At 44.4% G+C, this 71,813-nt stretch overlaps 1 protein-coding gene across 1 annotated transcript; it reads left to right on the top strand.

Moving 5' to 3' along the window:
• Positions 1 to 3,251: 3,251 nt before the first annotated feature.
• On the top strand, positions 3,252 to 22,889 carry GATA6 (GATA binding protein 6). The gene is made up of 7 exons (XM_033069228.1): positions 3,252 to 3,326; positions 4,629 to 5,548; positions 8,925 to 9,091; positions 12,399 to 12,524; positions 13,855 to 13,942; positions 14,079 to 14,185; positions 22,510 to 22,889. The coding sequence occupies exons 2-7, from the start codon at positions 4,648 to 4,650 to the stop codon at positions 22,675 to 22,677; spliced, it is 1,557 nt and encodes a 518-aa protein (XP_032925119.1). The 5' UTR covers positions 3,252 to 3,326; positions 4,629 to 4,647; the 3' UTR covers positions 22,678 to 22,889.
• Positions 22,890 to 71,813: the final 48,924 nt, after the last annotated feature.

The raw sequence follows: 71,813 nt of genomic DNA on the forward strand, positions 1-71,813 counted from the left end.
GCCTGCTGTCCGCAATCAGCGAGGAGCTAAAGCCCGGCCTCTGAGCACCCAGCAGCCCTTCGTTAGGAGTTTCGGGGAAAGAAAAAATAATCCCTCCTTATCGTTGAGAGTTTGGGGGTCCGTGCTCAGCGTGGGACGCATTTGATCTATCCCAAAGGGCACGTTCGCCTTTCCCGCCCGTGCTGCGGTGTGTAGAGGACCTAGCTGCTTTGGGGGTCAGTTTGGCTGACCACTACCCTTAGCTCCCCGGGCTATCCCACCGGCCCGAGTAGGAGGTGATGGGTGGTGTCAAAGGCTCCTATCCCTCTGAAATCTATCCTGCTTTGCCGGCTTTGGCCACTGTTCTGCCGCGGGCTTGAACCGGCAGCGGGAGGCGCGGAGCCGGCCGGCAGCTCCGCGCTGGGCTGAGCGCTCCCCAGAGCCGCCAGTGCCCCGATCGATATGCCCGCTCCAATGTCACAGCCGCTGGGCAGTGGAAACATTCCATATCGTGGGGTGGCCTTGATAAAAGTGTATTTTAAGTAGCGTGGATAAGCGAAGGGGAGAAGAGAGGGGGAGAGGTGCCGGCGCGTCGCCCGTAATAACCGCTGCGCTTATCAGCACGGCCTAAACTCCCCAGCAGTTTCTAAAGTACATTAAGTTACATAAACACGTCTCGGAAAAGAATACACTCCAGCCTGCGATAGTCACCAAAGTGACCCCTCGTACCGCCTCGCACCCGAGCCCGCCGGCCCCACGGCCGCAGCACCACGGAAGCAGCGGAGCCCGACCCGGCGGGCGATGCCCGCTGCTCCCGGGACTGTCCGGGCCGGGGCCAGCGAGGGTGGGGCCGGACCGAGCCTTTCCTTCCTCCCTAGAGCACCCCTGGTAAGGGATCACGTCCGTGGAGACCCGAGAGTGGGGGAAGGAGCAACAGCTCTGCGCTCGCACACGGCTTACCCCCAACCCTTTTTTGGGAGGTTGAAGTGCCCGCGAGGGAATTTGCCTTAATTGGATACGAAACTTTTTTCCCCCCCAATCTGCCTGCTTCCCTCTTTGGCCACAACGACTAGGAGCGATGGTCACCTCGCCTCACCGGCAGTGTCTTCCCGCAGCTGAGCACCCTCCTGCCCTCAAAAATGTCCCTGCACAGGCACCCCCGAGTACCTAACCCAGGCATGGTGCAGGAGATACCTGAGAGTCTCCTGGAGCCCGGGATAAAAGTTACGTCAGCGGATTTGGGAAAGGAGTGACGTAATGAAGAGTTAGGAGTCTATGATTTGAGCAGTTCGACAGCAAACTCGAAACGAAAAGGAGTGGAGAGGAAAGGGGTGACTGCGAATGGTTTCCCACGCTGGTCTCAACCTAAGCCGGGTTTTCTTATCGTGTTTATCGGAGGAAATAAAATGAAGCTTGTAGCCCGGCTATAACGTAAACAGGCTAATCGGCAGGGGAAAAAACCAAGGCGCCTGAGTGTAAAACACGGGTCAGTTTGGAGCCAGGGAGAGAGGCGCCTGCCAGGCCAACGCGGCCATCCTCACCCTTCGGGCAGGCACCCTCCGGGCCCGGGCGGGTCCCCACCGCCCACCATGGGCTCACATGAGCACCAGCATACCCTTCCCAGCGAGCAAAGCCCGTCGCTTGAAAAAAAAATTAAATCCATCTTTACCCGTGTTTGAAATAGCTTCATGTTTAACTGGAGAAGGGACATCCAAAAGACTGAAAGAAAACGCGGGGTTTAAAACCCGGCGCTTTTCAGCCCAGAAATTTGTAGTGGCAGCACTCAAGCTGGGCAGGAGCGGCGTGGGCACTGACTCTCGCGGCTTCCACTGCTCTTGTCTCACATTTGCAGATAAAAACCACGGCAAAAATGTTTTGCCCTTCAAGCTAGGATCGGGAGACGAGCCGGGCTGAAAACAAACCACTGCCCTGGCTTGCAAAAGCTTATTTTCTATTTAATATTGCACTCACTAAAATATAGCCAAAAGTATAAATAAAAGAGAGTCACTTCAGCCTAGCAGGGTGATCGATATTATTTAACGATATTACTTAGAGACAACTGACAAGAAAGAAGTATCACCTTTAATCACACAATTTAATAAAGAAACGGTTTCTCGGGAAAGTGATTGTTTTCCGATTCAACCCCTGCCGCGCTATACCACAAAAATTAACGCGCACAATAAACTTCCAAGTCACAATCAGTTCACCGGCAGAGTGGATCGCTACAGCTGGTGTTTTTACCGTACCCCCAGCACTGTAAATTTTTCACCTCCCGTTCACCTCGCCTGGAAAGACCGAAAGAAAAGCCGTGCCTACCCCAGGAGCGACAGCACCGCGCATCAGCAGGTTTGGGATCGGTTTCTGTCGGGAGGGATCATGCCTGCCGGTTGCCGAGAGCCCGGCTCTGCTCTAGTCCAGCCCTTTGCCGCAGATGACTTTCTGTACAAACTGATGATGACAGATATCCAGCTGATAACCTCTGGTGAACGAAGTTATTTTAATTTCCAGTCACTTTCCTGCTAAGTACCATATCAGTTTGTACACAGCTGAGATAAGAGGGTTGAGGAGCGGGGGGGTAATAAGAAAGAAACGGAGGAAAAATGCCTACCGCCAGCTGTTGGGATGGACACATCCCACAGCTTGCTTTGGCTTCACCTGACGGCTGGGGTAACTCAAGGAGGAGCCACATGTTTTCATCTCGGATAGCTCGGATTTTGACGATCAAAAACTAAGGAGATTTGAGGGAGGAATACACTCGCCTGGTTGTTTAGGGCAAAAGCCAGGCACACATCTCCCCCAGGGCCGCTCCCAGGGGACATTCGCTGACACGCCGGGAGGCGCGGAGGGGAAAAAAAAAAACAAACCCAAAACCTTACAGAAGTTGAATAATCACATAAAAAATTATTTTATCCAAGAAGGAGGGAAGAGTGTGTATTATTTCTGGGTTAAAATAAATTTAAACAAAAAACGAAGAAAAAAGACGGGACATCTGGCAGAGCCAGCCCTCTCTGCTCGTTCCTGCTCCCCAAGCAGGGGTCTGCCTCCTCTTCGCTGCGGGCGCCCCGAGGTGCCCCCCCTCCCCCGCCCCCGGGGCTGCGGCGGCCCGGCTGGCCCCGGGACTGGCACCCCTGCGGAGCCCCGTGTTTGTTTAGGGCTGGCCGAGCCCAATCAGGGCCGGCTGCCTGCAGTTTTCCGGCAGGGCTGCGAGAGGCGCCTCCTCTCTCCTTTTTATACATGAGCCGCCGGCCGCCGCCGCCGGAGTCGCCGCCGCCACTCGCCCCCGCCGCACTGGATTTACCGCCCGCCGCGGCCCCGCGCCCCGGCCCCATGCGGGACACCGGCATCAGGTTTGGCCCCTCTCCTTCCTTGCCTCGCCGCGGTTTCGCTTGTTCTTTCGCGGACTTCTGCCGCTGCCTCTCTGCCCGCGGGCGCTCCGAGGGGACAGCAGCGCGGTGACGGCCGCCCCTGGCTGGGGGAGCCCGAGGGAGACTGTGTGGGCAAACATCCGATGCCGGTGCCTGGAGCTCTTATCTGCCGGAGCCTTATCTCCCAGTTATCTCGCAGGAGGGAGAGACGTATTTGGTGCCTATCTGCGAGGGGGCTCTGTGTGTGTGTGTGTGTCCTGTATTCTTGTGCCTGTGGTTATCTGGAGAGCCCCGAGGTGGGCTGAAAACGGAGAGCCTCGCCTTGTCTTGCTGTCATTTCTCTGTGTCCCCTTTCGCTTTCTGCTCCTTGTCCCAGGGGCTGGGCGCCGGGCTCTCTGTGCCTGTCTGTCCGGCCCTCCTCATGCTGCCAGCTCCGAATGGACATCGCTCGGCTCGGGACGGGTGTCACCCCAGCAAGGTGTGCTGGGGGTCGGGACAGGCCCCCAGCCAGGGCTGTCCGCTGGATCCGGCCCCTACGGCAGGCACATCCCGCCCAGACTGGGTCCGTGTCCCGCCGCCGGGCACACTTCGGGCCCGGCCCGAGCGCATCTCCGGTCTCCCGGGTGCTTTTCCCTCCTCCTCCTCCTCTTTTCCGTGACCTTGGGCTGGAAATAGGCAAACAAGCGAGGAAGAGCTAACATCGCTCTCCAGCGAAGTAACCTTAAAGGGATCGCCTTACTAATTGTTTTCTCGGTGGAACCGAGTCAAATGACTCATTCATTGAAATAATCATAACAACGACCGCAGCCAAGGAAGGGCAGAGACAGGGAAAAATGCCCCCTCGCTCCCCTCTGTCCCCACGCCCTTACGCCCACCTTTGCCCCGGCGTGCTTCATGTTCAAATCCTCAGCCTGGGATGCGAAGGGAGAGGGGAGCAGCCCTCCCGCGGTGCGGAAAGCGGAGCCAGAGCCGCTACCCTGGCCCCGCGGGACTGGCGTCTCCCGGCTCGTCTTGACCTGGGCTGCCTGATCCCATTCCGCCGGGGCGAGGGACAACAGCGCCGAGGCGACATGACTGATTAAGCGCTTAGAGGGGCCAGATAAGCCCTGATGAATCTCATTACGGGAGGGAGACGGGCTGTCCTGTTTGCAAACTTTGTTATTATTATTTCTCTCTCCCCCACTTCCCCGCTCTTTTGTGTCCTCCTTCCCCGCCCTGCCCCGCCGATCCCCCCCCTCCACTCCTCCTCCCCTCCCCTCCTCGCCCTTCCCCATCCACACCCAGTGGCTAGAAGGGGACCTGGATGGCCGTGGCTGAAGGCGGCTGGTGCGCGGTGAAGCGGTGCGCTGCGGACGCCGGCGCTTCCTCCTGTCCCTTCGCGACCAGGGAGCCGCGCCCGTCTCCTCCTTCGCCCTCCTCCTCCTCCGGCTCCCAGGGTGAACGCGGCTCCTCCAAGACTCCTCGGCCGGAGACCGACGACAGCCACCGGCCGGCCCCGCCGCCGCCCCCCGCCGCCGAGGGCAGGTCTCTGCTCGCTCCCTACGTGCACTTCGGGACCCCGCACCCCTCCGGCCGTCCCAGCTGGGAGGACATCCTGCTCTTCGCGGACTTAGACCAAACCAACAAGCTGATCTGGTCCAGCCGCGGCCCCAAGCTGAGCGCCCTCGGCGCCGAGCAGCCCGAGGAGATGTACCAGACCCTCGCCATCTCGGCCGCCCAGGGCCCCACGCCTTACGACGGATCTCCGGGCGGCTTCATGCACTCCACGGCCAGCTCGCCCGTCTACGTGCCCACGACCCGCGTGGGCTCCATGCTGCCCACGCTGCCGTACCTGCAGGGCAGCGGGGCGGCCCAGCCCAGCCACCCGGGCGGCGGCCACGCCGTCTGGTCCCAGCCGGCCGCAGAAAGCCCCTCGTACAGCAGCGGCGGCGGCTCCCACCCTTCGGGCCGCTTTCCCTATTCCCCAAGCCCGCCGGTGGCCAACGGGGCCTCCCGGGAGCCCGGCGCCTACAGCAACAGCCTGGGCGCCAGGGACCAATACAGCCCCCTGGCCCGGCCGCTCAATGGCTCCTACCCGGGGCCTTACACGTCCTACGTGGGGCCGCAGCTCGCCCCTGCCTGGCCCACGGCGCCCTTCGAGAACTCCATGCTGCACTGCCTGCAGGGCCGGGCCGCCCCCATCCCCGTCCGGGCACCCAGCGCAGGTAGGAGCCGCGGGCAGGGCAGGGCGGGCAGGGCGGGCAGGGAGGGTCTCCACATGCGGGGCTGTCCGCTGGAGGGATGCCGGGGATGCCGGGGGTCGCGGGCAGCGGCGGTGGGGCCGCCCCGGCCAGGGGTGCGCTGGTGAGGGACAACCCCGGTGTCGGTGGCAGAACGGCGGTGCCGGCACCATGGTTGTTCTCGAGTGGAGGTAACTCCCGTCGTTTGTGTTGCATTAGGGGAAAAATATACCTTCAAAAAGCGGCGTTGTTTGGAGTATGGCGGTCGGGGTTACCAACCGAAAGATCCCAAAACGAATTGCCCGGTGTAAACTTAGTTTTTAGTTTATCCAAATCAGTGCATTCCTGCTTTCCCTAAATGCGGTCATCTGGACGGTGAGAAATTCACTGCAAATTAATCGATCTTGTATGGTAGAGGAAAATTTCAGGGGCTCACTTAACCCATTTTGGATTATTTAAGCTACAAAACACTTCGTTGCTCAATTAAAAAAGAAAAGCAGTGAAGCAAAACCTCGTATATGAATGAGGATACCTAATTTTTAAACTGCTGCTAAAATACAGCACCTCCCTGATGGGGTTTTGCTTTCATTTCCGAGGTGTCTCAGCCTTTTTGTTTTAATTAAGGAAATTCTCCATGTCATTAAGTCAATTGTAGAAGTGGAGTTTGAGCTGTTGAGCTGTTTGATTTAGTCAGAGGTAGAAAGATCAACGATTATTGCAATCTCTTCAGCTTTAGAATAAATCTACGTATAAATAAACAGAGGTGTATAGAGAAGGTGTGTGTGGCTATGTATATGTATTTATATATATTATGCATATATATATTATGTATATATACATATTTACATAAATATGTGTATGCACACAGATTTGATCATCATTCACTTTAGGCATAAACTACTCACCTGGTGCATGTATTTTACAGACACCGTGACTTTCTCTTTCTGTGCAGAGTTGCAAAAAATTACCCCCTGGATTTTTGTCTTTCTGTAGGCCTGTGCACACAATACTCCTCCTGTCTCTCGATGACACCCTGTAGATTTAAGTATTTTAAACCTCCCACTTAGTGTTTAATATCATGACAGGGGGAAGAAAATCAGTTGTAGAGGTGATAGGAGAAGCCACATCTCAGGGTAAAAAGAAAGCTGACTTTTAAATTCAACTTTTTTAAGTTACAGTGTGAAACTAGGTAATGGAGGGCAAAACCAGGTTTTTTTGGGTTGCTTTTTAATTTATTTTTTTTTTTAATCTTGTCGGGAGAGACGCGGACTTGGAAAATCTCACGGCAGGGAGAGCAGAGGGCTGAGCAAGAAGGAGCAGAGAAGTGAGCACTGGAGGAGGTTGGGGCAGGAGTTTCAAGGCAGCCGAGGAGCACAGCTTCCCCTGCTCCAGCGGGTTTCTCCCGCCCTCGTGTCTCCTTCCCAGCATTGCTGGGGACAGGGGTAGGGATGAGCCTTTCCATAAGGGAAAGAACGGGTGCCAGGGCAGCCTCACCGCGGTGTAACGCGGGGCGAAGCAGCCCGGAGCTCCTGGGCCAGGCGAGTTTTTTGCTCCTGAGAGGCAAATCGCGGCAGCAAAGTCGAAGCTACGCGTTGTCCCCTGTCAAAATTGTAGGGAGATCGTAGCCGAAATATATTTTTTACGGCTAAATATTGGACAGCTTGATAAAGCTTTCTTAACGGTACTCATAGAGATGCTAAAATAGATTCTAAAATTAAAACTTTATTTTGTTTTCTTTGGAAAGAAGTGTATTACTCACTCTCTAAGGGGAAAAAATATTTGAAAATGCCCGAGAAATATTGTCACGGCAGAATTTCTTGCTGCAAACACGAAGTCAACGCTATAAAATGAATAGCCAAGACAAATTGCTGTTTAAGTTCCAGTGTTCTTGACGTCCTAAGCATTTTTTCTGGTTAGTCTTCAATGGTGCTTTTAGTGCAAAGATTAATAAATCTTAGCGATGTGCTAAGAGCTAGGAGCTGACAACGTAAGTTGAACTGTGCTCCCTGGACTCTGCCGTGTGCTCGTTCCTCTTTAGCGCCTAATAATTCGCAAACCAAGGGAGGAGAGAAACGTATTTGGGTGGGTGCGGGCCAAAAGGCCTTTCTTTCTCAGCTCAATGCCCGCCGTGTCACCGCAGCCCAGTCTCCAAAGCTGCAGGACCTTTACGAGCTCTCTTTAGCTGTCCAAGGAAACGTAATAGAATAACCCAATGATGAATTTAAGCAGGTAGCAGAGGGAGGAAATAAAAAATCAGTGACGAAGCTCTGAGTCTGAAGCATACATTCCCAGACTCGGCTCGAAAGATGCCGCAAAACCCCAACATTTCCTTTTATTATTTCTGCACAACGTGGCATAGTCTATGTATAATATCTATAATAACCATTTATTCCCCCCTCCCCGAAATATGGAAAGGTGAATCAGAACAAGGATTTGCATTGAAAGTATTAGCTTTTATAGGTGGGTTCTGTCCTTTTTTTCCCTCTTTTTTCTTTTTTTTTTTTTTTTCCTTTCCGTGCATTTAGACCTTTTTTTCCCCTTAGTATTCAGTAACTATGAAAGCAGGAGGCACAATACCGCTTATTTTTCCATTTCCTCTGTTTCCTTCAAACCAGCTCTAATTTGACCAAATAGCCGAGGTGAAGCGGCCGCTGCCTGTCGCTGCCTTGGCCCACCAGGGCCCCGAAAGCTGCATCTAAACTTGAAGCTTTACTAGTTGCTAGTTATTTACAATAAGAGTTAGGGTAGAAAAGTTCTTGCCAAGCTTCGGCCCTGGGGAATATTGGCCAAAAACGACAGCTCCTGATATCCAGCCCCCAAGGTGGCTCTGGAAGTGGCTATTCTGACAGCCACCTCACTCCCCATTCTGCTCCCCTCTAAAGGCAAGTGCACCCCCCTTTCCGTCTTGTGGGCACCACAGAGGGGGTTTTGCCCCTCGAGCGGACCCCAGCCGAATTTCCCAAGGGTCAAATCCCGACGGGAGCGGACAGCGGGCCGGGGCTGAGCCCTCCGGCGGGCCGGCGTCCGGGGCGCGCTGCCTTTGCTCCGGCTCGGAAAGCAAGAGCTCCACCGGGCCCCGAGCGGGTCCAGTACATCTAAATAAATAAGGGGGAAAAAACCCAAAACCAACCCAAAACCCCCCAAACAACAAAGGGAAAGAAAAAACCAGAGATTTTTGTGGAAAAAAAAAAAATCCCCGCATGGCCGCCGTCACTGCCGGGAAATTGCTTTTCCAAGGGCCGGTTGTTCGCCCGCCCGGGGTCCGGGTTTCGGCTCCGCGGGGCCGGGGCCGCTCTGCGCGGGGATGCACCGGGATCCGCGGCCGAGCCCCACCGCCTCTCCCCTCTGCTCCTGCCCCCAGAGCTGCTGGAGGACCTGTCCGAGAGCCGGGAGTGCGTCAACTGCGGCTCCATCCAGACCCCGCTGTGGAGGAGGGACGGCACCGGCAACTACCTGTGCAACGCCTGCGGGCTCTACACCAAAATGAACGGGCTCAGCCGGCCCCTCATCAAGCCCCAAAAGAGAGTGGTGAGTAGGGATGGAGGGGAAGAGGGGGGGAAAAAGGAATTGCTCCCTAAGGGACCCCAATCAGCGCTAACCGTGTAGAAATTTGGGGCAAGGATGTGAGATGGCAATCCGTGTATTAACCTGGTGATCCTCTCGGCTGCAAAACTATTGGGGGTCCTGCCCAGGTTTTCAGGCCAAACTGGTGTCACAATGAGGAGTGACAGGGCTGGCAGCCTTTTGGGAACCACTTTGGACCCACTTCCAGGCTCTGAGCTGGGAAAATCTCTCTCTGCATACCAGGCATGGACCAGCCTGGCTTTTTGAGCTATGAGCCCCATCTGTGAGGGGGATTCAGTGGCTTGGAAGAAATTTGTGCTGGTGATGTTGGACATTTCCAACAGAGGAAAAAAAAAAAAAAAAAGAAATCAAGGTTAGAAAATGTTTGTTCAGAGGGCTAGGAATTTCTCCAGACCTGCTTTGTTTGCTGAGAGCTCGATCCTTGGGAATGTAAGCAAGTTTTGTATATAATTCAAAGAAAACCAATTGTTTAAACAATGATAATAGCCTTTGTTTTGTTTTACTCCTAAGAAATGAGCGGCAATTTTTCTAAAAATATACTCCTAAAACTAGGGGGGGAAATAAATAGTACAAACTAGAACCCCTGTTTATAACTCAGGCTGGCACTGAATAGGCAAGGAGAAAATTTAACAAGCGGGAACTGCACATTATGTTTAGCAAATCTGGGTGGAGGTCAGCAGACAGAAAGAATATGTTCTTCAGTAATGGCTGTTACCGAGAGAGCCACAATAAATCACACCACTATAATCCAAGCTGATGTTTGGACCCTTGTGTATGGAGGCAGTGTATCAAACCCATCAGCCTTTCAAGCCCCTTTCAATCATGCCAGCTGCTTTGCTCCATGCCTGTTTTCCTTGGGCTGAAACACCTACTGTTCTTTATTTCACAACTATTTGAGTTTAGTGTCCTTCTGGGAGCGAGGGGAAACCAGACCCAAACACACGATGATCAGAGCAGACAGTAAGGGCTTGGGAACAAACCCACCTCTGCTTAAAGACCTTTCTTTAAGCCAAAGGGTTAATTTAACTTAAAACCAGAGGTTTATTGCTGCTAGGTGCCTGTTTTTTCCAGCTGGTTGTCCAGTAAATTTCATGGCACAAGGTGTTATGGTGTTATCTCATTAGCAGGGATAGATGCAGCAGAGGGGCCAGATCTGCCGATGTCTCAAGCTCAGAGCCCAAGACAGATTTTCAAGTAGTTGACACCCAGTTCTAGCATTTCTGTGTCTTTTTTTTTTTTTTTTTTTTTTTTTTGGTTGGTTTTTTATTTTTTTATTTTTGAGGAAGGGTGAGAAGACTAAAGCAGAGTCAAACTAGAGCGCGATTTCAGTCTGACACCTCAGCAAAATAACTCTGAAATAGCTCTGCGTAACAATCCCTACTGAGTACCCTGGCCATAACTATAAATCAGCCGTGACTGTGTGTTCATACAGTTGGAAATATGTAGGTGAGAAGGGAAAATGTTTTGAAAACGCTAAACGTGTTTAGATTGCCCCGAAGTTTCTGATAAAATTCCTGCATCAGAAAAGTCATTTTAGATTCAAAACATGCCAAAACTCTATGTCTGTTCAGATATGGGAATGGGCAAAAGCTATTGAAATAAAATGTATAAAGGTTTAGACTGGGAAAGAGAAAGATTTAACAGAGTGAAACAGCTGACAGCATTTCACTTGCAGAGAAAGAAAATGTGTTACCACCAGCTTTCTTTTACTCAATGTGATCACGTAAAACACGTATTGAGTCGAGGGCGCAATTTGAGCGCTGTGTGCGTACATATTTAATAACTAGGTCAAAACTTCTGTTTTCATGATACTTGGATTTTTAAGATTAAAATTGTATTTTTGTACTTCAGCCTATATAACACTTGGCTGAGTGGTTTGCTTTTTTTTCCTGCGCAGTTAATAATGGATTACTGATTCAAGATTACAAAATTTGTATTTAATCTGGAGCTCTTTCTGAGCTCTGGTTTAAAACGACAGCTCACTGCTAAAGGCACTCAAACAGACAATATTCAAGAAACTCAGTTATTTCTCTGGTATATTCCTCATTCTCAAAACATTTGTATCGGTTTCCCCAGTGGCAGGCGGCCCTGTGGTATCAAAGGTGACCCAGTTACGTCTAACAACCCAGCAGTAAATGACTCAAGAGGAAGGGCATTGTACCCTTAAGTTAGTAATTTCAGTTATGGGCACTTTACAGTCAGAATAAGATTAATGCAATCCTCTAAAACTGACTTCTCCGTGTAAACTTGTTCAGCTGCCAGATGCAGAGCTAGGCACAGATTTTTTTTATATTTTTTTGACAATGCGATACTTTGAAAAAGACTAGATTTATGATGTAGCTGGAATTCTTTGCTTGTGAAGAACGTAAAAGAGATCACTTGTTACAGGGACTTTTATAACCCATTCACCTTCATTTCACATGTTTATGAGGACTGCCTTCACTTATGATATACAGCCTGTAGCCATAAAGCTTTGGGTTATACGGTTATTTCTGATACAGAGTTGCTTCATCTTGGCTCCAAACTCCACGGAAGAGTGTCATAAATGGCTTGTTTGCAGTGGGAACCTTGTTGTCACCCACCAGCTTTTCTGCTGGCCAAGGGAGGGAGGCTCTGCTCTGTAAAACACGCTCCCAAGGTGTATCGGTTTTTGTATGAAGATAAAATGGGTGATTATAAAAAGATCTTTTTATGAAAGTAATGCTGTTGTGTGTTACCCCTGGGATGACTGGGAAAGTTTTCCCCAGATGTGGTGCCACCGAGGGCAGGTGACTAAAGTGTCTGATTTTTCCGATGAGTCAGGAGTACCAGTGGCAGGATCAGAGCTGCCTCTTCACCCACCATACAGGGCAGAGGGCATTGAGCTGTCTGGAGAGGTGTCACAGAACTGATGTGCCTTCTCTTCAGCTCGATGGAGCTGTAGTGGAGATATTTCCTAACTGTCCTTCTGGAAAAAGACCCAGTACCTGGTGGTCTGAACAGACTTGTCCTGGTTGCCAGCTCTCAAATGAGAATTCTGCTTCTGCTGTGACTGCCCAGGGTGGAAAGACATTCCTCTTCACACCATCTTTCCACTCTGTGATATGAGGATAATTCTGTTCTAATTCTGGGCTGTTGCTGACAGATACTATTAAAAAAATCTCCTACCATCCCTGCCATGTGTTAAAGTACTTTTTATGAACCATAAAGACATAAATCATTCTCTCCTGCCCACCTGTCTATACTTGTGTTTGCCTGTGCTTGCCTCCAGCCTTCGTCGCGGCGGATGGGTTTGTCCTGTGCCAACTGCCACACCACGACCACCACCCTGTGGCGCAGGAACGCCGAGGGCGAGCCTGTCTGCAATGCCTGTGGCCTCTACATGAAGCTCCATGGGGTAAGTGGCTGCTTCACCAAGGGAGATACCCTGCCAGCTCTGATGCTGCTTTGGGAAAAGGCTAGTCCTCAAAAAAGCAACGAGCGAAATACGTAGAGCAACAGAAAAATGTGTGACGTTAGAAAATGGTTGCGCCACTTTGGCTTGTTATGCTTTGACTAGTTATGTGTTTGTCACTGTAGCTCTCCCAACAGATTTATATAAAGAAACCACCTCTGGATAAGCAGCAATGGTGTTTTTGCCACTGGGATTTAAACTAGCTCTTTAGTGGGGAAAATAAAGACCTTTAATGAGACAGTTTTTCATGGACAGACACAGCTATGCCAGCAAAACTTTTGAGTATAATTCAAGACATAGCTAAGCCAGAAAAACTTTAACTGCAATTTCAGCCTTTGTTGGGAAATAATAGAGTAAAAAAAAGCTCTGTCCTGAATAGGATGGAGTGTGTTTTGGGTGAGACTCCTGTGGAGTGTGTTACAGTCAAGCGTAAGTGTTTGAGGAGCAAGGGCATTAGGAATGATTGAGATGTGGTCTAGCCTTCAATAAAATGTAAATTATGTCACAGGTTTAAATATTATAATGATAGAAAACACATGGATTGTCTTTCCTCAAACTGGTGTTAAAATATGTTTTATCCCAGTGTTTTTGTAGCATGATTATCATTGTGATGAACACAAAAATGATTTTTGAGAACATTTAAATATAAATTTATCCATATAAATATAAATTTAGATACCATAAAGCTGTATTATGGGTAGAACTGCTTGCAGGAACAAAAGCAAAGTCAATTCTTTTATTCTAAAGCTTCTACCCTAAGACGTTTCCTCGTGATGATCTGGTTTGCATAGCTGGTCTACACCATGAGGATGATTTTTTTCTCTTACACATTTTTTCTTTCCAGAATCAGGCACTGGAGATAATTCCTAACTGACTGGAATAATAAATCAAGAATCAGATATACCCATCCGATTGAATTTCTTATGGCTTTTTGCCAAATAATGCTGGTTTTCCCTATTCTGCGCTGTTTTCCCCTAATTCTGTGCTGTTTTCCTGTGGATTGATTGAGGGGTTGAAAAAACTATCAAGTTTGCATAGCAAAAAAAAAGTTTCCCTACTTTTTAATTCTGCTACAACTCCTCTTGAATCAAACTACTGTTTTGCCCAAATAAAATGCAAATATTTTTTGGAATTAGTACTGCGACATAGAAAAAAATTGACTTGCTATATAGACATTTGCAATATCACATCTGGTCTTGCAGTGTATTTTGGTTTTTCATATTAGAGTACCTATGCAACTCTGTGATTGGTGTGAAAATTTTAATTTTTTCAGGTTCCTCGGCCTCTTGCTATGAAAAAAGAAGGAATTCAGACGCGGAAGCGAAAACCTAAGAATATAAATAAATCAAAGGCGTGCTCTGGTAAATATAACATATAAGAAAGTATAGCTGCAATAGTTGGTAGTTGTTTTGGGTTTTTTTTTTTTTTTGTTTTTTTTTCCTTCTTTTTCTCTGTCTGGAAAATATTTATTTTTAATACCCATTCCCAATTTTTCAGGTAACAGTACTACTGCAGTTCCTATGACTCCGACATCCACGTCTTCTACTAACTCAGATGACTGTAGCAAAACTGCTTCTCCCGGCGCACCGACTGCAGCCTCCGGGGTAAGTGTCCATATCTGCAAGCAGGCTGATCACTGGGCAATGTTATCACAGCTTTTATCTTATCTAGCAGAACAATAATCTAAACAAACTTTCCAGTTTTGTTAGCTGATACTAGAACAAGATTTTCCAAGGACATTACATATAGCTGTAGACAGAACGACAAGAAGGATGTACTTCGCAAATCTTCTTGATTAAGATCTATATAATTTTTATGATTGTTAGCCGCAGTTTAACCACAGATATTTTGCTTTTAAATATTCAGGTTCTTTCATTTCAAAGGTTTTCTTTTGGACAGAAGACAATAAAACATGCCCAGCTGATCCTTTTAAGAAACAATGCTCTCTATATATATATCTGTGTGTGCACACACGTATTGTGTGCATTATCCCAACGGGTAAAACCCAGAAAAACATTATCCTGCTGTACAAAGTAAATCATAAAGGCTTTTGTTTTAAACAAAAATGTGCAATTAAACCCTGATCCAAACCTAGCTGAAACCAGGCTGGAGCACCCTGCTGATTGCAGTGCATGGGGGTTCAGCTCTGTGCTCACAGAGGGTTCTTCAGAGGCCAGGTGCTCAGCATGTGGCAGCACCAAGCTCGAGAGGAGCACCCGAGGAGTGCTGATCTTCCCCTGCTTCAGTTTTGATCCTTTCTTTACATCATGTACTCCAACCATCTCAAACTTCCTTTCTTCACTCAGCATATGTGATAAATACTACTGCTAAAGTTGTGAAGCTTAATGTAGATTAATTCCTAACCCCTTGGCTGTACCTATCCATATCCGCACTCACTTCTCAGCCTTCTGTATCCCTTAATCTGCTACATCATTTCTTTGAGAAACTCTCCTAATGTGGCTTTCTTTAGTCCTTTATTAATGAAAAGAAGACATTGTTTATAATAGCTATTTTTCAGTATGTCTTGGTGTTCTCAACATCCAAATTTCTTTCAATAGTTTAATTTCTGATGTACAAAGTTTCATTGTACAAGGGGAAGAAAAACCCATTTTTTAGCAAATGCGATTGTTTGTGGACTGACACGGCCACCCATTTTCAGAGGCAGTGGGTTTTGGGTTTGGATCCTGTGAGACTAGGATAGTACTAAAAAGGCTTGTCTTTGACATGAGAAAGCCCTGTCAATCCAGTAAAATAAACAGATCACATTAAAAAAAAGAGAAACACTAACTGAAAAGTGAACCATTGCAGTTTCAGAATTAGGTTTCAGGCTCCCCCAAGGAGTACTATGCACTGTTTTAGGCTCTCCCTTGATATTTGCCAAGGAAAAAAACATGGCCAAATTTTCCTTAAATTTTCCTTGCATTACCTGAAGCAGTACTAGTGATGCTGAGCAATGTAGTGAGATTTATGTAATGGAGGCACAATCCCAGCTGACGCTGAGGCGGCACAGCCGGGTGCTGCTTGGGGAAGGAGAGGCCATATAGATGAGATCTCATTTCCACTATGCTGCTGCCTTCTTGGCTGGCCAAAATCTGGCTTCCTTTCTGTGGTATTTCTCCCGAGAAGGGCACATCCAACATGTTATTAATAATCTTTATGTTATAATTTTAGTAGTATCATTTTTAATATGGTTTTGCCAGATGGAGTTGTGTGGTACCAGAAGAGAGGGATGCAGGGGCATGGATTGAGGGCTAAAAGATTCCTTGAGAGCTGTTAGCAACTAGGAGCAACTCCCAGGAGAGACCCTGAGGCTGCTTTTAGTTACATGATGGCATTCCCAATGACAGGACTTCAGTTCTCCCTGATTTTTCCATAGTAGATCAGACTGGGAGAGGACACCTGCACAACAACTGGGAAAATCTGTCCCCTTATATCCAGCAGGCAGCATGGTAACATCTGCATAACCTTTTCCCCACCATGATTTGATCAGATGTGCCTTGCATATGCAAAGCACTAGCAAATACCCCCTCGTGAAAAATTTCAATGACAGGAAGTGATGGAGCGGGGCTGTGACATGCACCAAAGAGAGGAAGTTACAGCGGCAACCAGACGTATGGGCATCCCTCTGACTCCATCCCAAATTATGTGAAGGGCTGCTGATCTCCCACTCCTATGCCCCAGTCCCAGATGTACGTAAATGAAAAGAGGATTTGCAGGGGAGCAGTTGTCAGGATACGTCACGGGCACAGTTGCATCCTTCACTTGCTCCCTGGTTTTGCCCAAGCATCTATAATTCAAAGGGATGAGGACATGGGAGACTGGAAATTTGAAAGTGGTGGCTGTTAAGACTGGCTCCTGTTGTCTCAGCCATAATTTGGGAACGTGATCACTAGCTGCAAAGGATGCAAAATAATTTCTAATGGAAATTATGGAAGGGACTGAGTGCTCATAAAGCCCATTTAAGCTGTTGTGAGTGAAGGGATGTCAGCATTTTAGAGCAAGGCAGCCTGTAACCTGATCACATGTTGAAGCAAATATGCTCTGCTAGGCTTCTGTTTTCCTTAATTATTTTTTTTTTTATCTTCCCTTTGAGTTGATCCACTGATGGATCAAAAGTTTGCAATTATTTCTAGAATAGGCAATGGCTTTGCACAAGGAGAATAAACTTCTCCAACTCAGGAGGAAAAAACCAAACCCTCAGATGGATGAATCCAGGCTCCATAATCTTTGGTCACTTTAATAAGACTGATGTTGACTCTTGAGAGTGATTTTGGTGATGTTGCCGAAAAAGAGGCACCTGCTTGAATAACAAACCTGGCTCATTCCCCATGTTACACAACGGGCATGGCAACTTGTTTTTGTTTTGCTCTGTTTTTGCTTCTCTAGCCTTTATTCTGTGAAGAGGGGGAAAATGCCAAATTGACATTAGGCAGAGAAATCTGATGACGTTTTAGAAACTGTTGTGTGAAATTCACAGCAATGTTGTTGCTAAATGAAACAGAGAAAACGAATTCCTCTACTGGTACAAAAGCAATTTATTATGCCTTTTGTGGGAGGCTGCCAAGAAAGTTTCCAGTTATGTAGAAATCTAATGGAAATGAAATTCAGCAGAATTCAGTTGTGTCAGTAACATTCACTTTTTGCCCTACCTTTCTTTATCTCTTTTAAAGTAAAATAAAGAAGGGCAGAAAAAGAGGAGGGCAGCAATTACTCTTGGCAATGTCTTTGAGACTATCCATTTCATGAAGGGAATCTTACGTGATGCCAATTCTGAGACAAATTAGCAAGAACCTTAAATGTTGATTTTATGTTCTAGCTGAAGTTTAAACATTTGAGAGATACGATAAATGAATTGCTGTGGGGGCAAAGTTGATTTCAAACATCCCAAAATGTAGAAGTGTTTGGATCAGAGATATTTCGTTGTCCCATCTTAAAGGGGCTATTTGCCAAATTCACATCTGGATCTAGGATTTAGGCCTATTTCTGTTTTCCTAAGCAGTATAAGTACTGGGTGTCCTGTGTTACTAATATGGAAAGGGTCCAGCTGCATGATATATGAGGTTGCCTTACATCCCCATAAAAAGAAGATGTGAAGGTTTGCCTGCATCTGCATCTATACCTGCTCTCCCTTTGATGCTGCTGAAACTGTACAGGAAAAACCTCCACCAAATAAATTGCTAAACGAAGAGCATGGTCTGCAGTGCAAACCCATCCGTTACCATGCAGGGGCTCCAACAAATGTGATAACCAGAAGGACTTTATTCCCTTATTAGGATAAAGGCAGTATGAAACCTGCTGTAAAATCTGCTTTTTATGGCAGGACATGGAGGCTCCTTGAGCCACAACTGATGACAGAAAAAGCTCAGCAGCACCAGGGGAACTCTTCTTTCAGAAGGCTCTCCTATGTCCTTTGTCTCCAGTTTGGAGTTTTCTCTGAAGGACCATAATCTCACACCACAGAAAAACTTAGGAGGTAAAACTAGTGCTTACTTCCCTTGGAGGTTTACCTTGAGAAGTGGTTCAGGACTAACTCTTCAGTTTTGTAGGGCGGGAAATGAGACAGCTGACTGAGGTGGCCTTGGCATGTGGTGAGCTTACAGGAAAATGCAGTTTTAACTGTCTCCAAAATGCTGGACAAATGGGGCTGGATTAGACGAATGGCTTCTCCTGCATTTGCTTTCTCTTTTTTTCTGTCAGAAGAAGATTTGTGAGCTGGTTGGAGGTGGTGCTGTTTGCTCTTGTTTAGGCAGTAAATTGGTAGGACTTTCATGCTGGCTATGGGGAAATCAGCCTCCACAGAGTATGTCCCAAAGTCTGGATGAACCAGAGATTCAACTTCCTAAAACAGTATGCTAACCACCTGGATATTGGGAAGTTGAATGTCCAGGGGTCCTCTGGGCTATCTGGTGATAATATGCCAGATCTTAGTTGTATGGAATAATTTTGTAGGCATTGGGACCGAGTTTCTGGGAGAAAGGCTGACCAGCATGGTTGGTAGGACTTTCACCTGGAACATGGGAACACAGTGCCTCAGTCATGGTATGAGTAAATATTTATCTAAACCAGGTGGAATAAGATCAACAGGAGGCATGAGGTACGTGGCAACCTAAAATACCGAAGAGCCTGGCAGACAGGGCAGTATGCTGGGAGATCTGATGCTCTAGACTTTAGTTTAAATCTTTCTTGATCTCCTGCCTCTTCTGCATCAGTCCTCACTCCTGGACAAAATGGGATGCTACTTTTTTCTCCCCACTCAGTTTCACGCACTGATTCTTTTTCTTTTACATTGAGTAATTTTCTTTGCTCTGTGTATATGTATCCAAAAGAGAGCAGTTCATTTTTATATCAAACAGAAGGAAGCAATCCAACTTTTTTTGTTTCAGTGGGGAAAAGCAAGGAAAAAGTATTTTTGCTTCTATCCCAAAATTCTATAAGCGTATGGACACATACCTTTTGCTTGGTTTTGTTTTATCGCCAAAGCAATAAAGTCAGTTATTCATACAGCCCTTGACAGCAGTGGGTCATCCGTTTTCCAAGCCATGCTGGAAGTTACCTCCCTTAGGAAATTAATGAAGTATTAACCACAGATTTATGTTGCTATAATACAAAGGAGAGATTAGAAGACATGTAAACTTACACGTCTGCAGTATAAACAAAAGGATCAATTGGACTAGCAAGAAATGACAACTTTGTGTACTGAGAGGGTCGTTACATCCGTAAAAAAAGCTGTCATTTTGCAGTGCCAAGACTTGCTCTTTGGATTCCAGGCAGTGACAGTGTTGGGAAAACGTGCTCTTTGTGGGGATGGAAGTTATTGCAGAGAGGCTGAGGCTAGAAAATTAAGGACTCCACTAATTTGCCACAACACTTCATATGTGAAAGAATTCTTTGCAAGTGTATTTTAACGGACTGTAGGTATCATTTAAGTGTTGCAAAAGTAACAACTGAGGAGGAAGAGATTCTTAGCTGAGACCCAGCTTATTGCTGACTTAGTGTAATGTCCAAAATTCATGGGGCATTTTGAGCATGTTAAGTGGATAGGGCAAAGGTCTCTCTGATAGACCAAAGGTCTGGATCAAGGCCCTTTGCCACCCCCTCCAGCTGTCTTTGCCCTGCACATTTCCCTCTTGGCTGTGGAGGTGTGGGGGAAGGCCAGAGGGGAAAGTGCCCATCCCCTCCCCCTGCCCTCTGTGGTGGGCAGATGGGTTAGGAAGGAATGGGTGGAAGAAAGCAGGAGTCTTTCAGCCAGAGCTGCTGCTAGCCTTCCCTGGTATGGTCAAGCTCAGCCTGAGCAGCCTGGTTTTGGTCTGGAGCAGCTTTAGTGGGGTGCTGATGGCAGGTTTGGGTAACATCTAGCTGTCTCTGTGACTCTGGCACAGGTCTTCCTCTGTACATGGCAGGCAGGTCCTCTACAGAATGACCACTCTGATACAGGCAACACGCCTGGGGGCTGACTCAGGACCAGCTCCTCCTGGCTTGGGTAAAAAGAAGAACCTTTGCAGATACAAACACAACCTCTCTTTTTGTTTGGGAGGCAGGCTCTTCCCCGTGGGCTTCATTCATTTTCTCCTGTGGAAGCTGACCTTCAGTTGATTATCTATGCTATTGTCAGATTTCACCAATAAAAATAAAGGTATTGCTTTTTTATAGAGCCAGTAGCTGTGAATTAGACCTCATTGACTTAATCATCATTGTTCAGCTTATTTATTTCAACTGAAAAAGGTCCTCTAATAACCAAGTGCAACTTCTGTCATCTTTCATCCCTTAAAGCTGGAAAAGTAAGAGCAAAGGCAGGAAGGCTCAGGAACAGAACTGTGATCCCGTCACGTCCTTTTCATGAGCTAAAGTTTGTTTTCCGTGTCTCACTTTGGGAGGTGCCCAAGCTGCCTGATTTGTCATGACATTACCGGGGTGGGGTTTCCAGGCCCAGCAGTCCTGCCCAGGTCCTGCCCGTCCTGGCTCAACAGAGCCAGAATCTGGCCTTGGACAGGCAGGGATGGGCAGTCTTCAAACAGGACGTGCCTCCATGTGCTCCCGTCTGGGGTGCCCGAGGGAGGGGTACCTGATAACCCCATATGGAAACTGTGGGTCCCTGCACCCCACCTTCGTAGGGCTGAATCAGGAAAAGGTGAATTACACTTTCCAAGCCCGGAAAAAACAGGTACTGATAAGATATTTGCCTACCAGAACAGCAGTGGCAAATACGGGCAAACGGGAACCTTTCAAAGCAGCTCCTAGTATTTTTAGTTCAGGTTGAGCAAACACTGCTCAACACTAATTTAAACCCTTCTTCCACTACGGGGAGACCGAAGCTCTTAAAAATGATGTCTTTTGCGCTAACAGAAATCTGTTTGAGATATTAGAAATAAAAGGAAAGCTTTGAAAAAGGCTAGGCTGATGCAAGATCAGGACTGTACACAAAGGCTAGCATGGAACCTGCCTCACTGAATTCTCCACGCACAACCACAGGGAAAGAGGATATAGAGATTTGTTGTCACTGATTGGCAGCTGTATGTTCACAGGAGTGATAAAACTTATTTCTTAGATTTAGAGCTATTTCAGCTGGTTTTGGGGGACAGATAGGTTTTTTTTTTCCTTCCTTCTCTGCATTTCTGGGTAGTGACTAATGGAGCGGGATCAGGGTTGATGACTGGATGGAACAGTAGTGGCGGTCAATAGTTTCAATAAAAGGTTAAAAAAATATTGGAGCCCAGGTTATTTCAGACAAAAATGACGGCTAGCAGTGAGTATCTCTTTCAGAAGGTGAGGTTTTCCCTGGGTTATGCACAGCAACAAGAGCCCTGCACCAGACCATTTGGAAATTACCTTTGAATAAATGAAGCCTTGCTTTTCCTATGTCAGGACTGCTAGCTTGGCACAGCTCCAGGAGAGCCAAGAGCTCTACTCTTGTAAAATGATTAAATATGTATACTTCGTACTTAAACAGCAGGCAGGAAGCTTCTGCAGTCACAGTTTAGGATAGCATTTTTCTTTTTTGTTTTTTTTTTTTTAAGGAATTTCATCCAAAGACTATCCATTAACAAGTAAATTAAGGTTTTAAAGTTGACATATCCAAGAGTTAATTTTGCATGAAGTCAGCTCTTAAACATTTCCTTTATCAGGCGAAAATGTTGCCCCTTCTCTGTCTGGCACTGCAAATTTTTCCTCTTTAGCAGATCTGCTCAGCCTCATGGAAAAAATGATTGTTCCTTTGTCTTTTTAACTCTCCATTTCTCTGTTAAAATGAATGGACTGGTTCCAGTGTGGTTCAGAGGTTCATCTCTGTGCCTACCAGGGCTCCCCTGCATGTTGTTTTGTGCAGGCAGCAGAGCAAAAATGCTCCTGCTTCTAAGGCATAGCGTTTCTCCACTGGAGATTAGAAGAGCATCTCCTTAAGTGGCCAGTTCTACAAGGATAAAATGGTTTTGGCTGGCGTTTTGAAGGGTCAGGAATGATTTTAAGCATTTCAAGGGTTAAAGAGCCCAAAGAAATCTGCTTTCCAGGAGATGCTCCATATCTGCTCCTGGAGAATTGGGATGTATCAGGCTTCTCCCAGGGGGAGATTAAACTAGAGCTGCCACTATTCCCAGATCACATTTTTCATGTTGTCACCTGTGTCTCTTCAGTAGGGGGCAGTGGGACACATGCACATTTCCTTCTTCATCATGAGCTGATTTCCAAGTTTTCTGCACATCACACGGTTTCGTTTCCACCTCTCCAAACACAGACATCACTCCCATCAGCAGGGAGTGACTGGGCTCATGCCATGACACTTTTTTGTTTCAGGATTGCACAGGGGCAAGCAGAGGGCAAACCCTGTTTTTGAACAGAAATCCTGTGATGATGGCTGTGTGCTGTCACACACACCCCAGTGTGTGCAAAGCTCACCTGCTCAATTAATCTCTCTTTGCTCTCCCCCTCCCTGCAGGCGAGCTCGTCGGTGATGTCTGGCCCGGGAGAGAGCACCAGTCCCGAAAGCAGCAACCTGAAGTATTCAGCTCAAGATGGGCTGTACACAGGAGTCAGCCTGACCTCCACAGCTGAAGTGACAGCATCTGTGAGACAGGACCCCTGGTGTGCCCTGGCTCTGGCGTGACCTGGTGTGAGGGAAGCTGGATCCTGGCAGCCCCCAGACATCTGCGCAGTTTCCTCTGTGGAGCGGGCGCAGCGGCAGCGAGAGTGCTGGCAAAGACCATTCCTCTGAAACAGTTTTTGAGCCTTGGTGGCAGAGGTGTTTTTCTACTTCCGAAAGAGGCTTTGCTGAAGCATCCAGTTCCTCATCTATGCAAGAAAAATGTAGGGAAAGCAAATGACTACCGGGGATAGCTAATGCAGCCTTACACTCTCAAAAAAACCTGTCAAACCCCACCCCCCAAAACAACCAAAAAAAAAAAGAAAAAAAAAACAAAAAAAGGAAAAGAAAAAGAAAAAACAACAAAAAAGAAGAGATAAACCTGCGCCTATTGACAGATTCCAGAAATATGTCCTCGACTTACCCAACAGTGCTGCCTTTCTCATTGTATAGTTGTTTTCACTCTCTCATCGCCTTTTCTCCTAAGAATTTGGTGGAAGTTGTCAGTGTCTGGGAGGGAGTAGCAAAGACTTTAATTACCAGAGATAGTGAGATACTTTTAAATGAATGTCAGAAGTGCTTACAGCTTGAGTTGACGCAGACTTCTCTCACAGAACATTTGATGTCTTCGCCCCATCAGACCTCTCCTTCTGTGTTCTCCATCTTCAGTGTGCCTTACTCTGCTCTTCAGAGCCCAGCTATGTTCCTGGAAGAAATCACAATGTTTGGTACAAGTCCCACAAGGTCCAGCTGGTTAAGGAGATTTTGGGATTGGTGTTTTTTGGTTTAAAATATTTACTCACTTTTTGAGACTGCGATATAACTTTTAAAATACACTGTGACTGAGATTTACGAAAGTCCGTATTTCCTGGCTGAACTGTATAGAGTCGGTCAAAATTTGTAAACAGGGTAGCAATCAGATATTTTTCTTCCATATATACAATAATTTTTTTAAAGAAGTGCAATTTGCGTTGCAGCAATCAGTGTTAAATCATTTGCATAAGATTTAACAACGGTTTTTATACGAATGAATGAATGTAAACATTTTAACTTAATGGTACGTAAATAATTTAAAAGAAAAACTTAACTAGGCATCCTTAGGCTTTTTAGCGCAACAAAAATGCATCCACTTTCTGTATTTCCAGTTGTTAAAGCAAGAGTTTCAAAGAACAAGCCTTCTCTCAGGAAAATTGCCCTAGCCATTTGCTCCGAAGTGTCGTACAAAAATGCCAATGCATCCCCAAGGGGTTTTTTTGCCATTGAATAAGTGTGTGGTGGAAGGAAACAAATTGCAATGAAACTGTACTACCTAACTGATACATATGTAAATACTACAGAAGATATCTAGGCATCTTGAAAATGTAGGATGCAATCTGTATAGTGTGACTGATGCATAGTTAGGTTGGTTTTCATTGGTTTTTAAGTGGGACATCATTTGGAAAGTTGTTTCATCAGAGCTTTACAAATAAAAGGGTATCATTTTAGGATTTTTTTTCTGTACAGTGTGCCTTTTCCTTTGTTTCCAACACAATTGTTGAGCTACATTAAAAGCTATGGAAATGTGCCTGGTACAGGTGGCATGTCTGATGGCTGCAGGGAAGGTCTCCAGCTGAATCTCCTGCCCCGCCTACCTAAGCCTGCACTGTGTGCTTTTTCTGCAGCTCCCTTCACTACACCTTCTGATGATCTGTAAAACTAGGCCTTCCACCTACCAGCACAGGCTCCTCATGGGCACATGTGAGGTTTTTGTGATGAAAGTCTGGGGAACTGAGCCCATGCCCTGTGAGGGCTATAATTGTTTTGCTTGCCCTTCACACCGCAGCTAAAGGGTGTCACCCAGGTTCTCCGAGCAGGAAAATATCAGAATTTTACCCACTACAGCTGTAACTGCTGAGTGGCAGATGCTTTGAGTTCCTGTTGACATCCTCCGGTGGCCAAGGGTAAAGGGCAGCAAAAACTGAAGGCACTGCTGCTGAAAAGAAGGTGAATTTTAGCTATTAAGGGAAGTGGGAAACCTATTGCTAGCTCTGAGGACTGGCTCTCTTAATTGCTCAGCTCATTGGAACCAGATTTATTGCCAGGTGTGGTTTCCATCTATGTCAGCAGTGCTGTTGGACTGGGAAGCCAGGATGCCCAACCTCCATATCCATGGAGGGCTGCAGTGTGTCTCTTTGTCTCTCTGTGCCAGACCTTCTTTTGGGGTGAGTTAGGGTACCTCCTAGGCCTTCAGTGAAGCTATACTGACTTGCACCACTCAAGAATCTGCCTCTTGGTTTTCCAAACCTGACAGTTGAGGCTGCTTCCTTACACTGGAGGTGTTGTGAGGACCGTGGGATGAAAGCTGCAGCACAGCCCCAGGAGGAAAACTGATCCTAGAAAAAGGGATCAGGCTGAGCCTTGCCTGGGTTTTGGGTTGCTGTGGCCAGCCAGGAGTGGGGATCACTCATCCTTCTTGGTGGGGTTCTCATGCCATGCTCAGTGCTGGGGCACCTCACCTCCTGGCAGCCTGTGGGTTAATGTAGCCAGGTACCCCACCCCTGCTAGCCCTGGGGCCATGTGGGCTTGGATCTTGTGATTTCTAAAAATAAATGCCTATCTAAGTGCAAACAGCCATGCAGAGAAACACTGGGCTTTAAAAACAAAAGGTGTGAATAACAGGGTGGAAATCTTTCCTCTTGAAGCATCTACTGGCTAAAATGCCCTTATTTGTGATTTCACAATTTTGGTACTTAAATGGATAAAAGAACTGTTGCTAACTTGTGTTGCAGAGTGTTCAGTCTTAGCTAGGGTCAGCATCCTTTCTTGTTTCCCTTTTCCTTTTCCATTTTTTTTTACTGGGGTGATGTTCGGTGTGCCACATCTGAAAAGCTGAGCACATAACCCATACCTGCTGGGTGTGTCAGAGCTGCATTGCTCAGAGTTACCAATAAAACAGCTACCATTAGACCAGCATGTTCCAGTTTCAGGCTGCTGACCCAGCAGAAAATGTCATCTGGTTGCTGATGCTCTTGCTGGTGGCCTGTGGAAGGCCAGGTTGCTTTGAAACCCTGTGGCACCTGTTTAAGAGGGTTCCTAGGAGGTCCAGCTCCCTTCTCAGCACCACCTTAGCCCAGGGTCTATCTTAGAGTGGTTCCTGCAGATAATAAATCTTGCAGAAGGCACATAAAGATGCCCTGTGTGACAACCTTCCTCTTGGATCTGAGGATGAAAATGCTCTTTTAGGTGATATCAGGAGAAAAAAACCCAAACCCTAGAAACCCCCAATATTTCATAGAGAGGGTGTTTCCAATTATTTCTTATCAGCAAAAAAATCAAGAATGGAATGTTTTCCCTCCTTGTACCAGAAGTAGGGCTGTCAGATTTTCAACCCTCTGTAGGAGTCAAAGAGGATGAAGCACTATGCCTTACTGAAAAGGTGTTGAAGACCTCAAAGCCAGGCTCTGTGTTATAATTTTACATAGAAAAAAACTGTGAGAACATACCTCCATGCTTAACAAAACTGCTCTTCATATGATTGCTGGAGCCGCTACCCCTAGACATAAATAAAGGTTTTGTTTTTTTTTTTTAAATAACTATTTTGCATTTTAGTCCTGCTGAGCCAGCACAACTCTGAGTGTGTGAGCTGGACTTTGCTCTGGCTCTTATATTGTTGATATCACTGCTCCTGATGGAAGGCCTGGCCAAAAGCTTTTCCTCACTTATCACCATTTCTCTGCAGTGACAGCCCTGGGCTGGGCTGCAAAATAATACTGCAAAATAGCAAAAAAAGAGTTTGACCATGAGTTTTGGTTATTAGTGGGGCTGAAAAAGCCAGATTGACCCCAGAGCATCTTTCTAGTACCAGAATGAAGCTTCAGAGTTGACATTTGGAGGTGGGGGACAAAGGCATATGGCCACTTGTCATATTAGCAACTTTTCTCTTGGAAGAGTAAAAATTAAATACCAAATGTCCTAGGGCATCTGCTTCAGTGTCCCCCATCAAGCAATATTAGAAGGGTCAAATTTGCTTGAGTGACCCCTCAAGATCAGACTGCTCCTGTCTGGTGGCCCAGAGAACCAACCCAGGCAAAGAGAATCAGCCTTGGACAGGCTGCTCAAAGGGAGTAAGGGGTGCCTGGCTGTTTCCAGAGCTGCAAGTGGGCTTTGTTTCCTGTGAATGATCAGAGGGCAAAAATCTGGGTGTGAAGTGAGGAATCAAAGTAGCTGATTTTTGTTTTCCTGCTGCAGAGCTAGAGAAAGCCATACATCAGCTCTGTAACATTTGCCATATAGAACTTGGGTAATTTAGTGTCTGCTCCTGCATAAAAATAATATAACTTCTACTCCTTTCTAAGAGAAGAAGGGATTTTGGAGGGACATCCTGTCCGTGCTGTTGTGAGCCTTAGTTGAGCACAGGCTGCAGAAATCCAAAATGGACTTCAACTCTTCCTGTGTGATCACAGCTCCAGATCTTCCTTTATCCAGCTGTCATGAACTTCATTCCTCACAGATCCTCCAGTTCCTAAATCTGTATACACTGGACATTCCAGGGTTTTGTCAAACACACTGAATTCAGTATTAAAATATAGGGCAAGGGTTGTTGCAGTGGGCCAGTGAGAAGGAAACTGAAGGCTTGAGGAGCATTTTCATGTGCCTTCTGCTCCATATGTTGCAAAAGGCTTGAGGCCTTCACTACATATTTGTAACGTGTTTTGGAAACACTTCTTAGTATTTCCTCAAAGCTATCTGATGGAAGCTGGTATCATATCTAGGAGAGGGGAGTAGAATTTCACAGAATCACAGAACCATTTAGGTTGAAAAAAACCTTCAGGATCATCAAGTCCATCCTTTGATCTGTATATTTAGGTGCCTGGGTGGACAGGCAATCAAACAAGAGTTGCCAATGTTGTAGCCAAAAGTGGTCATGTACTCCTTGAACAAATGATCAGGAAAACAATGAGTAGGAGTAAGGAGGCAATTTTACTTTGGAATGCTGCATCCAGATGTGGCATTCACATTTAAAAAGGGTGTTTAAAAATTGGCAAAGGTAGGGAAAAGAATCACTAAAATGATTTGTGAGGAAAATATCTGGTCTTGATAAATTTAAAGACCACAGTCTGCTTTTAGTATCTAAAGGAAGACTAAAACGTGACGGGTGTAGTAAGTCCCTTAGTGGAGAGAAAATGATTGGTGCTAAGAGCCTTTGACCTTGCAGAGAAAGACATAACAAGAACTAGTGGCTAAAAGGTGAAGCTGGATTAATTAAATAGATAATTTAGCTTCAGCTGAAACAACGAACATAATTAGTGATGGGAGAAATAACAAGAGAAGAAGAATAGCGCTCAATCTCTTGTTGCCTTCGCAACAAAGCTGTCTGGAAGATCAGCTTTAGCTGACCAAAAGTGACTGGGTTCAGGACTGAGTGTGTTGCGTCTGCTGCATCATGATTTATAGGCTGGATTAGTTTCCATTTGGTCTGAAACCATATTACTTTTTGGGATGAGACCCAATGCTGAGATCTTGAATTTTTGTTGTTATTAAAAAACCCATGGCACTCTTCCTGAGAGCCGTGGTAAACACTGTGGTGTTTTGACCCAGTTTCAGCATAAGCAATTATTTTTTTGCATATCTAAAAGGTCCTACTTCCTCTCCAAAACTGTCCTGCATCTTTACTGTTTCCTGCTAAATACATCCTGAGTCCCATAGAAGAAAAGTTTCAAAGTTGAACAAACAAGATTTGAAAATCTCTCCCCTCTTACAGCACAGCACAGAGATAGGGGCTGCTGAGTGTCCCCTGCTCTTGGAGAAGCAGGAAAGAAGCCTTGTCTGAAAAAGGCAGTCTGCAGGTCTTTAGTCTGCGATCTTTTGAGGCTGTGAAGATCAGCCTGAAGAAGAAACAAAGGCATGAGGGTCACCACACAAAAATGGCAATTTAAAAACAGAAAAGAGTGCAATAGGAGGGCACCATACTCCAACTGGAACCCGAATTCTACTTGCTTTTCTCGTGGGAATAAATAACACTTAAAATAGTGCAGCCTTTTGTGCCTTCCTTACAGAGGACCCAGTCTTGAGGCATGAGGGAGAGGAATGAGCTTTGTCTGTTTGGCTGGTCATGTATCTGGTCCCTTTGCAGTAGAGAGGAGCCCAAACCATCCCAGCAGATCCTGGTGAGTGCTCCCACTCTGAAGGGGTTTTGCACAAGCTTGGCAGATGTGCCTCCCAGGAGTGTCCTTGCTGACTGGAGAGGGTGTGTGTGTTTGGGAAGGAAGCCTGGTGGAGGGGAGATCTGCCCTGCCTCAACTGCAGCATCATGAGGAGCTACTCGTGGGCACCCCCTGTGACACAAAGTGCATGAGGACCAAAAACCTGAGACTGGTCTTCTCTGAGCCTGCAAGGACCTCTGGCAAGCTGTGGATCCTCATCATCTATGTCTCTGTGTGCGTGTGTGTGTGTGTGTGTGAGCATGCAGTGTCTTCATTTTCTTAAAATTAGATCTTTTACTCTGTGTCTCTTTTCTATCATAATCCACATTAACCTGTAATTGTTCCATTTTACCTGAATAGAAATTTACTAAAAATGGAACAGTTGGGATGATGAGCCCCCTCCAATCAGTCACAGAGGTGAAAAGTGGTGCCTGTGATGTGTGGGGAGACCCACCTATCCCAACATTGTGCACACTATGCCTGTGTATTTCCATGACTTGAACAAGATATAAAGGCATGCCCTCTGTTATTCACAGAGTTAATGAAGTATGTCACAAGATTCATTAGATTCAATTTTATTTTATTTTATTAGAAACTGTCAGCCTGAAACAGCGTCCCAAAGAAGCAATACTCCCTGTTTTGTAGTTTCCTGTAATTTTGGCATGTCTTTTTTTTATTTTTCCCAGATCAAGGCAAGAACTTAGAGACTGAAAAATAGCATTACTATTTTAACAAAGGAAAAAGAGTTGCTCAAAAGTTTGACTGATAGAATGTTTATTCTTATTGCAAGTATCAAGTGATACCTTCAAGCTTTTAAAAAAAATGTGGCAACACTCAGAATAGGCTTGGAATAATTTTACTCTTTACACTTCAGGGACTCTCAGAAAATTAAAAGACAACTTCTCAAAAAAGAATTGATAGGATTAAATGTGCTCTAGGCAGAAGGAGGCCAGAAATGTCTTTAAAGTTAGAGCTCTCAATTTTTTACCCAGTCTTATGCTTTGCCCTGGGTAGTGATAAAGTTTCTGGGACTAAATGAAAGCTTTGTATAAGCAGGAAATTCAGGGAAAACAGCTTGTCTTTCTAAGTCTCCATGATCAGTTTTCAGCAAAAGTAAGAAACTTCAAACACAGATTCTAGTAGATTTGGGCTCTGTAATCAAGATGCTGATGTCTTAAAATTTCTTTGTATCAGAACTCATCAGAGAAGGCATGGGTAGACACTGACAGCTGTGTGCTGTCCCCTTTTCCAGTGTAAAGCAGTCCTGATCCCACTGCATGCAGTCTTCCCTTGTGCAGGCAGCTAGGGATACAAGCTGGAGCACTTGCTTCAGCATTGAGCAACAGGATCAAATCTGCCACACTGCAAAGCACTTTCTTATCTAAAGCAAAGGATTAGCACTCCTGAAATGAGCCACGTATCAAAAACTCAGGGAAAATCTGAAAGAAACTCCTATTTCACACCAGTTATGTACTGAGGCACTATGATACTGGTGTACATCTACTTTTACTGTTCCTGTTAGGCAACCTGAAAGGTGGCCAGGATGCTCCACTTGTGTTTCAATGTGCTCCACTGATGGACACGTTAACCCTGAGGCTTCAGCCATACAAGATTCTGAGAAATCTTACCCTTGCCTCTCTATTGCCACAGATTTAAACTGAGATCTTCCATATCCCTCCCAGCCCTAGGTCTGCTTCTGAGACAGCTTGCACTTCGGGCCCAGAAATTCAGTTTTGAGCAAAAATGTGCCCTTGAAAGGAGACCAGATGCATCCTGTGGTTAAAGAAAAAAATGTGTATGCTACCTAATCAGTATGAGTGGGTGGGAGGGAAGTGAGGTAGTAATGGTCAGGTGGAGCTTTACTGATAAAAGGCATGGCAATGGAAGGCAGTGGGAATATGCCTTTTCAGGGAGAAGACTCAGCATTAGGGACAGCTGCAGCACAAGAGAAAAGCAGGATGAACCAGAAGCTGTAGTGTGATCAGAAGATCAAGTCTTTTCAACAGAAGCTTTGGAAGATATTTAAATTGCTGTTCTAAATGAATGAGTTGAAAGCATCTGGTTTTCAAAAAATTTTAATTTTCGTTACAGCCAGGCTTCTTTGACAGGAATACAAACATTTTGCAGAGCCTCTTTGGTTGAGAAAATGGATTTTTGATTGTATCTTCTATTGTAGATTTTTCTGATAGGAAACTTCTTATTGGAGGGAAATTTATAATTTGCCAAAAGGTTTTGTTGCAGTAATTTTGGCATAGTCTGCTGTTGCCCTGCTGCTTGCATCAGGGAATGCTTATAGACACCCACATGTGGCTACTTGTTGTCCTGAAGACACCTGCCCCCAAAAGAGTCCTCCAGAAGGACATATCCTGACCCATAAAGCTACATGAGTTTGGGCATGTGTAGGGGAAATGTAGCCCAGATCAAATGGATCATTTAGGTAAAACCCCTCTAAGCAGAGAGGGGTCTTAGCTCTGTAAGCAGACAAGGCAGAGGCACTGGTGAGAGACAGCAGTGAGCTGAGCTCACTTAATTTGAGCTCTTCATCACCTAAGCTCATTAGCCACGCTGCCTTCAGCCTCATCAGCAGGTGAATGGGGGAAAGGGGAAGCCACCAGCAGTTGTTCTGGGGTGCAGGGTGCACCCTCAGCTGCAGTGTGGCCCCTGACACGTGAGCAGAGAGGCTGTGTCTCAGCCAGCAGATTTGGACAGTGTACATCCGGAGAGGGTTTCCCCAGCCCTAGGGAGAAGGGAGGCTCATTTTCCAGCCATAGATAAGATTAGATTCACTCCTCTGTTCTGCTTCTGTGAATTAAACATGCATCAGGACAGCATCCTTCTATCAATAAATACAGAGCAGATAATTGAAAGAATGAATGTGAGAATTTTGTTGTTTGAAAAGTGAAGCAGTGGGTTTGAGGCACGCAATATGTTTTTAATTAGCATTATTATTTAAAGTGAGCAATCCTGGACAGCTCAGCTCCTTGAGTTCTCTGGTAGCATATTCATTAGCTAATCAACAGAGCTATTATTTTCCTTGAAGTATACCCTACTTTGTGGTACTAAAGTGCACACACTGATTTACTGGTAAGGGTAATTAAAGGACATATCATAAACACCACTGACGTCATGGAATGCTGCTCTTTAACCATCTCTCCAGCTAACCCTTCCACATGGAAAAACAGACATTTTGCAGCTGACCCTCACCTGGTGTCAAGTGTTCATTCTCCCTTTACTTGCATCTCTGCAGTTTTGTGAACCTATGGCAGCAGAGCATGTAGTTCTGCATTTATGGTTTCCCATACAAATGAAATATTTGAATTTGAAAGTCTGTCATACACCAGCCTTTGCAAAAGTCTCAGTGCTGATCAGAAGCTTTGTCACAAAACAGTCTTGTGCACAAGTTTCAAAGGAGAAGCCTACACATATCTAATCTATGTTACTCAGAGGTAAAGCCCTGATGGGGCTGGGGAACTCCTCAGAAAATAAGAACTTTCCACCACACATCCCTTGCACGTAGATCTTCCCTGAAGGCGAAAATACAGCCCCTGATGTTATGTTCCTTTCAGTTTCTAAACACAAATCGAATGTATAAGGGGAAGGCCAGGCAGATTGGAAGGACTGCAGCTAATCTCTACATTCCAAACATATATCTCTAAGTAGCTCTACATATTTGGAGAGCACTGAAGTCTGAAAATCCAGCTGAGCTGCTGGTTTGTAAATGCTGTAGAGGAAGGTGGGTGCACAAGTGAGCAAGGAAACATCAGCCCAGGTGCTTCCTTCTTCTCACCTGCTTTCCCTCCTTCCTTCTTCCTCTCCTTCTCTCTTTTTCTCCCTCCATGCCTCTGTTTCATTCTGTGCATTTTGGTTTGTTTCTTCCCAGCTATAGGTCTGTCACCCATATATTTCTGGACAATTGAGAGATCGGAAAATCTTTAGATCACAGCACTGAATAAAATAATTTCCTGATTTTTTCCCACTCTATTTATTAGATTCTTCAGTATAAGAAGGTTGTGTCTGTCTTTACTCAAGTTCATTTAGTGATATAATTCCTGATTGCAGTAATAAGTAGGTCAGAAAAATAGAATGGATAATCATAATTTCTCGCAAATGAAAGAGGCAAAAAAGATATATACCAATAAGAAAAAAATGCAAAACATTTAATTTCAAAATATGGCAAAATATTTTTATATTTCAAAGCTATATATTCCTGTTTATCTTAAAAATGCCTGTTTCCAGTGCAGATGGCTGGCTTAGTTTGTAATTTAAAGCAATGGCCAAAGTTCTGTTCTGATTATGAATTACTCACTTAAATGAGTGCTCTCCGCTCAAATGAAAATTACCAAACACAATGGGATAAGCCCACTTGTCCAGCCAGGGTGCTGTCATGTTTTCCTATTACTTTTGAGCTGGAAAGTGTTCTGTCCTCCCTCCACAGCTCAGACATACAGTGGGGTTTATTATCCCCATTTTATGGATCAACAGGGATTTAGAAATCCTCTGTAGTTTTGCTCAAATCTCACAGGAATCATTCATAGACAAGACATTTACTGAGTATCTTCCAGATCCTGGAAAATGTCCCAGCTGGGGACTCTCACCAGTGCTTTACTAGTGCCAGGACACAGGCAGGGATGTGTGACAGCTCCTATTAGTGACTACAAGGCATGGCATGGTTTTGGTTGGGATCACCTAGCATTTTCCCAGCTGTTGCCCCTGGTTAGGGAAAAGCAGCTGTGCAGCAGGGACTGCTCCTGGTTCCTATTGTTGCTCTCCTGCTTTGGAGAGTGAGAGCGCAGCCAGAGGGACATAGGATGTGCTTTGCAGAGCTCCTCCTTTAATTGTCCCCTGGCCCATTTTATTTCCCAGCATAGGTACAGCCACTTGGCATGCATTTGTGGTTTGTGTTTGTCTGCTGGCACGGAAGTGACATATTTCAAGACTGGTTGGTGAAGAAAGAAGAGGAAACATGATATGAAATGTGGATGAGTCTTATGTGACCCTGAGCCAAGCCCTGCCTCAAGACTGGGGATATGTTTTCATGAAGGAACGTGATTCTCTGCCCATGCAGTGTCAGCACAAAGCAGAGATAGGCCCCAACACGTGACTCTTTAGTGACTGGTTTGAATGGAAATGTGTGATTTCTGAACAGATTTATTGTGCAAGCAAAAATGTATTTGCTAAAGATTACAGCAGTGTGTTTGCTCTGAATGCTGAGCCCAGGAAAAAAAGACTGCCCTGTGTGACTCTTCATAACACAGTGAAATAAGGTCTGTGGTGACAAATACCTGCTTTAACTTTGTTAGCCCTGTCCCATGGTCTGCAGTGCAGGGATCAGGCAATGAAAGCAGAGTAGAGCTGGGGATGCAGAGACCACCCTCTGGTTCAGACTCTAGCTCCTGCACCCCTCGTGGATGTGGAGGATAGATCTATTTACCACTCACATAGCTTCAAGGACTGCGCCAGCAGTGGAACATACATGCCCATTGTTCCCTGACCTTGCCAAAACATTTCTCTACCCGTATGTGGGGGGACATCAAGGAACTCTTTGGCCCACTGGGGTCCCTGGAGTCCTTCCCTAACCTTCCTCCAGCTTCTTTCTGTCATGTCCTTCTCAGGGTATCAGGAACCCAGGAGCCTCTGCTGTTGAGAACCAGGACTCAGCCTTGGACCTCAAATTAGTCATTATTGCTTCTAATTAGTCATTATTGCTTCAGATAGCCAATATTATTACCTTTATGTTAGCGGTGTCACGTTGTATGATTGCACAGCTGGAAGGTTTGTGGAGGAGCTGGAACTACGATTCTGCTGCTGTGACCATTACCCCTGAAACTCAGCAGCTGAGGAGCTGGGTCCCTTTCCCTTCAGAGCTATTTTTCAGGGTGGGTTCATGAGCATTTCCACTGAAGATAACTCATAGGCCACACAGTTCAGCGGGCAACCAACCCTTCCGGCCTGAGACCATATGTGTCTGGGATTGGGAACCACATGGGTGGGGGGCAGGGGTGTCTCAGGCTTTTTGATGAAGGAAAGTGGATACAGAGTGCCATCTGGGGAATTCCACAAGTCTAAATCCACCCTTTTTCTTTTGTCTTTTTTTTTTAAAAAAATTTAGCACTCAAGTGACTGATCTGCAACATGTAGACCTCAGTTTGGTTTGGAATTGGGATTCAGATGCACTTGTAGATAAAAATTTAAAAATGTGATCTTATAGGTGTACTCAGGGTCAGCTGATAAAAATAATTCCTTTGCCAGCGTGTTGAATCCAGTTACCAGTTCCATCACTCAATTTCCCTGTAACAAACATTCCTGGGACTTTCTTTCTGCTGATACTCTGCTGCACTGTTTGGAAATAGAAATGCAGCCAACTGGCAAGTTATCTTGGAGTTGTCCTTGTACAAGGGAAAATGGGGCTTGGTTTGGTCTGGAGGCCTGCTAACATTTGCTGCCATGGCATTTTTGCCAGTCTTCATGACGCCAGCATACGGAGGAATGCTGCAGCACATGTATTTGAGGGGGTTTGTTTAGTGTAAGGGTGTCTGTAGGAGGAGTAGTTTCCTGAAAGGAACAAGTGGAGTGGCTGACCTTGCACTGATTCTGCTGACAGTTCCCGCTTGAAATAAGGTTGTCCCGGTCTAGTGCAACATCACTCACCCCCAGTCAGGGAGTTTTGAACTGTTAGGAGACACAAGAGAACTATATAAGGACTAAGATATCCACAGGCATCCCTCTGCACCAAACATGGGATCTGAACACATGAAGGCTCTGAAGGAGTTCAGCTCCAGACTGAAGGTTTACAAAAAAAGTCTCTCAGCTCTGCACATCTTCAGCCATCAGAATTCAAATCTACTTCTGGACCCCAAGTCAGGTTCAAGGCAAGAAAATGGAAAATAATTCTGAAATAGGAATCAAAATGATCTCCGTAGTACTTGTTTTGCAAGGCCAGCAGGAACAGCATCTGCACAGCTGTTACTTAAAAACATGAAAATCAAAAAGCATTGTTGAAAACTGATTTAAGGGGCTGGGCAGATTGAGGTGCAAGGCAGGAGATTGAATGCTTTGCCTCTTTGCCCTCCTCATGCTTTATGCCTTGGAAACTTACCTATGTCCTGCCTGTTAATGAACATCTGCTTTTGATTGTCACAAACCCATATATTTCAGTAAAATAAACATACCTGTTCTCCACTAGGGAAAGAGCCTATTGTTTCTGCTGTGCCAGGTTCAAATATTGCTTTTAAATCAGAGATGGACATTTTTTTTCTCACTTGCCTAATAGTTACCTTTAAGTGCTAAATGACTCCATCAGGAATCATGCTTCTGTGTTTGGACTAGCTGCAGCACATAGGCTGAAGTGTTGCCTTTTCTTAGGTGTCTGATGGGTGCTCTGTTGAAGGACTATCTCCTGGCTATTCTGGCTGTTAGTGATAGAAAATAAATACATCTTTCCAAAGTTAATTCTGTGTTAATCCAGCTGGAGACTGGACTAAATGTAAGTGACAACAATAAAACATGGCTTTACTAGGTCCATTCATCTTACCTGGTAACTCTGAGCTACTGCCTTTTTTTGGAGCCAAGATAGGCAATGTTACCATTGTGACCATCTATCTGTCTGTGTGAATTCATGCCTGACAAAGGTTCCAGAAACCTGCACGATAAAGAAATAGGGTAAAAAAGAATGTATGTGCAGTCACCATGAAAGCTGTACAGGGTTGGAGCTTGGCATGTCATGACATGATGTTTGCTGCTTGGGGACCTATTAGTGTTGTCCTACAGTATGAAAATCACTGTTCCTACACATAGGAGAGATCAACATCTATTGCTTTCATGTTGTCTATTGGACTATATGATCATGACTATTTTTATCACGATTTTGGTCTTGCCTTAAAACAAGACTGCAGCAGCTGAGATTCCTCATCTTCACATTTTCAGTCTTGGTTTCAACTAGACTCTGCAATTAATTGTGAAGTAATGGGGGTAGGAGTGATTTTCTACTTGAACAAGTCAAAGGTTCAAGATTTAATCCTGCTTATTTATATATTTATTATGTCCTACCTAGATGGTAAAAAAAGCATTTAGCAGCTTAGTTATAGGGAAAACATCTGTGTAAATGTACTGGTTGAAACCAACTACCCTTCTAGTCCAAGACTCTGTTTATAAAACTGTTTACAAAAACACTGTCTACATGCTTGGGACACATGAGAACAGGACAGATATGTATATTTTCCTTAAAGTCTCTTGCACATAGACCATTTTCAACTCAGAATGTTTTGGACTTTTCTAGATGTCACAGTTTGTTTATCTAATAGGTTGCAATAGATCTCCTGTCCAGAGCTTGTCCTGTTCCCTCCTGCTGCACAGGTAGCTGCACCTCCTGCAAGAACCAACTCTCCCTTTGGGTTGCTATAAACCCTGATCCTATTTGTTTTATTTGATGGTTCCTAGGCCATCTTTTGAAGATGCACTGGACAGCTGATCCCTCTCAAGTCACTTCTGATAGATGACTGTCTTTAATGTCTCAAAACCTGGATCTTTCAAGAGCGTGCAGTCCACATCAAGCTGACACTGCTTATTGCTAGTTGAGAGGAGTGTGGTTGCCCACATGCAGTGTTTTTCATCAAAGGCCATGATCATCTTGGGAGAGTTAGTTGAGAGAAAATGGACAGAAGTAGTTTAGTCCATAAGGAAGCCTGTGCTGCAGAACTGGCCTGTTTGCACACAGCAGCTCTCTCAGTGGCATCCAAAATCTTCAAGCCAAGACCACAAACACAATGAGACACCCTGAACCTGCCCAAAGGCACAGGACTTGCAGCTGAGGAGAGCAGTTGGCCAAGGGCATGCCACAGCTCATAAGGAACATGTTCAATCAATGCCTGGACGCAGGACCAGCTGAAAAACGAGGATTTCTCCAGGATTCTAATGTATCTCCTGATATGTCTAGTTGAGAAGAAGTATGTTTTGGGAGATGCTTTCAACCCTCTCTGTTGTACATTTCCTTCTTGTATTGCTGCTCACCAGTCTGTCCTCACAGGAAGTTTCTGCTTTGCTAATATTAATGCATGGCTACCTCCAGGCAAATATATCCATTTTCCTCGGTGTTGGAGGGTTCTTCACTCACATCTCAAATCTAGGCCAAATTAAGGCCAAATCTGTGCTCAGATGGGTGTCCTTCCACCCTTTTGAGTTTCCACTCAAAGACAGTCCATAGAGCATATTTTATTTTTTCTTTACCTTTTGCCCTTCTTAAGCACCCACCAAAAATGGATCATGATTCGTGCATAATGATCATGCAACTGCAAGAATACAGGGACTGTGGAGTGGGCAGTGAGGGAATACTCTGCCATTACTTATTACTTATTCTCAGCAACTGAGAATACTTTACAGAATAACTCAGTGAACTATTGCCTCACATTTCTCATGTGAGCAGCATCGGGGAAAGGCTAGAACAGCAGCAGTCCTTACCTTTCCCTGCCCCCAAAGGCAAACGAACTATTAATGGTGCAGTAAAGCAGCAGAGCAAAGGTGTGTTTGCTGCACAAGGCTGGTGTCATAAAACTGGACTTTGCCCAAGACTGAACAAAATTGTAAGAAAGTCACAGTCAACAATTAAGGGCATGTTTTTTATAAGGAAAAGTTATTTATGACCTTCCTCTGGCATTTTATAAAGTTTTAATTTTGTTACACAACCTCCATTCCTTTCATGCTTTGGCAGGAGAGATGTCAGGGCATTAGGATAGATGCAATAACCACATTTTTTTAATGCTTACTTGTTATTGAACTACCTTCTCCTCTTTAAAGTGTTTTATGGTCGAGTTGCTCTATTTGCATAATTACTGCCACATCACCAGTCAATCAATTTTATGTGTTTCTCTCCTAAACCAATCTAAAATACGATACGTATATAAAAACATCACCCATGATTATACAGACTTCACATTTATTATTGCTTCAGGTCAAGATATATGATAAAATTACCCTCTGTTATTTCCCCCTCCCTTCCTGCTTCTTTAATGCACAACTTTGAACACTTCCTTTAGTATTGTTTATCAGCAATTTTATTTTTCTCTGAATGGGAGACAAAAGAAAATAAGTAATGGAGCTAGTCAAAACAAAGCAAGTAACTACCACAGACAGCTACTAGGATTGCTCGTTTTTACAAGCATGTGGAATCACAAGCAACTGTACACATTGATAGACTTGTCACACAGATATCAGAAGGAAAGACAAAAGTATTCCCGCTTTCTGGATAAGTTCCAGACTTGAAAATAAGTGATTCCAATGGAACCTGGGGTCCTGTGACAGCTTAAACTCAATGGTTCTATTTCATATCTTGCCAAAATATAAAAAACAAGAGAACCCAACCTCAAGTTAGATGATGTGACTGACGTGTCATCAGAAGCCAAGATGAACAAATTCCTTTCTGCATTTTTACCTACCAGTTACGTACTGTTATACAATTCACTGCTGTTATAAGCTGCACTGTTGAATCTCGCCACCAGTCCATGTGCAGGGAGAAAATTCAGAGATACTAGAAATCCTTTATAATGAGGAGAAGTACTTGATTTCTTCATGGCAGAAGTTAGCTTCCAGTTATGAATTATCATAGCATAAACAATCTGATATGTTCTTCAAAATTTTTTTGCTGATCCTTGCTATCTTCCATCCAAGGTATACCACAACGGACTTGACTTTTTGTCCTTCTTACTGCAGACTTACTGAGTGTAAAAATCACTTCTGAACATTTGAAGGAAAAATGAAAACCTAGCTTGTTTCCTGCAAAGAGTAAAATATAACAGTAAGCATACTTATCAAAATTCTCGGCTCCAGAAGATCCCAAACAGAGCCAAAAAATATGTAATATCTCACTTCTGCTGACGACTAATTTATCTTGTTCTCCTTGGTGTCCAAAGTATCAGTGCTGTGTTTTTGTGTTTAGATTCATATTCTAATGGATCAGAGCACAGCAGTTTGAAGTAAATGGCAAAATTCCCACTTATTTTCATGAAGCAAGAATTTACATCTGCTTCAAAAAAAGGCTTCTTGGTTCTCACTACCCTGGTTTGGGTGGTGCAATCCTCTGTTTTTATGTGCTCTACTTCAGCTTGTTGTTGATTCAAACTCTGCATGCTGCTAGGAAATAATCCAAAGTGCTTTAAATTGGAAATCTCTAGAAGTGACTACAAGGTGAGTTGATTGCTATTTGTGGCTTTGAAGTAAGTTCTTCATTGCTGACAAAATTTTTATAGGCAAATAGCGGCTTCTTTCAAGCAGCTTTCATGGCAGCTGTTGACAGCTTCCTTCAGAAAAGCCAAGCCTTACCACTGTACAAATAATGTGTTCAGTCTTATCCTGACAGGGACAGCATTATCAACAAGCTCCTGTCTTCTGCTTGATAAAAAAGGCTTAATAAATCAGACTTCGTAAAAAACATACCGTGACAAAAACAGCACGTAAGCAGAGACAAAATAGATCATTTGACTAACTCATATTGGGCAAAAATTTGGGGTAGATGCTTGTAGGTAGATGCTGATCTAGGGATTGTCCTGCTTGAACTGAGGGATTGGACCAGCTGACCTCCAAAGGTACTGTTGTGGTTTAGCCCCAGACAGCAACTAAGCACCACACAGGTCCTCACTTATTTCCCACTCCTCAGGACAAGCGGGAGGAGAATTGGAAGGGCAAAAGTCAGAAAACTTGTGGCTTGAGATAAAAGCAACTTAAGAATAATAGTATTACTACTACTAGTAATATAACAACAACAATAATAGCAATCATATAATGAAAAGGAAGATAAATTAAAAAAAAATAAAAGACCAAGAGCAAAATAAACCACAAAAAAGATGAGTCGTAAATGAAAAAGAACTTCTCACCACCAACCAGCTGAGCAGCCAGCCTCTGAGCAGCTGGCCCTGGTCAACTTTCCCCCCAGTTCTATAAGTTAAGCATGACACCATATGGTCTGCGATACCCCTCTGGCCAGCTGGGGTCAGCTCTCTGGGCTGTGTCCCCTCCCAGTTTCTTGTGCACCCCCAGTCCCCTCATCGTTGGTGTAGGGTGAGGAGGAGAAAAGGCCCTGAGGCTGTGTAATTGCTGCTCGGCAATAACAGAAACATCCCTGAATTATCAATGCCATTTCCAGCACAAATCCAAACTGCAGTCCCCTATTAGATACTAAAAGAAAATGAACCCCACCCCAAACCGTTGGTTGCTTCCAACCTCTCCCATTCTGTGATTCTGCAAGTACTTAATCCAAGAGAAACCACTACCTTCCCAGCTGAGCCATGTATTTTTTCCTCTTGTCCAAGCAGTGTTTCCTACCACCTACCAAACCTGCAAGTGCTTCCAGTGGCTTCACAGCCCTTCCGGATCCTGACAATGTGCTCACGTGGTTTTCCCTGACAGGTTGGGTTATCATACACCTCTCTGTGCTCATATAGCAATGTTCAAACATAGCAAATGTATAATGCAAAGACTAATCCATCTTGCCAGTCTTTTCCAAGCATAACACAAGTTCCTCTGCTCTGTTGAGCCAGATTCTCTTAGGCTCCAGGGTGCTTTTTTGGAGTACTCTTTCTGGAGGGCTAAGCAAGAAACTGCATTAAGAGGCTGTAACTCTGTACTTCTCAGAGCTGTGGGCTTGGTCTCCTCAGGAGACAATCCTTGATTCAGGAATTCACTTCCCCCTTCCTGTGAGAAACTCTGGGTTTGTTGACTTTCCCAACACATTGCACAGGCTATCTATTTACTCAGGCTTTTTCTGAACGGGTGGGTTTCATGTGGAGGATCTTTGACATTTCCTTGTGCTTCCATTTCTTTGAAAGACATCCCCTTAAACACTTACAAGTTTCCAGACTTAACTACTTGTCCCTTATGACTCCTAAAAACTCGTAGATGGACTAAGATAAGAAAAAAAATAAATTATTTTCCTCCCCACACAAGCCTCTGTACCAGTTCTTTAGCAATTAAGGGAGGAAACCAGACTTCCTTTTTCTCCTTGATGCCAGACATTGCTGTCCCAGTCCTTGGCAGTGCCGGTGCAGGAAGCATCCCCCATCCTCAGGCACTCACATCCTTACAGTCTGAGGAGAAGCTGGCAGATGAGTGGTGCAGGGCCAGCCTTACCAACAGGAACAATCTCCTGTGGAGCACTTTGGAGATCAAAAAGGATGTGCTGTTATTAGCTGGGCTCTCCACCAGCTGCAGCAGGACGACAGGGGCCAGGGCAGCACGAGTCCTCCTGCCCAGGGAGGGGAGGGAGGAAGGATGAAGGGAGCAGGGAAAGGGAGAGTTTTGGACTGAGTTGATAGCAGAATAAAATATTTTTTGAGCTGTAAATCTATTAGATAAACTAATCTCAGGCTTTATGAGATTCCAGATGAAATGCAGGAATATGCCAAGCTTCTCATTTTTATTTCCAAATGTTGAGTTAATTTGGATCCAATCTGAGCCAAATTTCGCCTTAGTGTAAGCAGGTGCAACTCCACTGGGTTGAACAGAGTTACACCCACTTACAACAGGGATGGATTTGTCCTGAAGTGATTTAAATAGGGCAGAAAAGAGCACACATGTTTCCAGTGTTTCATCTTTGAACCATGAGATACATGAATTGAAAAAAAAAAGTGTTCTCACTCGCTCTCACACAAATTTGTGGCCAAGTGGAAGGCTTTATTTAGACATAAGAGCTTAATATCATTCCTTCTTTTGTTCATTTGTTGCCGCTTTTGCTCACTTTCTTTTCTTCCTTATCCTTGCTTTTAATCCTGCAATTAATCTGGCATATTTTTTTGCAAAACACATACCACAATTGTGAATGAGGATTTTATTTTTGAATTCACATTACTTAGATGTTATCTTATTTCCTTCAGATTTCAGTCTAATTAGGTACGAAAATAATACCTAATTTGTAATTTTCACTGCAATTTTTGCAGGCACAGTGTTTTTCCTGTTCTCTGTATTATTTAAAATAGAAAGCGAACTATAATATTGGGAAATATTAAAACCAGTGGCTGTTGCTTGCTTCCCTGCTCATATAATAGTAAGGCTGAACATAGAAAGCAATTTTATGTGTAGAAGATAACAAATGATACATTGACTTGACACCACTACTTCTTTGTAAGACAGATAATAGGCATATAACCATAGATAGAGTGAAAAGCAGTGTAGATACAAGTGTTTCCTTGAAGGGCTTGGGGAGGAAGGAGAGTATCTGTTGATTAATTATCTCAATTTTGAAGTTTTTTTGGTCTGTCTCCTGCTCGAGATTTTCTCATCCACAACACACTGGCTGCTCACAGAACAGCCTGGCCCTTTGGTTTGGGTGACAGGCAGGGTGGCAGGATGGCTGGATGGCAGGATGGCTGGGTGGCACGGTGGCTAGGTGGCTGGGTGGCAGGGTGGCTGGGTGGCTGGGTGGCTGGATGGCAGGATGGCTGGATGGCTGGATGGCTGGATAGCAGGATGGCTGGATAGCAGGATGGTGGGATGGCGGGATGGCGGGATGGCCAGACAGCAAGTGCTGCCCCAGGTGTGCCGGAGCGCCTCAGATTCTGCGTGATTCTCATAGATCCAGCAGCAGTTTTGGGGGGCAGCTCTGGCTGCTTCTGGAGATCAGTACCACCTGGCTTTTATTGTACAACCCAGACATTCACAGCTCACAACCTCTGACTCTTGTCTGTGCCCCTTGGGTGCGTGCAGGATGGCTGTGTGTTATCCACTTCCTTCCCCCATTGCCCCCTGCCACGACACAGCCCAGGGAGCCCCACAGACCCATTAAGGAAGGAAGCCACTGACCTGCTGCCCTCTGCCTTTGTGGGAAACACTCTCTGAGCCTTAAATGGCTTCTTTCGTGCAAGGGGGTAATGAAAACAAAAGTCCATGCATTAGGTTGCCTATTTCTGCCCAGTAGCATGTTCTGACTAGAAGGTCAGGTATTATTTGAATGACTAACCACTTTTCCCATTTCAGCATGTCCATGAGGAGCCCAGAAGTGTTAAGCATCACAGTCAGGGTGCCAGCAGATCCCTCCCTGCCAGTCATGGTTGCACCATGGGACAAACACCTGTATGCTTCAACACCAGGATAATTACACCAGGCAGGTCTTCAGCCAGTCCTTGGCTCAACACCAACACTGATGAAGGTGCAGCTGGGCCTGAGCAAAAGCTCTGAGTTTACCCAGAGGAAAGAGAAAGACGCACATTCCTGCCTCCATGGAAATGGAGGGATGTGAAGGCCGAGACACTTTCTCTGCTCTGAGGTCTCATGTGGCTCAGCTGACCCAGGCATTGCAAGCCTGGCCACTGGCACCAAGGCTGACCACTCCAGCCCTTCCCATTCCTTCAGGCAGCACAGCTGCCTCATGATCTGGCTGGGTGAGAGTCAAACATCTTCAGAGTTTTCAGAGACACTCGCTGTTAAGCAGTGAAGGCTTAACATCCAGGAAAATATGAACCTTCATAAAGATGCACAGAAGAACATCTTCTGGACATTCCCATATGACAAAATACTCTGTTGACACTGTAAATTCAGTAATTTATTCTCCTTAAATTTCAAGTGATACAGACAAAGCAATACAGATGAAGGTTCCAGTGTCCCTGAACCCACAGTAGCCTTTTTAGCAACAATAGCAGCTTTGGCTGCAGAAAGTACTTTAGGTTCAGGCCTGGAGGATGTTAAGCCTCATCTTGCACTTCCCCTTCAGCCATCCCTTTTGTTACTCAGGTTAATATTCTTGGCCAGAGCGGCTCATGCTGAAGGAAAAGGAACAAACATTTAGTCTTTTACATGATCAGCCCTATAGCTGCTTTTTCTCTACTGCTGCAAAAATTTTACCTAGTCTGTGTTCCACATAGGACTTAAAGGATTCCTGTCTCAGGCACAAATGGATCAGTACACTCTTGGACTTCAGGAAGATAAATCTGTGCATATAAAAACAGTGGTTAAAATGAAGAAAAATAGTTCTACAGTTTCTAGTTTGTTTGCCATAAATTTATTATACTTGAAATAATAACCTGCAAGGGGCTAGGCAGGTATTCAGAATATATTCAGAAGATATTTATCTGCTACCAAACTCCTGCAAGATAAGTTTTCTTCAGAGGGTTGTTTGTTTTTTGGGTTTTGTTTGTTTGTTTGTTTTCTTCTGAGTTGTACATAGAGACATCAGCTACATCATTGTTTGAGGATAATATAAATGATGATAAGTCCTTTCCACTTGGAATGCTAAAATGGATTTGACAGGCAATGGTCCAGGCTCACTTCTATCTGTGACACTCTTTCAAATGATTCATCATCTTGAACATGAAAGTAACTAGAAGATGTTATGACTCACCCCTAGATAAGACAGCCAGTTCATCTGAAAGCAATTGCTCCAACTGGCTGTCATGCAGATGCCTCAACAGTGACACTGGGCATTTGCTTACGCATTTTAATAGTTTTTGTGTGTATTTTACAGGCAGTGGGATCTCAGACTTGGGCAGGATGCTGGTGTGGAGGAGCACACAGTGTCTGCAACACTACCACACAACATCCTTAGTTAAGTAACTAGCCTTACCACTCCATTTATTTTTCAGCCTAATAAAGCTCACCAATTACCAAATTTCATTGATTTTGGATAAGTTAAATAATATAGCTTCTTATCAAGTCGTAGTTTCCATTTCTATTAATTCTTCCAGAAAGCTCAGTAGAATGAACTGGTAGTCTGACAAACCTTGGTTCTTACCTACAATTCAATGCTTCAGCAACACTGCTTTGGCCAGGATGCTGAGCCAGGCATTCTCCAGGGCTTCCTTCCAGCTGGTATGACTCTGTGAGTCTAAAATGTGACTCTGAAAATGTACATATACTTCCAGTACTATGCAGGTCTTTGCGGAAACCTGTGTGGGCTTGGCTTTGCACAGCTATCAATATTTTTCTAAGACACTCACATTAGCTCTCCCCTTTAAAATTTAATCCTGTCACCCAGTTTGACTCTTGCAAAGAAATACTTTGCATCTTATAAATTGTTCATGCTTTTACTTCAGTCACTGCTGCCCCTGTAACTTTGACGTGAAAAGCCTCTCAGCCTTGAAGTTACAGTAATTTCATGATTATAAACCGCATCATTTTGACTAAAATTTTGATCCCACCCCAGAAATGCGGCCTACACCCAGGAGTGGCTAATATGTGAAAAATTTTCTGAAATTTCCAACCCTGGAAGTGCAGCCAAGGTGCCAGTAAAACCCGGGATTACGCGATTGTTACAAATTGGTTACTCTGTTGCGCGGCGGGTGGAGGTGGGCTTAGTGCCGGCAGCACGGGGCGGGGGAGGCGGGGGGTTCCCTGCTTCAGGCAGCTCAGCCTGGGGGAGAGGCGGGGGACTCCGTGCTGCCATCCGCGTGGCCCGGGGGATAGGCGGGGGCTCCCTCTGCACTGGTACCACGGGAGCGGGGGACTCCGTGCCCGCCTCCCACCAGTACTGTGGGAGTGGGAGCGGGCAGGGGGGCTCATGCCTGCCTGCCACCGCGGGGCAGCACAGGGCTGGGGCGAGCGAGCCCGGCGGCAGCAGCGGCCGGCCCCGAGCGGCCCTGCTGAGCAGCAGCACCGAGCTGGGCCACCTGGCCCCGTTGGCAGCCCCGAGCGGGCCGAGCCCGCACAGCCCAAGCCGAGCCAGTAAACCCCACGATACCGCAATTCTGTTACTATCTGGCAACTTCGTTGCACGCAGGTCCTCGCTGTGAACGACAGAACGGGTTATAATCAGGTGTGGCTTATGTATGGACAAAGAACGAAATGTTACCGACACCTGGAGATGCGGCTTATAGTCAATGCGGCTTGTAATCGTGAAATTACTGTAATGTGCATTTATTCTTGTTTCTGTTGTTTCTGTTTTTCATGTCAATAATGCTCAAGACATGCAGGCTTTGGGGTCTCTGTCGTTCTTAATCAGCATCTACTTAGTGCCTAGTCACAGGGAAGAGACTCATGGCTTAGGCAGGTGGGGGGCACAGAGTGTCTCCAGAATATCCAAAAGTCAGTTTTGATACCCACCGCTATGCACACATGCTTCCTTCTCCTTCATTCAGACCATGCTTTATAGGCAGAGCAATGCTGTCCATTTCCTGTGAACATGTGCAAAGGCTGTGGCTGGATTTTCTTCCCTTCAAGCTCAGCCAAAAAGAGCAGTTTTCACTTCGCAAGTGTTGTCCAGCTGATGGGCACAGGCAGAACAAGGAACGCCTCCCAAAGCAAAGTGTTTGCTGCAGGCTCTGGGGCGGGTGCTAAGAGAGTGATGAACTCCCATTTCCTTTGAAAGAGAACAAGGCAAACTCTGCTTTTAAAAGTATTCAGATCTGTTAAATATGTGCATAGATATTCCATTTCCTCATAAACAGATTCTGATCTATCAGTAGTACACAGGCACCAATTCTAATACTCCAACAGAGCTGCCACAAGTGAAAGAGGAATTTAATCTCATATTTTCATAGATCTAATCTATCTCATTCCTCTAGTTGCTTTGAAATATCCAATTACATCTGACTTAATAAAATTGGAAGACATTTATTACCATCATTAGTGGCTTGGGTTGAAATCAGCTGTGAAATTGTGTGCACATTAACTTGCAGAGAACTGAGCAAGCCAGAAACCCATGGAATTGATTTTCTAAATGGCTGCAGACCTCTCTCACTGGATACGGAGCTACCGACACGTACGGCTGGCGTGGGCTGTGGGGCAAGGAAAGGCACAAGAGAAATGCTCAGTTCTCTTTCCCAGGCCCTTTCTTGTGTCTCTGCCCTGAGCTGAACCTTCTCCCATCTTCCACTGGAGAGAGGAAGATTGAAGCTGTCAGGGAAGGATCAATCTTTGTTACTTAAAACTGGGCTATTAATTCTGCAAGTAAATATGAAAGACAGACTAAGTTGCTATTTTCATTGTACGTACAAGCTTATAAAGAAAAACTCTGAAAAGGAGAGAACATGGAAAAATCTCATTTTCTTGCACAATTCAAGATGGTCAATGAGACTGAACCATCTGTGAGATTTTAAAAGGAGTGTTATTCCACAGCATTACTCAGTTGTCAGGTATCATACTTATTCATCATCAATTGCTAAAAATTCCAGAGTGCAGTCTTATTGTGGTTGTGCTTCCATCCTTCATAATTTACCCATTAAGCTGCAGTGTTTTGTTCTTTTATGTCAGGTGTTTGCCACAGGAAATCTTCCCATTGTGATGCCACAGACAACATCATGTGAGATGACTAAAGATGTGTCCAGACATCCCCAGTTATAGCTGCAGGGGTAGACAGGTGAATTTTTAGTTTTTACTAATTGCTGCAACACTTAGCAGTAAGTAATTATCAGGAATTGCTTTGAGTATTGCCTCTGGGGTGAGAAGGTAGTTACATACCTGGGTGTTTTGCTGTAAGAAATGTTTTCCAGAATCTTTTCCTGTTAATCTATACTAATGCCTGCAGCACTTCACAAATCAGTCCATGCCCACACCATGTTCTCTCCTATTTATTACATGTCTCAGATATCCATCTCTTGAAAGAAAAAAAGTCCTTTCACTCTCTCACGAAGGTGCTGGGAGGAAAATATATTAAAGAATAGAAGGCAGTATAAATACTGCAGTTACAGGTCCATGCAAATCCCTCAGGTAGAGAGGACATTTTTATACCTTACTGGAATTTTTTTTCAGAGAAGCTTCTCTTTTTGAAAAACAAGGCTCAGTGAGTCGGTGTCAGAATTTTCTCAGGTCTCAGTTTTGTTTCACCTTACTGTTGGTAGTTTGGCAGTGTCATTAAACAAGGTAGATAGTTAATTATTTTTAGTCCAGCAATGTAACACAGCAATAAAATTTTCAAAAAGAGACCTGTTTTGAAGGTCAATGACCTCATATAAATTGCTAAGTGTCAATAAATATCTTTCAACACGGGTGTAACAATATTTATACACTTATGGACAGAGTTATAGAGTTTGGCTTGCTCAAGATCATTAAAGATCTCATGCTTATAGCTGCACAATAAATGTCACCAATGCAACCCATAAAACTGTGCCCATTCAGACTTGATTTTTTCTGAAAAAGCATTGCTGGTTTTGAAAATTGAAAGTCATCATGAAAACAGAAAGATTTTCATGCAAAGAAAAAAACTGGCAATTGTCTTAGTAAAATTTGATTTTCTTTTGATTCCCCTGAAACATAAATCCTGAATCATTGAGCTTTACACTTTCTTAAACAGAAGCAATGCTGTAATAAGCATCTTCTATTGGTTTTGAGCTCCTGGAAGTAAATGATTATGTGACTGATTACTAAACTAAGAACAAAGAGGAAATTTCTAACTCAAGTTTTCTCACGTACAAATATAATATCTTGAACAGGAATTAATTTTCTGTAAGATGCATCTATAGCTGCTACCTGTTGTGCCACCAACAGAAATGTGAGAGGAAATACATCAAATGCTCTTTCTCAAGAACTTTCCAGCTTCATCCTCTGTTTGGATGCACACCTGCTAGGTGATCAGCCTGCCAGGTCTTTGTGCATGGAGGAGAACATATGCAGAATTATCTCATTGGTATTCCACATGCAATTTCAAAGCTAAACAATGTGTGTCTTTTATATATGATTCATCTCCTAGGAATTCATGCCTTCATGGCACCTTTTCTAAAACAGGAAATAAATACATGTTGCTAAGTTACTTTCATGCTTTGAAAAATCCCACTGCCGTTTCTATTGTCCAGTTTGTGTTCTGAAGGCTGTGCTCCATCACAGGGATTTTTTTCCTTTTTCTTTCATAATGAATACTTGCTCTTTTTACCTTTGTCTTACTTTCTGGTAAATCACATAGATTCCCTGAATGTTTTGCCTCTTAGACCTGCACCAAATATGCCTCACATTGTACCACTTTGCTGGGAAGTGCCTAGAAGATGCAGACAAAAATTCTCCAGGCACAGACAAAACTCCTCTGGGCAGGGAGGCACCAAGCCAGTGCTGGTGACCTTATACTCCTTGCTGGAGCACTCTCTCAAGAACATGTTGATGTCTGGGCTGGGACACTTGATGCTCCAGCCAAGGCCAGTGCTTTTGCCTAGCAGCTGAAGTAATCTGCATCTCAAGGATCTACTCCCCCATCTTTCCATCCTCAACTTGATTGCACATAAACTTTATACAGTATGCAGTTTATACAGAGTTACTTCCCATCTGTATCTCTTAAGAGCAGCTGTATTAAGGTTAACTAGCTTAGGAGTCATAAATAGGAATGGCTAATGTGATTGTACAAGCTTCCCCCCAGATCCTGGTCAATATTGTAACTCCGACCTGTAATGCTCTCTCCCTGTAATTCCAGTACTGGGCGTCTCTTAAGCAAATACAACTAATCACTTCAACAGGTTGCTGACTTTTATGAATTGAATTGCATAGCAAATAGCTGTGACAGTGTGTACAATGTTGCCAGACAAGAAAACAACATCATTATGTAGGGAAGAATGTTCCCTGACTCAAGAGAAGAGAAAAAAAATGTTTTATGCTACTTCTTATAAAAAAAGGGTGTTACTTAGGGTTGCTACCTGGGGGAGAGGGTGAGGGAGTGTGGGAAGGAGTTTTTTGTTGAGTTTTTTTTTTCATGGATCTGGGAAGCTGGTACTGAAATGGTGGGACAGATACACGATGTGTACATACATTCACTCTCTCCAATTTCCAGGATGGGGACTTGATGCCAAATAATGTATGATGGTGCAATTAAGTGAAGGCAGATAAGAAGTAAATCACGCAAGATACTCAGCCACCTCTGCAGGGACAGAGATGAGACTACTCTGAACAAACCAAATGCCTTTGCATTTGCTGAGACAGTGACTTTCTCCCAGGACCCACAGGGGTTTCAGCTGCCTCCCCCTCACATTAACTTCCTCCACCTCTACCCAAGCCTCTCAGGCTCAGGGTGCCTCTGGCCCTGGTACCCCAGAGAGGCTTTAACAGCCAACCTAATTACCCCAGTAAATGAAACATCTTACTCCATCAGTTCTGCCTTTGGTAATCTTCTCCCACTTCCACTTTCCACCTTTTGCCCCAATTAATTTCAATGACTTCAATTTTGTCACACCTGAAATACATTTGGCTGCATCTTTCTTGCAAGATGAAGACTGAATGTACATTATAGTAAATTAATTTTATGAAGGCTTTAACATAATTAGCCAGCCAAGCCAGCTAAGCTGTAGATTGCTTTGTGCTGTACATTAAAAGAGCGTTCAGAGCAGTTGGAATACTCTGGAAATAATTTCCCTGCAATTTTCAGCAAACTAATACAAATTCTTAGTGAGATGGTACATTAGTCACATATTACACAACATGTCTCTCTCTAATAACTTAAAACAAATTTTAACTGTACTAAAAATAGTAGTTACAACCCTCATTAATTATAAGGATGTTGGATAGCAAATTGCTACAAAAAGCTTTCATGCCAGGAACTGCAGCTCCCATGTTTGTATTTGATGTCTGTATTATGAGACAAGTAATGTTTCCTCTTCCAAAACCACAGGCCCTGGCCAGAATATCTGGCAAAACTCTCCTGAAAAAACAGGAGACAGACCTTGGGGACAAACAAGCTCCAGAGCTTGCCCCTGGTTTTGTGTCAGTGGCTTCAGCAAGCTCATGTAGCTGGATATGTGGGATTGCTGGTGGCCTTTGCAAGAAAGATCCTGATAATGCTGTAGAGAGCATGACTCTGCAAGGAATCCATTGCTTTCAGGAGGTTATTTTCAGCATGTGGGACAAAGGTCATTGTAATTGGTAGCACTGCAGTGAGGTTAAACCAGCAATCTTCAGGAGAACTGTGTTTGGAAATCTGTTTGCATCCAGTGGGAACACAGACAAGTGTTGAGAGACACTACTTTACTGAAAAGGGACTGGTGTGAAAAAAGTGAAATGGGAACAACTAAAACATTCCTAGAATTAAAGTTACACATCCAGAGCAGCCTAAACTGACCTAAGACCAACCTTGGCCACCTTGTCTTCTCACAGGTTGGAAAACAAATCAATACTATTGGGTTGGTCCAGCTCCATGAAGCAGCTTGGCAGAGAGATGGATGAGCCCCTCCTGAACCTGTGTGATGCCAAGGCTGGGGCCAGGCAGAAGGGCAGCATCTTGCAGTCCTGGTGCCCTCTCTGGAGCTGGTGAGGCTGCCCACCCTTCCACAGCAGTGGAACCTCCCAGGCAGATGGCAGCACAAACCCCTCGTCAAATACACCCAGGATAAAGTCCAGCAGCAGACAAACAGAAATGGGGATCCTTTTTCTCCTCTAGAAACTCTGAATGAAATGGTTGCACTTGCTCACCTCAGGATGTAATGAAGGGATGAATTCTACAGGTCTGGGGAGGGTGTTTAGATAAATTCTATGCTGCTCCCTGTGCACCAGCCCTTTTGGTGACAGGCTAGGGTATTTCTGGTGGGATAGCTCAGACACTGCCCTGCTCATTGACACCTCCTTATTCATTCTGCAGAATGTATTCCTTCCCTTCCCTTCCCTTCCCTTCCCTTCCCTTCCCTTCCCTTCCCTTCCCTTCCCTTCCCTTCCCTTCCCTTCCCTTCCCTTCCCTTCCCTTCCCTTCCCTTCCCTTCCCAAGGAAGCCCATCTTTCTGTCTTCAAAACCCAGAGATCTCCTACATTAAAACAGGATAAGCATTTACAAACAGGGCCTGAGACACGTTCTTCATTGAAAATAGTCAGAAGGCACAGCTCTGTCTCAATGTGTGCTGCAGAAGACTGTAACACTCCAAAGCCCACATTGCATAAACCTCTCAGTTAATTGCCAATATCTGCTGGAACATTAGAACAACAGGACACATTCATGGGACATCCAAGCTGCCTCATCAGTTTTGAACTCTCCCATCCCTCAGTTCTTTAAAATGCCAGGAGCCAGCTGAGAGTTGTGCACTGTGAATTGTCCAGCAGCAAGTGTGCAGCTGAGCTCCTCCTGCTCCTTACCTGGGCGCAGGGAACATTCCCAGACTCACTCCAGTGGCGGCGACCGTGAGTAGAGTAGCTTTGAGGAGAATTCCTCAGAAACACTCACTCAAGGACCACTTTGGCTCCTTGGTCTCCTGCTGCATCAGTGACTGGGGAGCATTGCAAAACCACTGCTGCATGAAGGCAAAGGGTCTGGTGAAATCTGTCAGATCCCAGCCTTGCAAATAGGCAGGGAACCGTAGCCAGCAGGAGGGCTAGGTCCCGTTCTCCTGCAGCGCCACACTTCATTAGGTGGGTGCTACCAGCATTAAAAGCAGGGAGTATATGAGGAAGGAACTTCCAGGCTTCTTGAAAAACACTTCCCAGAGGAAACGAAGTGCTCCTGAGAGCCAGCAAACAGGTGTTTGCTTTCTCTCTTCTGCTACCAGGGTCCTGGGCAGCACATGGGAAGCTACTTCCCTTATTTGTCCTTCCATGATTGACCAGATTAGTCTTGTCATCCAGTATGCTGAATAAAAGTCATTTGTGCAACAATTTTTGGGGCCAGCATTTACTCATCCCTAAACCATTAACCCCAACCTTACTGGATCTGTATCCCACCCTGAGGATCCTGCACAGGCAGGTAACAACTGGAAATCGCGTTGTCAAAACTTCTTCACAATTACAGCTATTTTCATGCTTTCTATGCTTTCAGTCACTGTACTTGTCACAGGACTTAACTGCACCCTTTGGTGGCTCTGCCTTGGATACAAGTTGCCTTAAATTTTTAAATATAAGAATCAAGTAAGCTGTAATCTGAAAAAGGAATATAAGGATTCTCCCTTTCACCAAGGGAAGACAACTTGGTGATCCTTGGTGAAAATGTCCCTTCTGACACAGCCCATTTTTGTGCAGTAATGAACCCTCTTTCTCCCTAGATGAGCAGAGCGGGAAGGGTACTAAAGAGGCATGTCACCAGAAGAATGCAGAGAAGTCCCCAAAGAGCTGTGGCCTGGAAATTAGGCAGAAGATATCTTGCAGCATTGTTTGTATGGCTGCTTGTATGGGTTTCCCTTTGCTGCAGGGCTTGTGGAGGCTTTTCATTTTGCAAAAATCAGCATGGAGCATCTGGGGTAGTGGCCATACCATTTAACAGTCCCTGAAATAAAAAAGCTCCATAGAACCTATATATGTTCACTCTTTAGCTATCAGAAATCATGAATTATGATTTATACACAAATTTTATTTTTTATTTTATACCCTTGTTGTAAGATGACCACTGCCTCTTCCTAGGCAGCAAGTTATAAAAGAGTCATTCAGTAATTAGTTGGCATATAGCAAAGTAAGTCAGTTCCAAGATGATGATGCTAAACTATTATTGAAATGAGATCAAAATCATCATGAGCAAGACACTGCCAAGTCACATTGTTATGCTGAAGTGGCATCTCCAAAATGAACAGAGAGGGCTCAAGCTTTTAAGACTGAAATTGTGAGATGAAAAACATGTACTGCTAGAGACCCATAACTGAAGAGCTGCAGGCACCCAGCTCCAACAGGTCCCTGTGGGGGTAGCAGCACCTTATCACTGACCCTAAGGCAGATATCTAAACTCCCTGGGTGGCAGGGAGGTGGTGGATTAAGTTTTGGATCCACCTTGTGCAAGTGCTTTCTGCCTACAGACATCTTCCAGCCTGGCATGGAGGGATTTCTGGGCTGTACTTTGGAAGTACATCCCTCACGATATGTTCAGTTTTATTCCTAATTCTTCATTCTGGATTCTGTCACTACTGCTCGTTACTTGTACTTGTGGGCACTCAGATCTGGGTGCTTGCCAAGGTTTTGTAATTGCATTTATTGAACACTATCCCTCGAATGCATGTTTTTAAAAACTTTCATTTGGTGAGTTTTGTATCTCTCCTTTATTGGCTTTTTGCAAATGATCTCCTGGCAGGCAAAACAACACTTTGTAAGCCCATATTGCAGTTCATTCACACCACAGTTCACATGTTATCCCAATGAGTCCTTGGGGGGAATAGAAATCCACTGGAATAGAATGCTGGGAAACTGTCCTTTATTCACTGTTAACTTCAGCCAGGGCAAGGCAGTTGGAGAGGCTGGAGACAAGTCTTGTGACATGTGCAGAACATTCCCTGCTGCTTGCTGGAAGAAATCTGCACTTACTAGAAGGAGTAAGGGATTCCTGACTGATGGAAGAACATGACTCTGCTCTCTGCTGAACTTTCAGCATTGCAACTGGTCTACTTTAGAGTAAATAATAATTGTTTTAGAAGTGCTCTGAGACATACATTTCTTATTACCACCCTATGCTACATCAGAAACTGAGGACTAACTTTCTCCCTTACTTTCTCCTCTCCAATCCTGATTTCCCTGAGAAGCTAAGGCATTTATGATGCCTGTTTCCATTTGCCCCATCTATCAGACTTTTATCAGTCAAAACCATTTAAAGCTATTAATGTTCCTGCTATTGCCATAACAAACAGCTTACTTCATGAGCTCATTCATGGAAACTAAATTAATTTTAGAGGCTAATAATGACAGAGAGTGTGTGTGTTATTTCTACTGAAGGAAAGATGTCAAATTCTAGGCTTACTGGTGATGCTTGTATTTGAGCTGAGCTTGGGCCACAGGCCACTGTGTGCTGGTGAGGTTCCTCTGATTCCATGCCAGTTTTTCCCCAAGGGAAATTAGTTCCTCTTTTTAGGTAGAAGCATCTGTCTAATGTGCTATTTATAATATATTTCTTTCACAGAATGTTGCTGAGAGCTACAACTGCATTCAGAAATGCAATTAATTAAATGATTGCATTTCTGAAAATACACTAAATGTTTTGGAAATGATAAAATTGTGAATAAAGGGATCCTTGAATACATTAATGAAATTAAGTCGACATCAATAAGACAATATAAAAATTCACTGGTTTCAGTGGCATTTAGACTTTGATATTGATATTTGTATAAACAAGAACAGAAAGAATTTTCCAAAGTTTGTAAGGATACCATGCATAAAACTTAATGCTTTTCAGACATTGTAGTTATGTATACTCTCCTGAATTCTTCTTTTATAATGGCCAAGCCATTAAAAGGAGACCTTTCCTACCCCTCTAGCATGTAACAGCGTTAATAAATCAAGTGATTTCTTGCTGGCCAAAGTAAGTTGACCTGAAAAAAATGTGTGTAATATGCAGGTTATATAGCTGTGATCTTCTTTACACTAATAATATGCTTCTTTATACTGCATATGTATTAGTTGTTTAAAGACAACATAAAATTAATATTCTTTTAGAAGACAACTTATGGCTGAAGAAATGTAGCAATAGCCATGCGTGTAATATGGTTTAACAATCTTAAATATTCCAGACAGGAAAAGTTTTTTGTCAAAGTCTCTGACAGTTTAAACTTTAAAGCTTCAGCAAAACTTTTAAACTTTTAAACTTTGAACCTGTTTGAACTTCATTTGATTTATGAATTATTAAATGTACCACTGAAATTCACCGTCTTTATTTTCATCTAGTAAAGATTTTTTGTTTAAAAGCTACAGATGAAGAGTGGGAACTAAGGAAATGCAGCCTGAGGAGATTATAGCCCTGTTTTATCAGAACTGCATTCCTCTCAGCTGTATAAAACAAAACCCCAGTAAAATATTTAGAAGTGGGAGAGATAAAGGGCTGAAACTGGTATATACAAAAGGGTGGGGAATATGAATGCTAAACTGGAAAGCCGGATTAGGCAAGACTTGGAAAATGAGATACCTCTAAATTAATTATTTAACTCTTCCTTCATGTCCTGATCCATTTTTCTATGTCAGGATTAAGAGAAGGACAGCACCAGGTTAACAGTGTCTTTAACATGAAGTCAGCGGCAGTGGGAAGGAGGAAGGCATTACTTTAGTGAGTTGCTCTGGAGGAAACAAATTTCTGGAAAGGGAAATGCCCTGAATGGCTCCCAGAGTCCCCTGCCAGAGTCCTGGCTGTAATTTATGTCCTGGCTGTCAGGGAACCTACCTAAATCACAGCCCTGACACCATATAGGTACAACTGGAGAAGGTAAGTGTCTGTGTCTCTGCCTTACCTAGCAGCATTCACACACTGGTGACCACAGCTCTCAGGTCTCGCCCCAGCATGGTCTAGGCACTGCACGAGGACCTTCCCAAAAACCTCTTGGAAAGGCTGCCCTGGAAGAGGCACCCAGGGAGCGTGGCGGCAGTCTGTGCACAGGCGGCGGGTATTTATAGCCTGTGTCTGAATGAGCCTGTACAGATGCGGTTTATCTGGGACTGTTAGATACTGTCTGCATGCTGATGATCCCTCGCTAGCAGGATAAAAACAGAAATAAATAGAAGGCAAACCTGCCCGCTTGCTAAGGTCTGTGTTTTTTGGGCTGCTTTGGGGAATCCTTAACAGGGCCAGCTGAGTTTCCCAAGGAAGACACACATCTCTCTGCCAGGAACAGAGCTGAGCTGGATAACTGTGTGGGAAGGGGGCAGGAGAGCAGCACGGGCTGTCCTGTTCTCTCCTGCTGGGGGACAGTACTGGTGCCTTTGGGAAGGCGGCGTTCCTTCGGCAGCTGCCGGGAAACACGGTTTGCTGCAGCCCTCCTGTACGTCTTCCAGCAAGTGTTGTGACAAGGCAATCACATTAATAGGGCCAAAGATAAAAGGGATAAAGCACACGGGGAAAACTGAATGAAACTGGAGCTGCCTGAGTGCTGCAATACCCAAACTTGGCAAACATGTAATGTCAACAACATACGTTACATCTGAGCTTCTGAACCTGCTGTGAAATAAATAGAAGACAAAGGTGATAATGGGGCAAAACTGGGGAAGAGGGAGGGCAGAAACAAGGTATTCCTCAGCCTTGCATGAAGCTATTAAAATAATCCAAGCAGCATCCAGCATCAGATTACGCGCTGAAAACAAGGTCTTAAATGGGAGAGAAACTTGGTACGTGAGTATTTTTCTCTAATAAGGAGTTTTTTGTCTGTTTGTTTCCTTATACCTCATTCAGTATGATGTCTTCTTACATGAGAAAAACTACAGTGATTTTACCTGTTTTCAAGTGGAGTACAAAATCAAGGCTGTTCACCAGTGGGCAACTGGGACACTACATATGGACAGGCGCCCTATGATGTGTCTAAGGAAGGGAGAATCAGGAGCCTTGGGATCTGAATTAGATCAAAGCACTCAAATCTATCTCATTTTGAGTGTGTTTTACTGAGGGGTTGCCTTTAAAATGGGACTACTTGACATTTTTTTTACGCTAGAGTGTATTTACTTAGAAAATCTGAAAAACTGTGAAGTTTATGGATAAGGAGAACTGTAGAAAAGTGCAAAACCCAGCTATGGAGCACTAAATCACAGACAGACAACCGGACCAGTAACCACATTATTTCTGTAAGGGCATTCATGAGCATAATAGTTACAATCACAGAACTGGGCATTTGGCACATATTTGCTGACATTTCCTAAGGAGAAAAATAATAGTGCCATTATTTTGCAGTGCCAGATGCATTGGCTCTTTTGTCCCAAGTCATAGTCTAGAGGCTTTTCCTTAGCAAATACATGCAGAGACATTGGCTCAGGTAAATCAGAAGGTACTGGACAGCCTGCAAAATGTGCCATGGTTGCATTCCCTACACAATCAAAACTCGGCACCCTGTGACTCTTTGGCTTTTCAGAACTGAGTCACCCTATGTGTTTCCCAGTCTTCTGCAATATTGTTTTAGAAACATAATGCAGGCTTGAATGCTGAGGAAAGTTTCTTCACTTCAGAGAAAATAAAACCATTCAGTCATGTCCTGAGACCCAGGTGGATTGGGCAATACTTGTTTCCCTCAATAGTCATTTTCACAGTTGCCTGCACCTGGCCATGCCAGAGGACTGGCTGGATACACTATGGCAAGATCCTCTGTGGCCATTTGTTCAGCACACTTCTCTTGTCCTGTCTTAAGGGATGCACCAAGATCATAGTAACTCAAGGTAGAGGCTGGGTTAAAAATCTGTGTTTTTTATAGAAGCTGAGAAAGAGGAAAAAAAAATTTAAAATACCTGTCTCAAAAGCTCAGGAGTCCAGCAACCTTCTCACCTCTCAGTGTGGAAAAGCAGCTATCTCACACGCAAAATGATTTGCCAAACCAGCACAACACTACAGTGCATTCTGTGAGCAGGTTCAGATAAGGCTTGGGTCTAAACATATTCCCTCCAATCCCCAGCAGCTCTGGATCAATTTCTCTACCAGCAGTCCCATTCCAAAGGTGGGCCTGTGAACCAGCATTAGAGGCTTACAGACTGATCAGTGCTACCTTGGGTGTGTAGGGTTCAGCAGTTCCATTGCCAAGGAACTACTCCGCACAGTTTTACCAATAGTGCTATTTAAAAAATAAATTAATTGTCACTTTGGCTTCCCTCCAGCCTCTCTCTGTTTTGTGCACAGTCTGAAATTTCCATTGGTGCCCTGATCCAGCCAGGGGCTTTGAATCACCTCTGAGGGAAACAGGTCAGTCCAGAGCAACCTGGTCTGTTGCTAAAAGCAAGCCTGTACTTCAGGAAACAACCAGACTGGAAAATTAAAACAAAGAAAGGAAAGAAAGGAGAGAAAAGAGAAAAAGGAAAGAAAGAAAGTAAAGAAAGGGAGGGAGGAAGGAAGGAAGGAAGGAAGGAAGGAAGGAAGGAAGGAAGGAAGGAAGGAAGGAAGGAAGGAAGGAAGGAAGGAAGGAAGGAAGGAAGGAAAAAGAGAAAGAAAGAAAGAAAGAAAGAAAGAAAGAAAGAAAGAAAGAAAGAAAGAAAGAAAGAAAGAAAGAAAGAAAGAAAGAAAGAAAGAAAGAAAGAAAGAAAGAAAGAAAGAAAGAAAGAAAGAAAGAAAGAAAGAAAGAAAGAAAGAAAGAAAGAAAGAAAGAAAGAAAGAAAATAGGCTTTTCTCTGAGGATTTTCTGTGAAATCTGTGGCAAAATCCGAGGAAACTGTGTACATCACAGGCATTAAAAATAAATATTTTACAGTGAAATTTATGACTCAGAGAAATGCATTTTAATAGTTCTTCCCCAGCACAAAGATAGAGGAAAACACACAGTTGGGGCAGGTAGAGAATGGCTGCTGCTGGACTCATCCACTCTGGCTTCCCCCTTGAGCTGCAGCAGATACATGGATAGCAGGGATCAGACAGCACTGCAACCACTTGGAACTAGCAAGGCTGAAAGACTGACAATGTGAAAATTTGACTCATAAAGTTCTTTTTTTTTTAAACTCGGAGACCTTTCACCCTGTGTTTCCTTCGCCTTTTATAACTGCATAAGGTCTTGTAGGGATCCCTTCCCGTGTTTCTTGCTCAAGGAAGCTGGTACCCACTGGGACGTGCCCCCAGCAAAGATGATTTAATGCACCCATGGGTGCACAGAGGGATGAAAGGATGGGATAGGAAGGCAAAGGGACCAGTGGCACCCAGGGGTCCCGGTTGCCCGGGTGCTCCAGGCAACCCACCCAAATAAGCGTAAATTTGGACTTCAAAAAGGGTGCGGACGGACTGGCTGGGAGGGGCTGAGGGGGCCGGGAGGGGGGCAGGCGGTCTCTCCTCCCTCAAATTTTGGCCGGGCGGCCTCTCCCCCATCTCCATCCCAGGAAGCATTTGAAATATTTCCACCCTGAAGTGGACCCAGTTCCCCCGCCACTTGTAGTGCTTGGCAAACAGCGGCGGCGGCCCGGCACATCCCGGCCCGGCACATCCCGGCGGAGGGAGGGAGGGAGGGAGGGAAGGAGGCAGGGAAGGAGGGAGGAAGGTGGGTGCCGGCCCCCCGCGTCCCCCCGCGGCCCCGGAGCCCCCCCAGCCCGGCGTGGGCGTGCGCCTCCCCCAAGTGTGTGTTTTGGATGAGGCGGCGCATCAGCTGCCTGGTATCAGCGCTGCGGCTCCGGCGGGGCGGGATGGAGGCTGAGCAGAGCCAGGCTCGGGAGGGTCAAGTACAGGTTGCTGCGCAGGAAAGAGCCGGGGGAGGGGAGCCTGGGTCACTCCGCTCGCCGCTGTCTCTCCCTTTCTCTTTTTCCCCATTTTTTTCCCCTCTTCTTCCCCCCTCCCCCCTCAACTCCTTTTTTTTTTTTTTTCTTTTCTTTTTCCTAACCCCCCACCCCCCCCAGAAGGGGATGTTGGGACTATTCCATCAGTGTGGTATGTCTGTGTAAACATCATTAGGTCCTATGAGCTGACACGCTGGAGATTTTCATTTCTTCTTACAAATCGCTCCCTTCCACAATAAAAATACCATGCATATTAGGCTGGATATGTTCGGAGGAAAGATGGAGATGTTTATTCTCCTTTGATCTCTCACAAAGCAAAAAAGTCTTGGCAGAAGAATAGCACTGGAGACGGGAGAGGGTGCGGGTCTCCCGGGGGGCGCTGGGTAGCCTTGGGGCAGCGGAGTGAGGGCAGCTCCGATGGGCTCTCCTCGATGGGCACGGTGGGATGAGCCAGAGCTGTGAGCTCAGCACTGCCTGGGAGCACCATCCCAAATTCCTGCCGGCCCAGCCAGGCAGGCCCTGGCGTTCAGCAGGGCTCTCCAGAGCAGCTCTGATGCTTCTAGTGAGGCAAGGCTGTTTGCAAAAAAACTCACGTCCAGAGTACATCTGGAGAAAAACCGCCTTTTTATTGTTTTGTTGTTTTTTCCTAAATTCTCTGGGGTGTCCAGCTGCCAGTGGGGTTACTCCACGCAGGGAGCTCTGCACGCGCTGGGCTTGGCTGGGCTCCGCACAGCAGAGCAGAGCCCGTGGAGCCCAGCAGAGCCGAGCCAAGCGTGCTATCTCCCTTGATCCACTCCTTATCTGCGGGAGCAGTTGTAGCAAGCAGGGAGCTCCAGCAGAGAAGCTTCCCTCATCCGCTTCCCCCTTCTGTCTGTTTGCCCTGGCAGAAAAGCAGCACTTTTGTAACCAGCAGATGTCCACACCCTTCTTCTTCTGAAGCTCTCTTCATTTTCCCTGCCTTCATGTCTTGGTAGGTATAATTTGCTTCCCTCTCCTTAGACATATTGGGGTGGGGGAAGCAAACTTGGTGGGATATTCTCTGTGTAGCAACAACAGAATACATTATGTACTTGCAGCGGATTTCAGTATTACAGGCTTGTAGGTGGTTCTTTTTTTACACAAAACATGAAAATGGACAATGTTAAGGGCATGGAAGTCTGAGAGAACCAGGCCTTTTAAAACAAGACTCTGGGATGTGCTGGGCTCGTTTCTCCAGCTGTGCTTTGCCCGGCTCACCAGGAGAAGGCAGCAATCTCCGCACAGCATGCAGGAGTCAAGCCTTTGTGGTGAGACTTCAGTCAATTTTGCTAAGTCCTACATCCCAAAGGCAGTTTTGGTCCAGAGATCCACCCAGATCCCAGACTTCCTAGGCTTTCTCTTACTGCTTTTGGTTTTGTTTGCTTTTGTCTCTTTCTAGTGGCGTGTGTGCACTGAACCATATGAACAGCCATAGCCTGAATTGCAAAGCAGAAGTTAAGGGAGCTAGGACCGTTCACAGAGGCCAAGAGCGTGGAAGCTGATCCGGACTCTGCTGTTCCCACCTGATACCCCTGTGTGAGCAGGCAGTCCTGCTGCTGCACAGAGTGGTGCTGCCTCAGCTGCTAGCACAAAGCTGGCAAACTCCAAATGTCAGCCTCGTCCCCTCCACACAGCTCATCCTCTTCCAAGAGCGCGGATGGCGAATGCTACAGTGCAAATCCGTTAGTCAGTCTGCATTGGGTAATCTTTCCTATTTGTCCTCCAGTATTTTCCTTTCGTACCTCAAACCTCCTTTTCATAAATCTCAGGGATAAAGGTCTGGGCAGAAACCCCCTTGTTCCCTGTCCAGTCCCCCCAGTTCATCAGCTCAGTAGCTGGGTAGGGCTGTGTCAAAGCATTCAGCTCCTTCCTCCCACACACTTACAGTGATTAATCACTGAGGGCTCAGTGAGGGAGCTTTGTTGGGATGCTGTCTTTTCCCAGACAAAATGAAGTAATTTGTATCAAGAGCAATTGGTGAGAGGCTTTTCATAGGTCTCAACACATACAGGGTTGTGTGAAGTGGAAAATCTATGGCTGCAAGATAGCAGGCTGCTACTGCAGGGGAGTTTTGCTTTCCACTCTACCTCCGTACTTGAAGTTATTTCATGGCCTTCAAGACCTCCATTTTAGAGAGTCAGCTGGCTAACTAAGGACAGCGTTTTAAGTGTCAGAAGTCAGAGGTGAAATGGAGTTATCACTCCTCTGGTGTCTGAGAATCTAGCCCTCATTCTTTGAATGCATTTATAAGTCATGTGATTGCAGTCGCAGGACCGATAGGCCTGGAGCCCAAATCATGACCAAATAGTGAAGAAGTTAGGAATCCACATTTCTCAGCCAGACATGAAAAGCTGGAGCTTTTCAATCTGCATAGGAAAAAAGATGATGAAAAAATTCATCAATTAGGCAGAATAAAGTAATGAATTCAAAAGCCTTGTTGAATTCATGTTATTCCTTTTATCCAAATAAGTACAAATGGAGATCTCAAGATGTAGCTGTCTAACTATCCAGAAGGAAATGCCCATTTCCAAGTTTAGGAGATCTGTTCTCATGTGGCCAAACTTGTGATTCCTTTGAAGATATTCCTAGAGGATAAGTGTGGTCATTCCAGCATCTCTAATACATTAATGGTGTAGATTATGCTAAAATTTCTAAGCTGTATGACTTTAAGACATCTGTTTTGCAAGACCAGATGGTTTCCATTCTTCCATGGTAGGGCATGGGCTGTGACTTTACTAACCTGGCTCTTGCACATCCCACTGCTGGTGTCAGACTGTTCAGCCCACTGAGTGATCCCATGGGCTAAATGCCTTTACAGCAGTGATGTCAGACTGTTCAGTGCTGGGCATCCATGAATGACATCGTGAAGAAACAATGTACCCTCATTTTTATCACCAGACATGCCTGAATATCTAAAAATTATCTTATTATCTTGAGTAAATAAGAAGTGTTCACCTTCCTTTTTTTTTGCTTCTTCCTTTATTCAATGTTAATAGCTTATAGCTTAGCAAATAGTTTATTAGAAGAAGTTTGAATTTTTTTTGTAAATTTTTTAACATACTGTTAATGGAAAGGCAATTTTAAATTCACTTATGCTGGCAGTCACAGAAAAATATGACAATATTTAGTTTTTCCTAACTTGGGCTTAGTGAAATGAGCTGCAAATCTTTAGGCAGACTAATGAGATCAAATCTTGGATCTGCAGTAGAATCACATTTGTTAATATCTGTACAGACCAAAGTTTCTTAAGAGCATGCAGAAAATGGTATTGAATAAAGGTTCTTAAAAGTCTCATAACTCACAAACAGAATTAGCCAGGCCCTCTAGAAAAATTATTTCAGTGAATTCTTTGCCTGGACATAATCCCTCTTCTCCTCCTCCTTTTCTTCCAGCAGTATTTTTAAAGTGAACAACCACAAATTTCTGAGGTTTTCATCTCCAGATGTTTGAAAAAGAAGTTCACAGAAATAAGTGCTTTTTTCTCCTCCTAATTTTGTTACATTAGTGTGAATTCCAAAATAATAAATTGTGATTCAAGTGGGCTCATCAGGCTGAGCATCTGTTCCCTAGATTAGGAACCACTGGCTGTTTCTCCTGAAAGGGTCACTAGTGTGAACTTTTCAGGCAGTGGAAAGGCTTGTGGGCAGAATCATTGTGCTGGCCACAAAGCAAATTGTGAAGAACTAAGAAGGCTTTTCCCAAGGCTAGCTATCAGCACATAGCTTATGGAACACAAAAATTATGGGACAACCAAAAATTAAAATGGAACATTTTAAATGCAATTTTTTTCAAAATTATAAGAACATATATCAAATATGAAATGTAATAAACCTTGCAATGCATATGTGAAAAGCTGCCAGCTCCCATTTAGAGAGCTGCCTTTCAGTGGGACCTTTTTTCAAAATCAGTGTAGATGCAGAGAGGCCGCCGTACCATTTCCTCTTTGTATTCTTTGAAAACATTTAGTTTGGATAAAATACGTGTAGAATTTCAGAAATCATGTACAATGATAAGCTATGTGATATATAACATCATCATATGCAATCAGCACTGTGATAATGCCCTTTTATATTGCTGAAATAACATCACTGCTTTGTGCTTACTGTGCAGGTATCAAAAGCAAACCTTAGAAATATGAGGCAGCATTTCCCATTCGTAAGGTAAAACCCCACAAATGATAGGGAGAGAAAAACTGCACTTTTCCCCATCTGCCTACCAACATCTCAGGGCAGCAGCTGAGGTAAAGCAAGCAGGATAAAACTGCATCCATAATACCAGGGTGTGGTTTGCAGATCTGGATGAAAGAGACTTTCTCTGTGTTTCATCCTGCAGATGAATCTCAGCTGGAAGGGGGAAAGCTCTCTGTTGCAAGCAGACCCCTTGAAATGACCCCCACACTGTCCATGCTTGGGAGCTCTCTGCCAAGATCTTACCCCACAAATGCTGTTTTCCCCAGAAATATACTCACTTCCTCCTACATACAAAAGGTGCTGAGAAAGATGCTCAGGCATTAGTATCAGTTTGACTTTTTGGGGAATGGATGAATTCACTGCTTTAGTGCAATTGGTAACTACAATTTTTTTTGTACTGTTTATGCTCTGTCTTGCTGCTATGTGACTCTGGTCTGGTGTCAGATTCATCAGGTTCAGAATGGAAATATAAGGTGGTGGCAGCATAGTTAGTGATGACAAAACTCCTGTGCGCTTTGAAGGTGGCAAATGGATTACTTTTTTTTGCCTTAGCAACATTTGTCAGGACAATCATTATTTGGGATTGCTGACAGCATTTTCTGAAGCCAGTCCTTAGGTCCCTGGTCTGGATCTTCTACTTTGCAATGTCTGGCAAGGCTTAATAACTGGTGCAACAGTTTTTAGACACCCCAGATTTTCTCGTTTAAGGCTGATAATTGGTGCTTTTCAAGCACCTAGAAAGCAACTGCTGGCTGATACCCTCTGTATATGCAGTGATTTTCGTGCCCACAGCAGCCCCAGACAGCACTGGACTGGGGCTGCTCCAGTCTGAGCGACAGCACTGCTTGAAGAAGTGTGACTTTTGATTTAGCTGCCTGGACAGAAATGGTAAGTTACTCACTGAAACTGCTCCTACCCAGATTCCTCTCCAAGCTGTTATCTGGACTGCTGGCTACAAACACCAGAGCACAAAGCATGGCTTGATGATCATCCTTCTTCTCCCAAGCTCATCAATTGTTTCCCTGTAAAAGTTTGTTCATATCTAAGGTTGTTTTAACATTTTTAACAGTTTCAAAATTTTAACCGTTTTTTAACATTTTTTCACTCCTTCATGGTAATCAGGCAAATGTCATATGCCAACTATACTCAGAGGTGATGTCTCCTATGGAAATCCCCTGGTATGACAAGCTCTGGGCAGCAGGATGAGCCCACAGCCACGGGATGCAGCAAAATGCCCCAAAACTGGCTCTGGGGCATTTCCTACTAAACTGAAACTAAACTGAAAGCTCCTTTTGCTGCTTCACAGCATGGGTCTCTAGGTGCAAACAACCTGGCAAGCTGGCAAAAAGCAAGGTCTGTAGCAAGCACTACACATCACTACTTCTCCATGTGGTGTGCCAGAACAGCCAAATGGGAATTTAGACTTAATTAACTCAGCTTTCAGTAGTTTTCAGTGACTTATGGTGATTTTAATGGCAGATTGTTTTATTTGAATTTACCATTTCCCGGATTTTCATTTCGAGAAGCATGAGAATTACTGTTTTGAGTAGGACAGAATGTGTGTTGTAATAAATGGCACTCGAGGATGGCACATGACAGCCACTTTTCCTCCCTCCTGCATCAGCTTCCCTCTGTGGTCTCAATGATGGCAACTTAATGCTTGTTAAAATATTATTTCCTGGATCATTCCAAATGTTGTTTCCCAGGGGGAGAAATACTAAAATAAATATAAAATGCTTCTTTATAAAAACAAACAATATTTTCAGGCAAACAAACACTAAAATCTGCCACATTCAGTTATGCAGACAATGGAAAAGGGAACTGATACAAAGTTTAGATTAAATTTTAAGCAAAAAAGGAGTCCTGTAGAAGAGCTGTAAGGTGTAAAACAACAGGGTATCTCACACTGTAGTAAGTCCAGGTCCAAGTGGAATTATTTACAAAGGGTATGAAATGCCTCTGCAGTTAGAAGGAGGTTTTTTTCCACAGCAGAATCAAGGCAATAGTCCTCCACCATTAAGTTTTTCTAAATTCTCACAAACAATTTCACTGCGAGTATAACACAACCTTGAGAGCAGTCCTGGAAGAAATCCGAATGTCCAGTTCTCAAAACAAGATTTCAACATGCGTCACTTCCCTCCTTGGATTATTTTGGCCAAGGGTGACAGGATCAACCAGAATTCCAGGTTACAGTTCATTAGTCCATGACAGCTAGATTATCGCTGTCTGCAAGTGGGACAGTTCTGGCCATATACATTAGGATCTTTTAAACATTTCCAAGGGTACTTATCTTGGCACAGTTTTTTCTACCTCTGAACAGGAATAAAGGCAATAAGACCTGAACTGTAGCTGTAATCAACTAGTTAAGAAACTGAAAATTTATAAATGGTCAATTCTGCCTCCAAGGCAAAATTTCAGGTGGGAAAAATAAGGTTCTTTCAAGTCAGGCCTCAGAAATACAATTTCAGATGGAGCTGGGTTATTTCACACAATTTGGCTTGGGTTTCTACTAGACTGGGGAACCAGAAAAAAAAAGTGCTTTAAAATCATCCTGAGTTAGTGAAACAAATTATCAAGAGCATGGATGACTAGTCACTGGGAATGCTTTACTCTGAGAAATGGTGAGTACTCCATTGATGTCATCAGATCAAGGCTGGACATCTTTCAGGAAGGTTTTGTGTCAGATGAGAAGTTATTGAGCTCAGCTTGTGATTATTTCTGCATCTGAATTTGGAATGGTTGACAAGGAACATGAAAAAGTGATGACAAAATGTGAAAGCAGGTTAGTGGGGTTCCTTTTTTCATCTCTCAGTGTAATAGTGTGATTCTGGGCCCAAGAATGAATTGAGTGTTGCCTGAAGTGTGGCTGAGTCAGTACAGCTCTTCACTTGCTCTCAGCGCTGCGTTGACTCAGTAGTGATGACAGCAGTAAAAAACTCTTTTATTGATTGGCAATGAAGTATCATTTGAAAATGCAGTCTTCAAACAGAAGAGTAAAAAAGACAAGTTTACATCATCATCAGTCTGGCTATCACCATGTGTAGCTGCACTGAGCTGATCCAATTGTCTCTTCTGTGGTTGTTAAAGTGTTTTGTTTTTAAGGAAAAATATTCCCATCTTAGAAGAATTAAATAGCATCCTGGAAAAGAAAATGTTGACTCAGATAAGGAAAAGACTGCTGGAATCATCACAGAAAGTAAATTCTGTCTTTTATTTAACTTTGTCACCCATATTCCCATGGGAAATGTTCAAGGATGAGTAGCAAAAACATGAAAAATATACAGAAAATGTTAAAAAAAGTGTAAAGAGAAACAGAAGTGATTTGTGTAATTGTAAAATACCTTGATATCTAGGAAGAAACAATTTTTTTACCCCCCCATTATCCCCAGGCACTACTCTGCAAAAACAATACAAAAACATTTCAGCCTGTTCTAGCAATGACTTTGTAGTGCTGACCCCCACACTGAAAGCCAAAGCAGTGTCTGGGGCTCAGATAAGAGACCACAAGTCCTATTTTGAAGGCAGCCTCTTGCAAAGGATGATTTCTACTGTTCAAATAGACTCAGGTGTCCCTATCTAAGACGAGACAGACAGTCATCTCAGCATCAGTGTTATGTCTGAAGATTCTCTTTCCTAGTTTTGGTTGCTTATCACCCTGGTGCATATCACCAGGTTGGTTGTGGGGCCCACTGGGCTAGTACAGTGCAAGCTACACCAACAAGGCAAAGCTTTGCTTGCAGGGTTTTAGTGGCCTTTACATTTACACAGTTTAAAATACGCAGACAACATGGAAGAATGGCATTTGCTCTTAGTGTCATTTTTTGTAACAGCAGGGCAAGTCAGGATTCAATGACAGAATAAAAAGCTGCAGAGTTAGACAATAGGTGACACATGGACTTTGTTTTAGTTGGTACAACTCCAAGACTGTTCCAGAAGTTTCTGAAACTTAGTGGTTCATGCTGACAAATGCACTTGGCACAGGGTCAAGGGATGCGATTTAGAGTCACACCTCTGTTACCAGGTCTCCAAGCACATAATCTCTCAAAAGGCAGAGTAATTTCTTCATTTCCCTGATGCAGACAGGCTATAAGAGCAAGATAGAACCCTGAGTTTAGTTCCACTGAAAGAAGTGGCCTAGACCCTTGTGATCAAACGCACAGAATTTGCATGGGCTGTCTGACTTCAAGAAGAGGAACTCACCACATGCACCAGAAGCATTTGGAGAAATACACAACTATCACAATAAGCCAGGTTTCCAGGGGTGTGTGAAACTTGTTCCTGCTTCAGGGGAAATTCAGTGTATCTGTTGATTCTAAGGGGGTCTCAGCCCAGTGCTTTTTCACTGCTTTGTAGCACATTGTGAAAGCCCACAGGACTGCCCATTCTTCTTATATTGTGTGTTTTGTCCATGGCCTTTGCAAATTCTGCCAACACCCCTGCTCAGAAGAGCATTACCAGTCAGATGATTGCCTAAAGCCAACAGTAGGGTTTGTCTTGTCTTCCATTTATTGCCACAGATGATTCTACACACTCAAGGCATTTGAGTGGATGAACTGGGCTTGTGTAGACCATGTTAATTATCATGGGGATTTGGGGAGTTTGTATGTCTCAATGGAGTAAAAAACCTCAAAATCTGGGATGCAGTCATCATTTAATGGATGGAAAATACCTTTTAGATTTTAGATTTAGATTTTATATTAGGTATAACCTAATTCTCTAGTGTAGCTTTCAGAACCACATTAACATACAGCCCAAATGTATGTGCTGCTAGGATAACATTCTTTACACAGCATTTATGACTGCATCTATATTTTAAAGCATGATTGGAAATTATTTACTTCCTCTGGTTCTCATCCCCATAGTTGGAAATGTGTGTGGAGATCCCAATGCATTCAAAGGATGTTGCATGAGATCCCCACATATTCAATGGATGTGATACAAGAACTACACAATGGAACCACCTCACAAAACAAGGCCAGGGTGCTACTTGATCTTAGTCCTCTCCTGAACTAATTTTCTTCTTTTTTTTTTAATTTAATGTTTCTCCTCCCCCAGCTTTGCCCTCTTTGCTTTCTGAACTCTTACAGGTACTTAAACATTGCCTTTGGTACTGAAACTGGGCCCTGATCTTATGCAAAAAAGGAAGGGAACCCTCTGAAGGAATAACCTAATTGTAGCACCAGATAAATTAGAAATGCTCTCTGCTGTCATTCAGCAAAGCCATGTGAAAACAGCAAATTTTCACAGCTATTAGAAAAAATGTGCTATTCAGTGCAACCTTGCCATCTGGCTCCTAGTGCTGAATTCCACTACAGTGTGCTTCTTGAGATTGCACTCATCAGCCAGCCTCCCCCTCGCCTCCCAAAGCACTTAGACAAACCCTTCTGGGAATAGAAACTGGATTATTTTATTCCAATGACCATTCAGCTAACTATACATGGTAATTAAACAAGGAGACATTCTCTTCCTGCCATTGGAGGCAAAGGTTTCCTTGCTAGTCATAAATAATGAGTGCTCATTGGGAAAATGAAGCTGAATAAATTGGGAAAATTTACTGAATAAATTGGTGTATGTTATCATGTTGATGACCAGGCAAGGATAATCAAATATTAAAACAGAAAACAAGGATAAAATACTCAAAACTGAGGCTTCTTACACCATCTTTATTGATGTAGTTGTTCCAGATGATCACAAGCATCTTTAAGCACAGGAGAGGGCAGTTCACCTCTGATTTAAACAATGAAGCCAGCACAGGGAATGATTGTGGTTTTCTGGGAGACCTCACCTCCTACAGACAAGGGAGAAGCTTTAATAATCCCAATGGCCTCAGCAAACTTCAGAAAAAAAATTTGCAGGATGAAGCCCAGAGAACTGGCAAGGTGTGGAGCTTTCCTGTGCAGTTCCCGTGGTGTGTCTGGGAAATACCAACATTCAGGCAGAGGAAAGTGCTCTCCTTGTACCAAGCACCGCTGAGTTCAGCTGTGGGAGACCTGCAGAATGCAAACCTCCCCAGGGGCACCCACTCACTTGGCAGCTGCCCTCTCCTGTCTGCAGTCCCAGATGACTCACGCTCTCCTCACGCCCTCTCTGCTGCCTCCTCGATACTCCCTCCAGGCTCCAGACAGTTTGCTGAGCTAGAAATTCCCAACAACACACCACGGTTCATGCAGTTCTGACCCCAAAACTGAAATTCCCAGATGGCTCAAGCACTTCTTTTTTTCTGATCTGAAGGTTTAGCTCCCTGATGACTCAAAAGCACCCAGTCTTTTTTCAGAATGCATTTAAAAAGCTTTGATAATTTTCATTCACCTGCAGCTCCTGTCTCAATGTCAGGACTACCAGCTCTAAATGACAAAAAAAAAAAAAAAAAAACCAACAACAAAAAACCCCCACATGCTCCTAGCTCTGTTTTACTCTGTATACTTGAAGAATATAATGAACTCTTAGTTTAGTGTTTTGCAACCTTAGGATAAACCAAAGCTATGCTTCCAGGACCTTAAAAACTCAAACAAGCCCCAAACCAAAGATTCTGAAAAATTCTGAGTACTCCTGCATCTTAGCATTTGGTTAACCATTCAGTTAACAGGAAAGTGGAAATTTCTCCTTAGTTCAGCTGCTTCCTTTTCAAGCTTAAAACTACATCATAATTTGGGATCCCAACTTGACTCTAAAATTTGATGACTCCTGCTAGCTTTCTTGGTGGCCTTCCAAAGTTCTCTGGACCTAAAATTTCTTATGTATGGCTCCTAATGGAGGAATTCCTCACTGAGTCCTAAATTCTTGCTTGGGTTCTCAGTTGTCTCCAGTTTTTGCTCCTGAGACTGAATTTATCTTATTTCACAAATAGAGG

Source organism: Catharus ustulatus, chromosome 1 (assembly GCF_009819885.2).
Source record: "Catharus ustulatus isolate bCatUst1 chromosome 1, bCatUst1.pri.v2, whole genome shotgun sequence".
Taxonomy (NCBI): Eukaryota; Metazoa; Chordata; class Aves; order Passeriformes; family Turdidae; genus Catharus; species Catharus ustulatus.

Coding starts and splice junctions, on each gene's coding strand:
- GATA6 (XM_033069228.1), top strand. CDS start 4,648: ATGGCCGTGGCTGAAGGCGGCTGGTGCGCGGTGAAGCGGTGCGCTGCG. Junction 12,525..13,854: donor TCTACATGAAGCTCCATGGG/GTAAGTGGCTGC, acceptor TAATTTTTTCAG/GTTCCTCGGCCTCTTGCTAT. Junction 13,943..14,078: donor TAAATCAAAGGCGTGCTCTG/GTAAATATAACA, acceptor CCAATTTTTCAG/GTAACAGTACTACTGCAGTT.